We start from the raw sequence: 69,812 nt of genomic DNA on the forward strand, positions 1-69,812 counted from the left end.
AAACATGACCTTCTTACTTGGCGTATCCAACCATGAAGGAGCGCGAAACTTCAATTTTGTAGGCAAGTCCGGGATTTCCCTGAGGGCTTTGACCCAATCTCTTTCAATAGCGTCTTTCATCATGAAATTCTCAAATGTCTTAGCAATTCGATCTGTTGCATCAAAGAATCTTCTAGTGTTATCATCGGGCATTTCGGTTCTCTTTCTACGACGACTTGAAGATGACCCCTTACTTCTTTCAGATTGATTACCTGGAGACTCATCCATGCTTTATAATGGTGATGGAGTATCCCTAACTATATTACATCCTCTGGCTCATCCATCGGGACCTGTTCCGATTCACGGATCACCTCATCGCCCTGATCTACAAAGGTTGCACCTCCTGACCCTACTGCTTGTGTTTCCCACCACCACAGCTAATTTGTCGTACAGGGGGTAGCCTTCACATCTGTACTTCTCGCATCTTTATGCTCCTACAAGAATAAAACATCATTTAGACGTCTTGGAATATAAAAAATATTTTATAGTACATCATGTAGTCAAGTCATACAAATTTATTGACCTTATGTAGTCAAGCCATACAGAATTACATACAGTAACTCGTTGTGTGGTTGCATCCCAACCAAACCCACTAGTGTTGATACAGCTCGTTACCGTTTGGTATGTTTTCTTCCATGCTCTTGTTCGATTCTTCACCTACTCAACAGTTTTTTTCATGACTACGTCTTCATTGAACTTATTTACACAGTTCATGCATACCTCATGCTTCCACACCCTGTTAGGCAACTTGTTCTCTAGATTGACCTGCTCGACCATGAGATTGAGCATTTTGATATCATCATCGAATGTCCAAATATCATATGTTCGACTACTTGGTTGTCTTCTTGCAGCCATGTATAATCTAAATCCAAGACGGTCCTCACGAAAAAAAACTTTATCAGACAACCTTTACTCGTCACATAAACACAAACCATAAAAAAAATACCTTGTGGTGGATATGTATAATATCCGAATCTCCTCACCACACGGCAAAAACATTCCATAGCACTTCAAAAATTCTCAACAACATTCTCACACATTTCAAAATTAATTAAATTATTTTCACTACTACATATGCACTAAAAATTGAGAACACACACACATCAAGTCCAAATTCACCGAAGACCCCTAGTAGAGCCCCATATAACTTCGCAGTCACGATGAACTGTACCTCGTCAGTGATGGGGGTCGGGTTTTGATGGCTAATGGACGCCCGAGCAAGTGACTCAACCTTATTTGAATTGGACTAAAAATCCATAAACACTAATTCCAGAACTTAATACCTTAAAAGCCCTAAACCCTAAACCCTACACCCTAATTCCAAACCTTAAACCCAAAAAACCCTAGAGCTTAAAAACACAAAACCCCCTAAACCTTAAAAACCCTAATCCCTAAAATACCCTAAATCCTTAACCTAAACCCTAAACCCTAAACCCGAAACACAAACCATAAAAAAAAACCTAAACCACCAAACCCTAAACCCTATCACCTACTAAACTCTAAACCTTAAACACTAATTCCAGCTTAAAAGCCCTAAACCCTAAATCCTACACCCTAATTCCAAACTCTATAGCTTAAAAACACAAAACCCCCAAAAATCTTAAAAACCCTAAACCCGTAAACCTTAAAAACCCTAATTCCTAAAATCCCTAAATCTTTAACCATAAACCCTAAACCCTAATTATAGGACCCTTAAATACCGAGCAGCAAACCCTAAAAATAATCCATACACGAATCAAGAATTTAGACTATAAACCGTAACCCTAAATCCCACAATAATGCACAAACAACCCCCAATTAGGCACTGAAAATAAATTTAAATCAAATAAAACACTAATTTAATGAAAAAAATTAGGGTTTAGGCATACCTTCTGAAAATTTGGGGAAAACCGAAGCCGAAGGGTGAAATTGATGCCTAATCGAAGTAGAAATTAAGCAATCGATGCCCAAATGTCCAAAATCGAAGAAAATCAAAATAGAAATGGGGAAATCGAACGAAATTGGAAGGTATTTTCTGGGGAAAGGAGACTAGCCAGAGAAAGAAGGGAGTGGGAGGCCGAAAGGGAGAAGAGAGGGAGAAGACAGAGAAGAAAGGGAGGTCGGGAGGGATAAGAGAGAGAGAAGCCAGAGAGAGCGAGTCCGAGAGAAGAGAGGGAGTCATGGAGACGAGAGAGGGGGTGCGAGAGAAATAAAGAGAAAGCAATGACCAGTTTTCAAGGGTAAGAAATGCAGTTGCTTAGGCTGTGTTTGGAACACAAAAAGCGGAGAGAAATAAATTTAGAAAATAAGAAAGCAAAAGAAATGGAAATTTTTTAATAGAATTTTTAAATAAAAATAATTTCCCTTCAGAAATATATCTTTGATAAGTCGATTAAAAATTATAGCATTCTGATAAGCTATCTGGAGTCAAGACATTGACTCCGCCTTCTAAGTCACGTGCCACATGGGACGCCTCCAGGAATTACGGAATGCTCAATTGCGGCGCTGCGAGTTTGCTTTCTACCTTCTCTTACTATAATGAACTCGCCAAGGCCGTTATTTACGCCAATTACATGGCTTTCCGTCCGTTATGGCGCGTAAAGAGGCAGAGCCGCCTCTCTCAACAGTAACGATTAAGAAAACACGGCGGTTAGAGTGGCCTTGGATCGTCAAGTTTCCGACGCTTCTTCTCAAAACATACGCCGTTAATGGCTTAATGCTGATTCTAAGCATTGCTATTTCTTAAAATATGAAATCGTCAGAGAAGCTTAAAAGCTTCGTCCATGATAGGAAATTGGCCTTGAGTTTCCTTAACCTTTTCTGTAAAAGTTGACGAAGTTTCATTCTTAATCAATCCTATCGTGCGTAAGTCTTGAGTTCTTGTGCAGCAATGTAGATTAGATTACCTCGAAGAAGCTTATTTAACGAAGTCGTTCTTTTTGGAGGATAGATTGGTTGACTTGTAAGTTTTAATCGTCGAAAATCGAACTTTTTCCGAGTATAAATAACTCGAAACGGCCGTAACTTTGCTCATCAGTTCCTTGGCTCTTTTCAGCTCTCCTTACTATCAACTGCCCAAACGGCTATAATTGTTTCTTCCCATCAATCGTTCTGTGCTTCTAATTTTTCTGGGTTCATGGATTTTTTTCTGTTACCGCTTCTGCTCTTGTTCCCATTTGCTAATGGAGCTTACAATGTCGTCAACTACGGGGCGAAAGGGGATGGGGAAACGGACTCGACTCGAGCTTTCCTCAGCGCATGGTCATCCGCTTGTGGGTCAACAAAGCCAGCCACTATCTACGTGCCGGCAGGGAGGTATTTGATCAAGAAGGCCACCTTTGGAGGTCCTTGCAGGAACAACAAGATTTCTTTTAAGATTGATGGAACTCTCATCGCCACAACCAATTACGCAGTTTATGGCAAAGAGAACTGGCTCCTGTTCACAGGGGTAAAGGGTGTTTCTATCACCGGCGGAACGCTGGACGGAAAAGGCGCCGGCCTGTGGGCTTGCAAGGCAGCTCAGAAGAACTGCCCCGATGGAGCTAAGGTCTGTATGCTTTGCAAAATTTAGCAATTTTCAATGGTACTGATGGTGTAATACATCATTAACATTCGCAAAATATCTTCCTTATTGGCTGCAGTCACTGACTTTCAATAATTGCCAAGACATTACGATCGACGGTTTGAAATCGATAAACAGCCAACTCTATCACATTGGCTTTAACGGCTGCCGGAACGTGAATGTCCGGGGTGTCCAGCTCGTCGCCCCCGACGACAGCCCCAACACGGACGGCATCCACGTCCAACTCTCCACCGGAGTCACCATTATCAACACAGGCATCAAGACCGGCGACGACTGCATCTCCATCGGTCCCGGAACCAGGAATCTTTGGGTGGAGCGAGTAGCATGTGGACCTGGCCACGGAATCAGGTGAGAATGAAAGAAGTTCGATCCCTTGAACATGTGCCAGTTTATAGTAAGATATGCATGGCTTCCATCTAACGCTTCTGCATCCTATGTATATGGTAATGGCAGCATTGGCAGTCTTGCCAAGGATCTGAAAGAGGAAGGCGTCTCAAACGTCACTGTGAAGTCCGCGGTTTTCACCGGAACTGATAACGGACTCAGAATAAAATCATGGGGAAGAGTCAGTAATGGATTTGTACGGGATGTTAATTTTCTGAACGCGGTGATGGTGAATGTCAAAAACCCGATCATAATCGACCAGAATTACTGCCCTCGGAACGAAAACTGTCCCGGCGAGGTAAGAATTTCCGCAGAAGTATCCGTGCATCGTCTTTGTGAAATTTCTGATTGGGGATTAATTTCTTTTCGTTTTGCGATACATTTAGCATTCCGGAGTGAAAATCAGCGGAGTGAGGTATGAGAACATCAAGGGGACGTCGGCGACGAAAGTGGCGGTGAAGTTCGATTGCAGCAAAGCCAATCCATGCAACGCGATCGGACTGCAAGACGTGAAGCTGACATACCAGAATCAAAGAGCCGCTTCTTCTTGTAAAAACGCCCGCGGAGCTTCTCGTGGTTTGGTTGAACCGCCGAGTTGTTTGTAAAACTGTTAAGGGTAGTAGCCATAGAGTGGCTCCGACCGGATCGCCCCCCAGTGTTTCATGTGTCCGATGGGTCCCTATAAAGGTGTTGTGAGCTGGGAGAGCGATTGGAGTCGCTCCTTCTCACATGTCTACCTCACTTAGATTTTACCTTTTTAATGGAATTTTTATTTTGATTTAATTACAATGTTGCCTATATAAGAGAAGGCACTCCTTCACATGGGTTATATAGTAAATTTGGCTCACATCGGACTTTTACAATAGCAAATTAGACACTATTGCCTAAGCAGCCAGTGTTAGGTCCTGTAAGGAACAAACCTAGAACAAGAAGGAGAGAAGTGTGAATAGGTTTTTAATTTTTGTTACTAATATTGAATTCCATTTTACTTAACCTTGGGTGTGTTAACGGTTTTAATTAACTCGATGTGCAATGTTAATGTTAAAGTAAAGGTTAAAGCACAAATGAAAAATCGCACAAGAGCACACGGGGATTTATAGTGGATTATAATCCAATAGTATGTTGGATTGTGAGTTGACTCCCATGGTGTTTGCTCCTATGGTTTAATTCACTATGTTTGGGTTATCAAATTACACTTACATCAATATTGACTTGCGCATTTCCGATGGTAGAACTATTGCCAATGAAATTGTAAATTCATTGTCAAAAATTAAAATCTATATTTGCAAATTTAGATATTTTCTAGCAAAGGGTATTTATCAATTTTTATATTATTTATAGATTTTTTATGAAAATTTTATTTTCCCTAGTAAAACATTAAATTTTTAATTTTAAAATTTGCATGCTAAAATTGATATTTTCCCTATTTAATATAAATATAATAATAATGTAAAATATAAAATAACCATTTTAATTTAAAATCAAATTTATATAACAAGAAAATAAATAATAAAGCCCCAAAAATCTTCAAGTTATACAAAAATTAAAAATTATTCAAAAAAAAAAACTATACACTCATCTTCAAAATAAGTTCAAAAAATTCATCTTTACAAGAAGAACAAAACTTTGTGAATGTCTCATCATCAAACCTAAAAAATTAATAGTCAACTTAGTTTCAATACTTTATAATAAATAAAATTTAATTACAAAACATATAAAGAGAAATAAAGAATAAAATAAAATAAAGGGGAGAAAGGGAAAGAAGAAATAAATAAATAAACAAAAAAATCATTAAATAAAAAATATGAAAAATAGAATTTTCTTTCTATAAATTACATCTTTAAGTTTATTTTTTGTTATATTATTTAAAAGAATGTCATTTACTTCATTATATTTATAATTATACCATTATTTTATTTTATTTTATCTTCAAATTTTGATAAAAAAAATAAAAAATACTCAAAATAGAATCAATCATGAATGTATGATATAATAATATAAATTTAGAATAAAAATGTGTAAAGTTTTTAAGTCAGTAATTTTCATTTTATGATTAAACTAAAAAATCGACTATGGTCATATTCCTTGGTCAATTCAGCCCATTCGTGGTCTGTACTCTTGCTCTAGCTTCTGTCACTGTGAAGACGATTTCCAGGAGACGGAAAAGAAGCATAAGCCTTCGAGCGTAGTAATCATGAATGGGTCTGTTGATGCCGGTGACAATTTGGCTCTCATTTGCAGAGAGTAGGTAGCACCTGTGGAGAAGAGATTGCCGCGTCATTCGAAAGTTTTCAGTTTTCGCTTTTAACGCATTTTTGCTTCTCATAGGAAGGTGCCATTATTTCCCGTTGTCGTTCTGAGTCCCCTTGGCTCTCTACAGGAGCTTTTTAACCTCTGCAACTGAACCCAAAAATCCTCTGAGCTTGTGCCTGCAAGCGAAAATCTGTCATGGAGGATGTGCCCAACAAGCGAATCCTTCTCAAGCATTTCGTCACCGGAACTCCAAAGGAGATGGATATGGAGCTTAATGTTGGAAAAGTTAACCTCAGGGTCCCTCAAGGATCTGGAGCTATTCTCGTCAAGAACCTCTACCTCTCCTGTGATCCCTATATGAGAGGTAGAATGCGGGAATATTATGACTCTTACATCCCGCCGTTCGTTCCCGGTTCGGTAAAGTTTCGCACCATATAATAATTACTCTTGGTTTCTTAATGATCTTTTCTAGATTATTTTGAAGCGATCTATAGGATAATTTTCTTTTTCTTTATTTTTTTGTATTCAAAAAAAAGGGGCAAATCTCTCTTCCCTTGATTTTTCTTGGGTTTATTTGTGTAGGCCATTGAAGGCTTTGGTGTATGCAAAGTTGTCGACTCTGAGGACCCAGATTACAAACCAGGGGATTTGGTCACAGGAGTAACTGGTTGGGAAGAGTATAGTTTGATTCAACAAACTAAGCAGTTGAGGAAAATTCAGTCTGAAGATATCCCACTTTCCTATCATTTGGGACTTCTTGGTAAAGATTTTCTTCATTGCTTTTCTTTTTACTTTTCTACAAAGAGCCCTGTTCTTTTTTGAGACATTAGTAACCAAATCAGCTAGATCAAGTGATTCTTAAGGCTGATTGTGAGTTTGTATGGTGTTGTTATCAAAATGCTCATAACTTTCTCAATTCCGTTCTCATCACCGTCTCTTTTTCTTTCTTAAATTTGTCCTCGTTAAGCCTTCTATCTAAACAAGCTTACCACAACTCCTATGTGCAGGCATGCCTGGTTTTACAGCTTATGCTGGTTTTTATGAGGTATGTTCCCCAAAAAAGGGAGAATACGTTTTTGTTTCAGCAGCATCAGGAGCAGTTGGGCAGCTAGTCGGCCAACTTGCAAAATTGCATGGCTGCTTTGTTGTTGGAAGTGCTGGCACAAAGCAAAAGGTAGGAAAATTCCTTAGGGAATAAATTCATGTTAGAGGGCTCCAAAATATGCAAATAGAAAGATTTCTTCTTGTTGCAGGTTGATCTACTAAAGAACAAGCTAGGTTTTGATGAAGCTTTTAATTACAAAGAGGAGCAGGATTTAGATGCAGCCTTGAAAAGGTTAGGAGTAATAATTCTCTGGTGTTTCTCAGATAGTCTTAAGTGTCGCTTAATTGCTGCCATTTTCAGGTATTTTCCACAAGGCATTGATATCTACTTTGACAATGTGGGCGGAGTCATGCTTGATAAAGCACTGCTTAACATGAGATTATTTGGCCGAATTGCTGTTTGTGGGATGGTGTCTCAGAACAGCATTTCTGCTTCGGTTGGAATCCATAACCTGAACATGTTCATATTCAAGCGTATACGAATGCAGGGCTTCCTTCAGAGTGATTATCTGCATCTTTTTCCAGAGTTTTCAGAAAAAATTGCCAAATATTACAAGCAAGGGAAGATTCTTTACGTAGAAGACATAAGCGAAGGCATAGAGAGTGCTCCATCTTCCTTCGTGGGGCTTTTCTCTGGTAAAAATGTTGGCAAGCAAGTCATACGCTTAGCCTCTAAATGAAAATGTTTTCAGTTTTAATTTATCTAAACAGTTGCTACGTGATTAAAAGTATGGCTCAGGGGAAAGAAACAAACAATGCTGCAATTGCATAAATACAGAACTGGGATCTGAATCTTGGTAGCCTCTAATACCACTAAGAAGACCAATGATCTGAAAGTTTCTTTTTGCCCTTTAATATATTCACTGCAACTATCTGAAGCTGCAATATACACAAAAAGTGAAGTCAGGATTTGCAAATACAAGGAAAACAATCTTACAGGATGTTTGTAGGAATCTCAAAAGTAACTAGTCTAATGACAAGGTAGCGACCAACAGTGACAGCAGATAACTACAGTAACGTCTTGCAAAACTTAGTCAAGACCATGCACAACCTCTATCTTCGTTTTGCTTCTTACATGGTAAGAAATCAATAGTATCGTCAATTAGCCTGAGCTTTTTAGGGTTCATACAAATGGAAATTCACACAAAAAACCCCAGCTCCAGAAAGAGGTCATTCATAAGGAGAATGCAAAATATAAATGCTTTCAGAAGTTAGAAAGGATTTAAAAAAAAACAAAAAACAAAACAAGAAAATACTTGAAGGAATTCAGGATAGATAGCACAATGAAAAAGCGAAATATTCAGTCACACAATGAACAAGCGAAAAAGAAATGCCAATGCCTCAAAGACCAATTGAGGGAAATTGCAGTAAAAAAAGATTTCTCAAACTATAATGGAACTGACCTCTTGAAACTTGTGAAGTCTACTAAACGACCATGAATAGAATAATATAATTAAGGTTCTCTTACTACCTCTCTAATCCTTTTTCACTTTATTCAATAACTCTTTCCCTTTGATGCTAGCATTTTCTTTTTATTCACAACTACCTTTTACAATCTCTACTTATAGTCCCACTGATCATTTCTCATAAATTATAGTTTTTTACTATAGGATAGGAAATAAAGGTCAAAGCTATTCAAAGACAACTGTTAGACCAACCATGGTTTACAACCCAGAAGTTTCAGCTGTGAAATATAGCATTCACAGAAATCAAGGGATGTCGGGCAAAAGTAGAAAAGATAACATTGGGAATCCAAGTATTAGAAGTAATTAAGAGTGACTATAAGTTCTGTAAATAAGAGAGTTGTTCAATATGGTTGGGCAATGTTTGAAGAGCACTACAGACCGCTAAGTATAGGGAGCACAAAAATGATATTGATGGGAGCTGTGACAAAGATTGAGAAAAGCGAAAATCAAAATGTTATGGCATTGAATAGATAAGAATGGCAAAAACAGTTCCGGTAGCTATAATAACCCTGTTGGGAAAAAAGGCCTTAGTTACTTGGCTAATGATAGATGTTACTCAAAAGAAGAAAAAGAATTGTTGCAATCATCCTGTGTTGTCCAAGACATTTCCAATGAAAAAAGGTCAATGCAACTGGAACATGAGACTATATTTTTACACTCTTCACCGTCAAACAATTTCTTCAATGATAGTAGGCCATAATCTGGAGGATCAAATTCCCATGACAAATCAAAACGTAATTTTTTAAAATACTGATAAAAATACAAATCGGCCAGAAACTCACAATTGTAGCCATGATTGAACACAATTTATACAGCAAAGACAACGTGGCTGAAAATAATTCTGTTTTTAGAAGTTTATAACTCACAACAACATTACGTTTAACAATCAATACCATTGTGAGGGGGTCAACAGTAAACACCCTATTCTTCAACAAACCAAAACATACTTTATTGCAAACAGTGCCATGATCTCACAAGAGCACATAATGAAAGACAAGCAATTCAACACATCCAATGTGGATAAAAATTGTTGCTTAAATCAAGCTGGTTAATACACATCACTACTATAAGGGTGTCTGTCACTCAAAACCACATAATTTTTTACCCCACAAAATGTGAAGGGATTTATTAATCCAATGGTGTAGCACGTGACCACTCCCATTCAATCACTGTTGTGGGATGGATGGAACCTATTCACATGGGAAGTCAGGTCCCATTTATTCTCTCTCTCAATGATGGGATAGGACTAGTTCCTGTTCCATGAGACTAGCAAATCCCCATCCATATAGTTTGACATCACGTCATGGAACTGCAAATATTGATGGTGAGGTCAGCAATAAATACCCAATCAAAGAGTCTTACACCAAGTCAAAAAGAGAGAAAAGAACACTAGAAGGCAGAGTCACCAATTTGCAACTTCTTTTACATTGTCTTGATAAAAATCAGCTTGCTTTTTCTCACCTCATCATTAGATATTGACACAGTCTTGGCAAGTCTACTACACCTTATAAATAATGGATCCAAACATCATATTTCTTGTTGTCATACTTCAATATGGCCAATCCATTTGTTTCTTTACTTAGGTTAATGCAACATTAGTCTAACTAATCTGGTCCATATTAGGTCTACTTGTCCTTGATAGTTGGGTCAAAAAGAAGAAAATTATGCCAGGATTAGTAAGACAATGTAGTGAAAATGAGTTTTAAAGTAATCCGATTCCAAAAAGTAAAGAACTTATGTAGGGATAGTGGCTGCAAAATGCTAAAAATGGAGCCACACAATCCCTCAAGTAATATCTACGATAGTGACAAATCACAAACTCACTTCACATTAAAATTTTCCGCTGAAACATTTACTCATATGGATGAATTTCACCTTCTCCCTCTTTCAGCCTCAAGGGATGACATCTGCTTCACCCAGGTGATGAAGTTATATCTTATTTTCAATCAGCACTTCTCAGGGAGAGCAATAATGGAATTAGGGATAGCATTCATTTCTTTTAATAAGGTTGCTTGTTTTAGACACTGCACAGCAAATTCAGTAAGGTGAAGCTACACCTCAAGTGCCTACTAAAGGAAAAGAAAGTTACATCCATTCACAAGTGTAGGAATTTCACATTCTGCTCATACAGTTTAATTGAAAGAAGGGGGCAAGATGTCCTCCTTAATCAGAAACTCAGACCCATCACTACTTTGCTACCTCTAACAAAAATCATTAGTAGCCTCATATAAGGTAGATTACCCTAACAATTAATATTCACACTCTTTCTCTGGTCATTAATTTTCTGCCACAATTGGATTCCAGGAGCTTCTCCCTTGCTTTTTCACTTTTTCTTTCTTTTTTGTTGAATATATTCTTGCGGTGGAACTCTTTTAAAGAAAGAAAGAAAGAAAAAGAACAAAGATTCTCTGAGCTCCTTGAGTACTCGTTTGCAGTACAGGCAGGGATGGAGGGTGTAGCTCAAACACCCTATACACTAGAGAGAACACCCATACTGCGGCAGAAGAGAATTGCCTGCAGAAGTAGAACATTCTCTAGGAAACAAGAACTAATAGAAGGTAGTATAGCCGTAAAGAGAAAGTACACACAAAACCCTAGAAAAACCCTAATAGAAAACAAAAACAGACTGAAGAACAAAAACTGCGGGGAATATAAGAAAATACTTAATTAGATTACACAAACAGAAATCCAGAAATCAGCCGAACCTGATATTACTAGGGAGCCGGAGGAGCAGGAGAAGCAGAAGCAGAAGCAGCAGCAAAAGAGGGCGTCCCAAGCAAGCTAGCCTGCTGCATTTCGAGCTCGGTCAACTGCTGCTCCCGGTCCATAGCAATAATGAGAGGAACGAAGAGGATGAGAAACGTCGAACCAGCAATCCACGCTGCGTTTCCGGTGCTTCTGGCGAGCTTCTTCGCCACGAAAGTCGCGTCAATGGCGGCTTTCTTCCCACTCTGAACAATGGCGTAGTTGGAAACCCTGGCTAATATTCCCTCTTTAGACATGTCACCGGATCCAGGAAGATATCTCTTGCTCGAGGCCGCCACGTTTTAGGAGAGGCAAACACAGACCTCGCCCGCAGCACACAGGGAAACAGAAGGCTGGAAGAAGCGTTTGGTGGGCCAGACCGATATGATTAGCACGGGAAACAAAAGCGTTAATAGCTGTCCATGGGCTTACTCCACGATGAATTCCCCCCCCCCCCCCGTTACCTAGTTCATTAAACAATGGCATTAACGTAGAATAAATTACATTGAAGTGAGATTACACCAGTAAGTCGTCGCCACTGAAAGTGAATTACACAAGTAATTTATATAAGACTTATAAGATTTTTCCCTATGGAAATTGTAATTCTTTGTTAATATCCTTTAGTTTTTTATATCCAAGTAAAAATTATGATTCTTTGTTGTATATATCATAATTATATATGTACAGAGGATTATATAGGTTTATTTGAAGATAAAGATGATGATTCAAATAATATTTTTAGTGAAAAAGATTATCAAAATAACGATGCAAATAAAAATAAAAATAGTGATTATGGTGATAATTTGGAGGATGATGGGACTAACAAAGAAGTACTTCGAATGAATATGCACCACAATCTGCGAGTGCATCATATTTTTTAGATATATTAGCAACTGAGATGTGGAAAAATTATTGATTATTATAATTTTAATGAAAGTAAACATTTTAGGTTGTATTTATATGTACATTTATAAGTGTTTGTATTATTATGATTCTATTATATTTGATTACTAGTTTAAGAGTGAGAATTTAAACATTGCAAAAATAATAATTTGATTAATTATTTTAATATTATAAAAGGTAAGCATTTGTTTAATTATTTTATTCTTATATATTTAATTAATTGATTAATCTTAATTTATTTTTAAATCTATTTACTAATTTATCACAAGTTAAAATCAATCTTAATTTATTAATAAAAAGTCTAAGTACAACTATCTCACAAGAGTTAATAGACTAATTTTATATAATAAAACATCGTTTTTAAATAAATTAGTGATGGTTAATATTATATTTAATTACTAGTTTAGGAGGGAGAATTTAGTTATTGAAAAATAACAATTCGATTAACTATTATGATATTATAAAAATAATTAATTATTTTTATATATTTAATTCATTAAATATTATTAATTTATTATAAAATATTTATTAATTTATCATAAGTTAAAATATATCTTTTAATTTATTAATAAAAAATTTAGTAAAGTTTAAATCTATCAAATATTTTATTAACAAAAATTCTCTTTGCGTTTTCCTTCAAACACACTAAAAAAATATATATATATTTTACATTGCACTTTCCATTACACACAAATATAGAAAAGTTATTCATTTTCACTTTCCAGTGCACTCTCAAATTGCACAAACCCCCTATTACTTTTATTCGTTCTTAAAAAATGAGTGAAAATAAAATCATTCCCCAATGCTAGTGAATTCACTTTTAGGATATTATAAAAGTAAGTATTTTTAAGTATTTTTTTAAATATTAAATTAAATTTTATAATTATTTAATCATTTAAACAAGACAAAATTTATCTTAGTTAATTAATAGAATAGTTAAATAATTTTTTTATAAAAATTAAATCTATCACAGTATTTTATATAATAAAGTACCCTCTTTTATTATATAAATTCATTAAATTTTAATATTATATTTGATTATTAATTAAGAGTGAGAATTTAGACATTTAAAGTAAAATTTTGATTAAATATTTGGATATTATATAAGTAAGTATTTGTTTAATCATATATATATATATATATATATATTTTTTAATTATATAAGTAATCAATATTTAAATTTAAAATTATTTTTTAATTTAAAACAAGTTAAAAGCTCTATTTTACAAATAAAATAATCTTATAAAAGTTAAACCTATTAGAATTATTTTATATAATAAAATACCCTCTTTTTATTTATATAAATTATTATTTTTTAATATTATATTTAATTACTATTTAAAAAGTAACAATTTGATTAACGTTTGTATATTATAAAATTAAGGCTTTGTTAAATCATTTTATTTTATATATTTAAAAAAAATTAGTTTTTTTATTAATTTTAAAAAAAAAGTTAAAAATATTTTTAGTTTAGTTAAATAACTATTTTTATAAAGTTAAATCTATTAAAGTAATTTTATACAATACAATACCCTCTTATTTATTTATATAAATTAATGATTTTTAGTATTATATTTAATTACTATTTAAAGAGTGAGAATTCAGATTGTGTTAAAGTAACATTTTAATTAAACATTTGGATTAAATTAAATATATATTTGTTAAGTATTTTATTTTTATATTTAATTAAATAAATAAACTTAAATTTATTTTTAATTATTTATAATTTAGTCAAATTAAATTATCTTATAAAAGTTAAATAAATTAGAGTATTTTATTAATAAATTATTTCTAAACTTTCCACTATACTTTCTATTATGCACATTAACACAAAAAAATATTTTACACTACATTTACATTTTCTATTGCACATACTAAAACAAAAGAATAATTCACTTTCACTTTCCCTAAATAATTCATTGTAACTTTAACTTTCGTTTTCTAAGTCCACTAACCATTGTAGAGCTTCAAGATCAGAATAGCAGAGAAGCAGAATATCGAGCTCTCAAGCAAATTTTTTTCTCGAGGTTTGTCTTTCTTTCTCTATGTTTTTTGGACCTGAAACCATATAGGAGGAAGAGATACAAACAGATTGGATTGGTGGAGAAGGAAGCAAGTAAGTGTTACTCAACCTTGACAAGAATTTCGCCTAAAAATCTTCACCAAAACAGTATAAAAAGTATGTATAGATCTAGGCAGCACTCAAAAAAACTTCTTATTGTGTGTAGAAGGTAAAAAAAATGATAAAAATTTAAAATCTCAAGGAGCAATTTGCAGAGTTTTTCTCACTCAAATAAGAACTGTTCCAGTCCCTACTCCCTAGGATAAGAAGCGTTTTTTCATGCACATACTTAATTGTCCCACAGCCCTTTATTTTGACGTAGTAATAATACAACAATCTCTTCAAAACCTGTACTGTTACGAAGAGCCATTCAAACTATTTCCTCCTCTCCTTTCTCCATGTTCTTTTTGTTGCTCTCCTCTGCACATCTATGAGATGGAGCATAACATCTGAACCCTCATTTCCTACAGAGCAATAATAGATTCAGTACTATCCTCATGAAAAGGATAATCTAAACTGGCCAAGAAGAAAAACTAGAAATTTCCAACAAAAATTTACCAAAGGGACAAAAAGTTGGGGATTGTTTCAAGAATGAAACCCAACCACACAACTGATGTTAGGGAGATTTCAACCGCTATGAGTACATGTATTATTGTAATAAGATTATTTTGCTTGATATTACATCATAAAATTTTATAGCCACTAAAAAAGGAAATCAAATAGCTCAAATTTCAAGTTTAATAGTTTATTATTTATCAGGGCAAAATTATGCACTGCAGAGTATATGTTCAAATATTCAGTAGGAAGGAGAAGAAACATAAGAAGAGCTAATGTATAGGCGTGATAATATAACAAAAAAATAAAATACAGCATGGGTATTAAAATAGTCAGAAAACTGTGACAAACACTAGGCTGAGCAGTATAGTATTGAGAACTGTCACCCTTTTCTTTTCTTTATTTAATGAAAATTATGATCTAATCATGAAAAATACAAAACTTTTGAAAATTCACATTGGTATCTACAATTGCAATATAATCAAGAAAGCCAGGTAGCCATGGTCGTCGTCGATGCAGGCCTATCGATCTTAACATAGGATATTTTTGAAAAACATGTATAAGGATATTTTAGTCGTTATAATTTATCTTAGTTCATATGTCTTGATGTAATCTCGTTCCTTATGTCTATGGTCCAAGTTTCATGTAAATAGGAGATAACAAATGGGAGGAGATTAGGGTCTCACTTAAGTAAGGGCATATTTATTGTTTTACTCTAAAGTCTTTAATAAATTGGTCACGACCCCCAACGCAGCTCTATTCTGTTAGAGCTTTCTCTTCTCCACTCTCTCTCTCTCCTAACCTTTTTCAAATATCATAATTTAACAAATAAAAGATAAGGATACATACCAGGGAAGTTTAAAGGTGTCTTTCCACCATCCTTGTTTTGCACAGTTTGCAACAATTTTGTCCAGACACGCAATAATTTCAGAAAATGTTGGTCTAACTGCAGGCTCTGGATCCCAACATTTTTCAATCAATCTGCAATAAGTGGCATGCCGATACTCTTAACAAGCTTAGATAAAATTTGAAATAGAACAAAGAGCATAATAAACAAAAAATTAGCCTTCCTAGGAATATTAAAGTTGGTCAAATAGCTCATACTTTATATCCAACTTATTGAAGAGCCAACAAGAAGATTCAATTATAAACAAAATGTGGGTTCTTTTGAACAGCTTGTAGTTAACTCCAGAGACTCACTAAATCCTTCAATAGAGTTGTTTAAAGATTCTTTCGCCAGAACAATTTTAAAGATTAGAGACCGTCAAAGCTGCCCCAAATTGGTTTAAATCAACCAATAACATGATAAAAAAGATTGATTAACCCATCACAACCATAGTAGATGATGGAATCTGCCAATACAAGATTAGCATCTACTACATCTAAAAAAAAAAAAACTATTCACAAATTGTAAATCTAGTCAGAACACCAAAGAGTAATATTTAGGGTGGAAGCATACGCCTTTAAATCTGGAGGATAACTCCTTGATTTTGTCTTGAAAGAGGGTCTCAGTCCTTTAACTGAGATCATCTCGGCAGCTTCTTCTGGAGGCTTTGGATGGAACGGAGGCAGTCCTTCAAGCATCTGGGTTTGGAATAGTACGAATTCATGGATCAGGCAGTTAAAAGTGCATTTGTCATAAGCAAAAGGTAACATCTTGGCTCAATTTAGTGATAAATTTGGAAACAGAACAAACTATTCTAAGCCAGCCAGTCTTAAGAACAGGTTAAAGGTGACATTAACATTTATTTTCGCACCCTTCATACTGGCAATAACATTTATTTTCTGCAGCTTAATTTCAATTTAATGAAGACCATCGCTACCATGAATTGCCATGCAATCAATTTTGTGCTCCATCCTTGGTTTACAATGTAAATATAACTTTTTTACTCCCTTTAGTCATCTTGAAGAATATGCATATCTCTAAGTATTATAGCACATGCACTAGAAAAGGAAAAAGTTTCACAGTTTTATTAGTTGGGCTACAAATACAAGTAATGTTTTTGAGGATCAAATCTGCGATGAAAATCCACTATAATTGATTAGAAGTAGATATCAAAGTTTTAAGTTTCTTCCTTTTTCTTTTGATAGGAAGAGTCTTTTTACACTAGCAGGCACAAGCTTTTTTCCATATAGAGATAATTAAATAAACTAAAATGATCCATAAATGTACAATTTGGTTTTCAAGACCTCAATTATGCCAATAATGTGTAGATGTATTTTGAAGAAAAACTGCCCAGCACAATTCTGGAGTACAGAATTTAGAAGTTGGTGTAACTTAATTCCTGTATCCAATGACATCATCACTTCCAGGTAGTATTTCAATGAATTCGTACTCTTGAGTTCAAGAATATTTTTGGATAAAAACAGCTCAGACAAAGGATCAAATTTACATTTTAGAACTATTTTCATAGCATGCTGAAGAATTTTGGAATTTAAGATAACAAAACACAAGATTGAACTCACTCCTAACTAAACTTCCATCACAATGCGCACACTGTTTTTTTAGTAATTTCCACGTTTATAAAAAAAGGGTCCATTTATGTGAGTATTGAGTGTAATATCTGAGAAAGGCTCAACCAATAGATTAAGGTAGCTAGAAGACTTAAATACAACAATTTAGTAAAAGTGCCAGAAATAATGAAATGGTATGGAAAAGTACCTCATAAATAATGAGACCAAAGGAGAAAGCATCAACACTTCTATCAAATATTTCATCTTTGTACAACTCAGGTGCGGTGTACAAATCTAGCATGATAATAAATTGTTAACAATCCGAATTTGCATATATCACTTCTATGTTGCAAAGTAAGAAAAATAAGAACTCCTTACTTGAGGGATCAATACAACTATCTGGTTTCGCTAACTTCGCTTTATCAGGAGAAATTTTTGACAACTTTATCAAACCAAATCCAGCAACCTTCAGCTGTCCACCAGTATCCAGCAAAATGTTTCTGGCACCTTATCAAAATTCAAATAGTAAAGAGCAGTACAACACCCAATGAGTACAAATTAAAATTAGCTTATAAATGTACTATATGTTGCATGGTTTCTCATGCATTTAGTCATCTTACTTTGGCTTCAAATCACAATGAATAATGGGATCTGGCTTGCACTGATGGAGATAATTCATTCCCCTGATAAAAGTCAACAAACAACACATATTAAGACCACATCAATGATCTCTAGATAGAATTATTACTCAAAACAAATGTCAGATAAAAGGGAGAGAACATGCCTGGCAATGTCAAGGGCGAATCTTAAAGCTTTTGATGGTTGTAGGCGTCCTTTTTTTTTAAGGTAGGTAACCAGATCACCCTAAATTCATACAAAGAAAATGCATTTTTTGTTTAATCTTATGGTAAGAAGATCTAAAAGACCAAGTATCCTAGCATTTCTCATGCAAGTGATACAAGCTTTGTGATTTGAGGCATCGCTTCACTGTTTCTTTTGTCTACTCAAATCAGTGGCCGGTTGAAAATCTCCTTGTATGTAGACCACTAAAAGAGTTGCCATTTTATTCTAAATATTAAAAGCCTTGCAAGACAATGCTTGGATACAAAAGACAATAAGATTCAAGATTCATCAAGAAGGCTTACTTTTGGGGTATACTCTGAGACGATCATCAAGGGTATATTTTGTGTTACAGCACCAACAAACTGGACAACATTAGGATGGCGAACTTTCTCTAACAACATCAGTTCATGTTTAAATGTGCTTCTGCTCCAAAGTAAACAACCATAATATAACTTACAGAAATTAGTCATTGAATGATAAGTCATGGCTGTGAAACTTCAGAAATGAACAACAAAATCAATCATTGTAATGAGGATAAAAAAAGAGCTGAGCTCAAACAGAAGGTTCTTTTCGTTATGAAAAATATAACAAAAGTTTATCATTCCCAATTTAACTTGCACTAGAAATTAAGGGCTGCTTGTTGTCCACAACAATCAATTTTAGATCAACGAAATACAGTAGTCCAATTGTCATTGTGGCATGAATAACGCCATGGTTCAATTACCTATTTAATTCATCTATAGTGTGATACAAATGACCATACGTAGAGTAGATACTTCCATGGTAGGTCCTTCAAAGCTGATAAGTATCAGAGACGTCTCAGTTGTACTAAATTTTGCACTTCATTTGATCAAATGATAGGAAAAACAATGCAAATGAGCCACTCAATTTCTTGACCTGGCTCCCAGACATTTTACACGAGTATATATATTTAATTTCCTTGTTTCTTCTGATTACTGTAGTTAATAATCCATTTCAAGCTTTACCTTATCCTGAACAATCATGTATTGAAACTAGTATGGTACAGTCTGATATCTCTTCTGTGGAAGCTCTTTCTTTTTACCTCCATTGATATCCCAGTTAAATTACAGAAATCAAAATTCCACAGTAGCTAGCAACTGCACCAAGCTACTAACTTGTTCTATCTAATAATGTTGATACTGAATCCCAACAATGAGGGGTTTTATCCATAATTATTTGAAATTCCTATTCATATTACTTTGCCAAAAAGAACCCATGCTTCATGACTTAGTTGCAAGCTGGATGTCAGCTTCCATGGAAACAAGAAGCATACCTACTGGTGACAGATTGAAAAAGATAAAGAGGAAATTTGCCAAACGACAGTGGCCAATTTTCGGCTAACAAAATCTTAAGCTCAAAAATTAAGCTCAGTGATATATGAACAAATAAATCATAGCATGGTCAAGCGATTCACTGGGTGGGTCAATCAGCCATTCAGCCAGGTGAACCCGGATTTGGGAGGAAGCAAGTAAGGTTGGGTGATCAAAGTTGTCCAATCTATTTCCTGAGAGTTCACCTTACTTGCCCCGAGTCTGGCCTCAAGAAAAGCAACCTCACCCAGATTTGACCCGTGCCAAATTGGGTCTCAGAGTCTTGATCACAATAGGATAGGCTAAAATGAGTAAGAGAACTTGCATACTTTCAGTGATTTGACTCAAACAATCATGAAGAAAGCCTAAACAAATGGAAGGAAGAAAGTTCATACATGCTCTCAGGATCAGAATAAGAGTCCTTATCAAGTATTTTAACAGAAACTTTTGTCCCATTCCACTTAGCAACTTGATAAGATCCCTGTGAAGGAAACGAACAGATTGTGATTATTATCAAGCTATTTGCAGCGAACAAATGATTTAGAGACATCAGAAGGAAGCTTAGAAAGTTCATCTGGATCATGAATGATGGTAAGAATGTTGTAATTTATCAAAGGAACCCATAATTACAGATTTGCAACCGTTGACTACATAACTTACTTATCAAGGTTGCAATCCATGTCTTATCAACACAGTAAACATACAGAAATTTCATGAAATATGAGGCACCCAAAGATACATCACGCTATTTTTTAAAAATTTTAGCATTATTTACCAATTTGCTACAAACAAAGCCAATGTGATGATGTATCCAACAGCAGCTATTCACTAAAAGGAAATAAGAGCTTGCCTTCGAGATCCCATCACCTCGACGAAGCTGAAGTTCTAGAGGATTAAGCTCATACTCTGGAATTTCTCGAGGATTTGTAACAACCATGGGAGTCTTCCTTGTTTTCTGAAAACATGCAAGTCAGATGCAGAAACCTGAAGTAAAAAGAATTCAAGCTTTCTATGTCAAAATCTACAAAGGGTACCGGCACTTTAGCTCCACGGGCTCGCAACATGTTGTAAACTTCAACATGTTCGTAGTACTTGGCATCAGCAGCTGCCTGCCATAAGGTCAGCGATCAGAAAAGTCAGAGAAAAAATTCAGTAAAGGCTAATAATATCTGCCATAAGGAGACAGAATTTGTGATCGTTAGCGCAAGTGGTCACAACTGTGAAGTTGGGTCCAAGGCCTATTCCAAAATGACTAACCAACTTAGGAACCTCTTTTCTAACTAATAAACTTCACATCTCCATGTGAGACTATTCCTTAACACCAAATATGAGTACCTGCTCTAATACTATATGAAGTTAGGTCAAGGCCCATTCCAAAATAACTAACCAACTGAGGAAACCTATTTACTAACTAATAAACTCAAAATCTTTGTACTCATTAATCTATGTGGGACGTAAGCCCTCTTTTGTGGCTTTACATGTGGATAATTTAGGTAAAACCCACGATACTAATATGATACGATGTAAAGTTGGGTCTAAGCCCCATCCCACAATGACCAGCCATTTTGGGATAGGCTGTGGACCCAACTTCACAACAGCATCATTAGTACAAAGTTAGTGAAGCTAGCAATAAACCAACTGAAGGTAAAATTGTAAATTCGGGGAAGGTAGAAGGGCAAATTACCGTGCTTCCCCACCGATCTCGAGCATCGATGTTAGATTTCCTAATAAGCAGAAGTTTTACAACTTCAACGTGGCCCTCGCAGGCGGCGATATGCAATGCGGTCCGCCCATCCAAGTCGATGCTGTTGACATCGATGCCCTCGTTGAGCAAATCCTCAACCCCCCTGACGTCCCCACGGCAAGCCATAAACAAAAGCTGCATCGTGGTATCGAGATTCTCCGGCACAGCGAGAGCATCGTGTGACGGGCTCCGGCGGTTGGGGTCGAGGGAGGACTGGCGCCCGAAGCTGAAGCGGAATGTGTTGCGCCGAGGATCGAAGGAGCACTGCCTAGTGAAACTAAATTTCCCGCTCCTTCTTAAAGATCCCGTGGAGAACTGTCGGGAGATTCCCCGCTTTAACTGAGAGGCGATATCCTGCATATTGTATTATTTTTCTTTGTTCGCCTTTATCAAGATTGGGACCTCCCGATGTTCCAAATGAATGATGCTAAAAACCAGTCATCACTACCGACGGAGAGGTCGACGGGGAGCTCCTGGAACCCCCTAACTCGATCGAGACCGGGGAAGGCATGAAAGGAGAGGAAAAATTGCAAAAAGTGAAGGGAAGAGGAGAGGTGGTAAGAAGATCCGAGGGAAGCGGTGGGCGAGAGATTAAAAGTAGATCGAAAAACAGGAAGGCTAGTGGATGGAGAAGATTTCTTGACTTGACCTGACCCGCTTCCGCAGGGGCGGGGACAAACAGAAGGGGAGTGTGCTATTTTTAATATTTTTTTCTTTTCGCCGGGAAACGGGACGTATTTCGGAGAAGACAACATGTCGGTTGGCTTCTTCCGAAAGGAGAAAATTGATAGTTAGATACACAGAATACGGCCATAGGGGTGGCGGGGGAGAGGGAAGCAATGGATCATATGTTTTCCCATGCCTCTGTTCCTTCTCTCTTGGCGCCGCCTTCTACTACTCTGTATTTCTTGGTTGGTGCCCCTCCATGTCTCCAATTTCTGGTTTTCGTCTTCTTCTTTCTAATTTGTGACAATTCGATCTTCCAACTTCCATTAACAAGAATTAAAAATAGATAATCTAATGGTCTCTAGGAAATCATTTTTGAATAATCTTTAATAAAAATCATTTTGTTTATGTAACTAACGAAGACATGGGAGCTTTTTAAGTGTTGTAACGGAGACTCCATTTTAGAGTTAGTGCTACCTTCTTCCATTGGCATTACAACTCCTACAAATAGTCTACTCCGCCAAATACATCCAATTTTAGACACCATGGACCAATTTGCAAAGCTTCTAGGGTGTTTTGGTAATTTTACTTAGTAAGATTATATTTTTATTTTCAATGTCATATTTAATGTTTCTGAAAAAATGTTATATCTAATGAACAACTTTGGAGAGAGTATTTTATTTTCAATGTCATATTTAAGTGTTGTTAGTGTTTTATTTTGTTAATTTTATGATCAAAATTAAGTATTTTATGGGTTTTAGATGGTAGAAAAAAAAAGGAAATAAAATCTTGGAGCGTTCTAGAAAAATTGTGAACCGTGGACAATTGATGAAAACAAGAAAATGCTTGATTTACTCCTCAGGTAAATTAACATGGGCAACAAGTAAAAAAAATGATTTTTTTTCTAATTCTAATTGTGTAAGTTTAATGAAGATGCGATCAACAAATAAATAATTAATCAATTGGAAAAACGCTCCAAGACAAAAAAGAAAACTTATCAAGTTGTGACAACTTGTCTTAATACCATTGGCTTTCGACGAGATTCAATAATACAAAAAGTCACAATAAGTAATGCAGTGTGGAAAAAGATATATAAATATTAGTAAATGTAATGTAGGAAAGTGTATGAGTTATGTTACAATTAGGAAAGTAAGTGTTGTCGAAGGTATATTTTGTTGTAGAAACATAAAAAATTTGATAAATATAGGCATCTTATAGACATGAAAGATGCCCATTGTCTGAAAAGTTGGTCTTAGTGGTGGAAAATTTGATAACCATAGAAATAGCTAGTCAAAAGAACCTTAAAGTTGATGAAGACCCTTCTCCTATAGTAGAAGAACCATTAATTGAAGAAATAGATGAAGTTGATGTAATTAGGAAGATTCCCGAGCCACCTCCTAGAACTATGAGGTCCATAAATGAAGATCAATAGAAAGTCAATACATCATCAAAGTCTCGAGAAACTTATGCTCATTATAGGAAGAAATCTCAACAATCTCTTCACACTATTGAAAGGTTTAATGATGTTATTACCCTATGATCTTTAAACCCAAGAATATCAATGCAAAACTTGTATGGTATTAGGCTCTTCTAGAAATCTCTGACCTGCTTTAAAAAGTAAAATCTTGTACCTCTCAGTTATTGGACACTAGAGAAAATAAAGAAATATTCATTGAGATGACATCAAAAGAAAGACGTGAATGACTTATATTTAAATTGGTTTAGTTTTTTTAATTACATTACATATTAAAAGATTTCCTTATGGGGTTTTAAAATGTTAAAGACCCCCCCATTTGCTTTTTATACTGAAGCAAAAATTGAAATTGCTTGTTTTATTTTTTATAAATGTTTATGCCAGGAAGATACATGAACATATTTGAAAATGAAGATGATGATTCAAGTGATGACTCTAATAGAAAAAGTAATCAAAGTAATGATGTAAGTAAAGACGAAGATAGTAATGATAGTGATGATTTTGTCGATGACAACGACGATCAATAAAGAAATATTTGAAGGGAGTTTGTAACATAATATGCAAAAGTAACTTACTTTCGAGATTTATTAGCGTGTTAAATATGGCAAAATATTTTGATGAAATTGAACATTTAGATTGCATTTAACAAGATTAATGTGTAGTATTTTATATTAAATATTTAAATATATTATATTTGTGTTCTTCTCATGTTTTTTTATTTTTCCATTTGGAAAACATATTGTTTTGGAATATATTTCATATAATTTATTTGCAGGTTCTTAATTATATATATTTTATATTTTTAATATTATATTTAATGAATAACTTAGGAGAGAGAATTCAGATATTATACAAGTGAGAATTTAATTATATGGGTTGGTATTTTTGTAAATTTATATAAATAAAATTTAATTAATAAATTATTTACGTATATATATTTAATTTAATAAATAACCTTCAATGACATTTTTAATTATTTATTAGTTTTGAGTATTTATTAATAAAAAATTTATATAATTTTATAAAGTCTCACTAGTAGAAAATATAAATTCTTTAAGAAAAGTAGACCACCCTAATATTAATTTTTATTTTCTCTTTTCCTTAATGTAATTTTCAAGTGCACTAACACTTCATCTTCATCTTTATTTTATGCATCTACATGAACTTCATCTTCGAAATGGGTGTTAGTGTGGACAAGTTCATGTCCACTAGAAAATAATTTCCAGTGTTAGTGCCCTCAAATGAGGAAAACGCAGAAAATAAGAGAGTTAGTAACTTGTAAAGTATACTTAATTAAAATATACTTAACATTAAATTAGGTAAAATAAACATTATTACTACACTAATAACTAATTTAATGTATAACTAAAATATATTAATGTACTAATTAATTTAATTATATATTATATTAGTTAAATATTACTGTTTATTACACATTAATACAGTAATTACATGAGTCAGTTAACTGTGCATACGATTAATCATAAAAAATAAATAAATAATGTTAAAAATAACATAAACGAATATAATACATTTAATTTTTAATTTATTGATAATATATGGTGTTCTTTAACATAAAAAAGTCATGATTAAACAGGAAAAATCTATCAAATACTAACTTTAACACACTATATATTTTTACATATTAGTAATTAAAAATATTTTTCCATTAAATTTAAAACCATTGATTTTATTCATTATAATAATGAGTTAATTAAACCAAGTGCTTGAGTTAATAATATTTTAATTACCACTATTCAAACAAGGTTGAGTCGCCTACACGGGCGTCCATTAGCCAATGAAACCCGACCCCCATCATTGACGAGGTACAGTTCATAGTGACAGCGAAGTTATATAGGGCTCTACCAGGGGTCTTCGGTGAATTTGGACTTGATGTGTGTGTGTTCTCTTTGTTTAGTGCATATGCAGTAGTGAAAATAATTTAATTAATTTTGAAATGTGTGAGAATGTGGTTGAGAATTTTTGAAGTGCTATGGAATGTTTTTGCCATGTGATGAGAAGATTCGGGTATTATACATATCCACCACATGGTATTTTTTTTATGGTTTGCGTTTCCGTGACGAGTAAAGGTTGTCTTATAAAGTTTTTTTCGTGAGGACTGTCTCGGATTTAGATTATACATGGCTGTAAGAAGACAACCAAGTGGTCGAACATATGATATTTGGACATTCGATGATGATAGCAAAATGCTCGATCTCTTGGTCGAGCAGGTCAATCTAGGGAACAAGTTGCCTAACGGGGTGTGGAAGCATGAGGTATACATGGACTGTGTAAATAAGTTCAATGAAGACGCATTCATGAAAAAAATTGTTGAGCAGGTGACGAATCAAACAAGAGCATGAAAGAAAATATACCAAACGGTAACGAGCTGTATCAACACTAGTGGGTTTGGTTGGGATTCAACCACACAACGAGTTATTGCATGTAATTCTGTATGGCTTGATTACATAAAGGTCAGTAAATCATGATGTACTATAAAATATTTTTTATGTTTTCCGCGTTAGTATAACTCTATTCCAAGATGTCTAAATGATGTTTTATTCTTGTAGGAGCATAAAGATGTTGAGAAGTACAGACGTGAAGGCTGCCCCATGTACGACAAATTAGCTGTGGTGGTGGGAAACACAATAGCGGTAGGGTCAGGAGGTGCAAACTTTGTAGATCAGGGCGATGAGGTGATCTGTGAATCGGAACATGTCCCGATGGATGAGCCAGAGGATGTTGATATAGTTAGGGATACTCCATCACCATTATTAAGCATGGATGAGTCTCTAGGTAATCAATCTGAAAGAAGTAAGCGGTCATCTTCAAGTCGTCATAGAAAGAGAACCGAAATGCCCGATGATGACACTAGAAGATTCTTTGATGCAATAGAACGAATTGCTAAGACATTTGAGAATTTAATGATGAAAGACGTTCTTGAAAGAAATTGGGTCAAAGCCCTCAGGGAAAACCCGGACTTGCCTACAAAATTGAAGTTTCGCGCTCCTTCATGGTTGGATACTCCAAGTAAGAATGTTATGTTTACGGAGATTACAGTGGAAGAGCGGGTCTAGTGGCTTAAATTTTTTTTTGAAAACTAATTGTAATGCGTTATAAATACATTATTCTTTTGGAATATTGTTATGTATTAGGTATGATATTTGAATTATGACGTTGCAAGACTTATTAGTATGGTTTGTATTTAAATTTGATATGTTGTTGTGTTTATATATTGCATGGATGAATATGGTAGATGAGTATGGATGTGGACAATTAAATGAATATGGTTGCATAGGGATGTGATTGAATGTAGGATGTGAGAATGTGGATGAATATGGTTGTTTATAGGAGTGATTGCAAATAGGTTATGATTGAAGATTGATGTTTACTTGTGTTTATGACTTTTAGGGAAGATACTATCTGTACCATTGCAACAGATGTGTACCACGTTCTTGTGGGATGAATGGTCCATTATATTTGCAAAAGGCACTAGACAAATCACCAGTTAAATTTCGGAAAGTTTATAGGATGAACCAACTGACATTTCACAAATTGGCAGATATACTTACTAGTAAAGGGTTTTTATCAGCCACAAAGACCATCTCAGTTGAAGAACAACTTGCATATTTCCTCCTAACTGTTGGTCAAGGACAAACGTATAGTGTCACAACAGAGATGTTTGATAAATCAAACTGGACCATAAGTAAGTATTTCAACAAGGTGTTGGATGCAATCCTTAAACTTTACTCTAATTATGTCAAACGGCCTTCGGAATGCACACACTCGAAGATTTTAACCAATTCAATGTTTTATCCCTACTTCAAGGTAACATCACTTCCTATAACTAAATAATTTTAGATTAATATACAAAGTTAGTCAATATTAATTGAAAATGTATAATTAGGATTGTATTGGAGCTATTGATGGAACTCATATCAAAGCCAACATTCCACTTGAAGATCAACCAAGGTTTTGGAATAGAAAAGGCTATCTCTCACAAAATGTGATGGCAGCATGTTCATTTGATATGCAATTCACTTATGTACCTGCTGGATGGGAGGGGTCGACAGTTGATTCCTGTGTACTGACGGACAGATTGACTCGTCAAGATAAAATTTTTGTACCTGAAGATAAGTAATATATTTTTATGCAGTCATTTTTTATCTATTTTATCTTCAATTATTTTATGTGGTATATAATTTCTATTATAGGAAAATATTATGTAGTCGATGCTGGGATTTTTGGCTCCATATCGAGGAACCCGATATCATCTGCAAGAATTTAGAGATAATATTCCTAGAAATGAAAAAGAATTATTCAACCGAAGACATTCATCTTTACAGAATATTATTGAGCGAACTTTTGGTGCTTTAAAAGCTCGATTTCAAATGTTAAAAGGCACTCCTCCATTTTCTTTTAAGATCCAGGTGAAAATTGTACATGCTTGTTGCATATTGCACAATTATATACGTGCAGAAGATTATGCTGATATATTTGAAGATAAAGATGATGATTCGGGTGGCGAGCTCGGTGGAGGAGGTGATGCGGTCCAATTAGGTGCGATGGATGATACAGATAGCGATGATTGCGATGATCTTGAGGATGTCGGTAGCCAAGTAACAAGAATTCGGAGGCAGAGTGCATTAGAATCCACAAGAGCCGCACAATTTTGAGATGTCATATCAACTTCCATGTGAAACTATAAATGATGGTTGTATCTTATTACTTTTGAACATGCGTCATTTATATGTACTAAACTTGTAACTTGTTGATTTTAATATTAAAGGCACGAACTCGTTATTTGAATAATTTTTTTTAGGTTATTAATAAAGTTGTATATGTATTTATTTATAATTTTTTTTCAATTTGATTACTATATTAAACTTCATATTTAAGTCTCTGGTAAATAAAATATAATTAAACTATGCATTTGATTAATTAATTACTTTTAATTTTGTCAAAATATATCATTAATTAATACCATGCAAAAAATCTATCTTATGTTATTAATATAATACTTTTTATTCATTAATCATATTTATTTTTTATTTACTCTATTGTATTAGTGATTTAATAGTGGTAATTAAAATATTGTTAACTCAAATACTTGGTTTAATTAACTTATTTTTATAATTAATAAAATCAATGGTTTTAAATTTCGAAGATGAAGATGAAGATGAAGATGAACTTGTCTTTTAAGATTTCAAAGATGAAGTTATCCACACTAACACCCATTTCAAAGATGAAGATCATGTAGATGCATAACATGAAGATGAAGATGAAGATGAAGATCAAATTTCCAGTTTAGGGGGGTTAGTCTACAAAGAACTTGAATTGAAGTAAATAATTGAATTGAACTTATGAATTGATTCAACTTCAACTCATCTTTGGGTGTTAGTGTAAACGAGTTCAAGTGCACTAGAAAACAAATTCCAGTGTTAGTGCCCTCAAATGAAAAGTATGATATAAAGAAGAGAATGAGTAAACTTTTATAATATACTTAAATAGATTATATACCTAAACAGATAATTAACCAAAATAAACATGGTTACTACACTTATAAGTGATTTAACGTGTAGTATTAGAATATATTAATATCCTAATTAATGCAAAACTATATCATATTTAATGATTATAGTTTATTATAAATTAAAAAAATAATTACATGTGACTAGAATAAATTATTTAAAATAAATAAAAAGTTAAAAATAACATAAGTGAATATAATAAATAAATAAATTATTTTGTAATAACATAAGATATAGTTTAACATTAAAACTCACTATTTTAATACAAAATAAAAAAATACATAATAAATAAATTAATTAATTAATTTATCAATAACATAATATATATTGTTTATATTATTAATTAATAATATATTAATAAAAATGAAAAATTAATGGTTTAATTAATTGGATAATTAAACCAATTATGACGATGGTTTAATTTTTCCTAACTTAGGAAAAATTAAACATCGTCTTCCTTAGTGTGCGTTGTCTTCCTCAACAGCGGGCTAGCGGGCAACGACAATGGAGGCGACGCTCCGATGGTACGCTGAGAGGGATAACGATGGAGGTCGAGAGGGAGAGGAGAGGGAGGCCGAGAGGGAGGAAGGCCAATGGGGGTGGGGTAAGAAGGAGGAGAAAAAAAAACTTTGTTGAAGGATCGCGAGGGGAGAGGGGCAGGAGCAATGCACATCACGCGCTTCAATCGGTTGATTCGCAAAATAGGTATGAATCAGTTTTCTCCGATTTTTGCCTAAGCGAATGAAGTGGTGTAATCTAACTTCAATGTAATTCATTCTATACTAATGTCTTTATTTAATGAACTAAGGGGGGGTTAGTCAACAAAATGAAAATTTGATCTTGATCTTATGCATCTACATGATCTTCATCTTTGAAATAGGTGTTAGTGTGGACAAGTTCATCTTCGAAATCTTCGAAATAGGGTGTTAGTGTGGACAAGTTCATCTTCATCTTTGAAATTTAAAACTATTGATTTTATTTATTATAAAAATAAGTTAATTAAACCAAGTGTTTGAGTTAACAATATTTTAATTACCACTATTAAATCACTAATACAATAGAGTAAATAAAAAATAAATATGATTAATGAATAAAAAAGTATTATATTAATAACATAAGATAGGTTTTTTACATGGTATTAATTAATAATATATTTTGATAAAATTAAAAGTAATTAATTAATCAAATGCATAGTTTAATTATATTTTATTTACCAGAGACTTAAATATGAAGTTTAATATAGTAATAAAATTGAACAAAAATAATAAATAAATACATATACAACTTTATTAATAACCTAAAAAAAAGATTATTCTAATAACGAGTTCGTGCCTTTAATATTAAAATCATCAAGTTACAAGTTTATTACATAGAAACGACGCATGTTCAAAAGTAATAAGATACAACCATCATTTATCGTTCTACATGGAAGTCAATATGGCATCTCGAAATTGTGCGGCTCTTATGGATTCTAATGCACTCTGCCTCCGAAAGCATGTTACTTGGCTACCCACATCCTCAAGACCATCGCAATCGTCGCTGTCTGTATACATTTTACATAAAATATGACCTCTACATAAAATTAGGCATAACCTATATATATAATACATGTATAAGATTGGACATAACCTCTTCTTAAAATTGTGCATAATCTATGTATATAATACTTGTATAAAATTCGGCATGACCTCTACTTAAAATTGGGCATAATCAATATACATAATACCTACATAAACACTCCATAAACACTCCATAAAATTGTCTATACATTCCATAAACACTCCATGGAATTGTTTATATACACTCCATAAAATAGTCTAAACACTCCATACACTGCATAACATTATAAATAAACTCTATACAATAATCAAACACAACAAAATTAAATGAAATATCACTATCAATTTACAATCGCCCAAATAAAAACTATAAATCCATTATAAATTTACAAACTATAATTGTTTCTCTTCATGCTAATTGTTCCTCGCCCATTTCCCCCTATGAACTGATCTCCAAATCTTCCCCTTGATTGATCTTTCTCTTGTAGAGGAGGCAACTCCTTCAATACTGCAATTGTTACATCATCCGCATTGCCCTGACATGCAAGTAAGAACATCTAGAATAAATCCGTGATTATGGTAAAAAAAAAAGGGCCAATTCTTTACTAGTTTACTTTTAACAATCTAAATTTTTTGAATAGGGATATAAATATTGCCCTGATGAGACATGGTAAAAAAAAGGGTCAATTCTTTACTAGTTTACTTTTAACAATCTAAAAATTTTGAATAGGGATATAAATATTACCCTGATGAGACATTCTCAAGCAGGCCTTCGGACTCAAAAGTTTCCTACTCCAAAAAAGCAAGATTGGAAAACAAAATCTTAGAACAATGGTTGAAATGGCATTGGTCAACAATATCAAAAGTAAGATATATCAATCACAAGTAGCTGTCTATAAGGCAAATCAAATACAACACTAAATTAATAAAAACAAATAGAGTTTAGACTTACCTTATGAAATTTGAGAAAAATCAAATCCGAAGGGTTAAATCGAAACCACAAAAAAAAGAAAATACCATGTGGTGGATATGTATAACACCCGAATCTCCCCACCACATAGCAAAAACATTCCATAGCACTTCAAAAATCCTCAACAACATTCTAAAATATTTCAAAATTAATTAAACTATTTTCACTACTGCATATACACTAAACAATGAGAAAACACACACATCAAGTCCAAATTCACCAAACACCCCTGGTAGAGCCCCATATAACTTCGCAGTCACTACGAACTGTACCTCATCAGTGATGGGGGTCGGGTTTCGTTGGCTAATGGACGCTCGTGTAGGCGACTCAGCCTTGTTTGAATTGGACTAAAAAACCCCTAATAAAACCTAAACCATAAACCATCAAACCCTAAAGTCAAACCCTATCACCTACTAAACTCTAAACCCTAAACACTAATTCCATAACACAGTACCCTAAACCTTAGAAGCCCTAAACCCTAAACCCTACACCATAATTCCAGACTCTAAACCCAAAAAACCCTAGCTTAAAAACACAAAACCCCCAAAACCTTAAAAACCCTATCACCTACTAAACTCTAAACCCTAAACACTAATTCCATAACTTAATACATTAAAAGCCCTAAACCCTACACCCTAATTCCAAACCCTAAACCCAAAAAACCTTATAGCTTAAAAACCCAAAACTCCCAAAACCTTAAAAACCCTAAACCCCCTAAACCTTAAAAGCCCTAATCCCTAAAATACCTTAAATCCATAACCATAAACCCTAAACCCTAATTACTAGACCCTTAAATACCGAGCAGCAAACCCTAAAAATAATCCAAACACGAATCAAGAATTTAGACTATAAACCGTAACCCTAAATCCCAAAATAATTCACAAATAACCCCAAATTACGCACTGAAAATAAATTTAAATCAAATAAAACACTAATTTAATGAAAAAAATTAGGGTTTAGGCATACCTTCTGAAATTTGGGGAAATCCGTAGCCGAAGGGTGAAATCGATGCCTAATCGAAGTAGGTATTAAACAATCGATGCCCAAATGACCAAAATCGAAGAAAATCGAAATGAAAATGGGGAAATCGAACGAAATCGGAAGGTATTTTCGGGGGAAAGGAGATTAGCCAGAGAGAGAAGGGAGGCCGAAAGGGAGAAGAGAGGGAGAAGACAGAGAAGAAAGGAAGGTTGGGAGGGAATAGAGAGAGAGAAGTAAGAGAGAGCGAGTCCGAGAGAAGAGAGGGAGTCACGGAGACGAGAGAGGGGGTGCGAGAGAGAGGGCGAGGCCAAGAGAAGACTGAGAGATGAGGCAAGAGGCGAGAGGGAATTGAGACGGTGGTCGGAGATGAAAGACGAGATCGATTTTGGCAGCAATGACATCAGGGGCGCAGGGAGACAAGAGACGGAGTGCGGGAGAGAGGAAGAAAAAACTGAGAAATGACGACGCGCGATGGGGGGGTGCGAGGAGAGAGAGGGGAAAAATCGACCGTCGCCCGTCCTTCAATTCAAAGAAGATCCAACAAGGTCTTCTTCCACAAGATCGAAATTAAACCGTAGAGATGAAAGACCCCTTCATCCCTTATATCGAGATGAAGTTTTATCTACACTCTACTAACGACTTCAAGTGTTGAAGGGCGTTATGCGGTTAAAGATTATCTCGTTCTTCAAGTTGACTTACCCCACTAAATAATGCGGGGAATTCATTCCACTTTATTGTGGATTAACCCCCCTACGGACTTCTAACCGACGAAAGGTGTAATTACTGACCCCCCTAAAATTCATTCACTACAATTTCTCTTCGAGGAAGAACTTCCGAAGGATTCTTTTTACCTGCGAAAGGGTGTAATTACTGACCATAGAAGAGGAAGCGCAAGAGGACCCAAGAGCAGACAGGGTCACGAGCAGAAGTGTCTTTGGTTTCATGCAAAAAACCCGCTTGTGATACCACATCCCTTCATTTCTCCTGAAAAACCCTTACAGATCCCTCTCTTTCACAGTTGCACTGGGAGCTCCACTCAACCATGGCTACTACATTAGCAACCCGCCCATTACCAGCGAAAACCGTGGAGTTCCTTTGTCAAACCTCTTTGGAGTTAAGTCTCGATATCAGACACTTCCGGTCCCTTAATTTTTCGCGAAGAAGATGCGGAACGTGGTCGAAAAGTGTGCACTTTGAGCCGCGGAAACTGGTGGTCTCCGCGAGCAGCGGGAGTGAAATTGCCGTGGCGGATTTTAGGGCTAAGACTAAGTAAGTACTCAGACATGCATTTTCCTGTTAGGATCACTTGTATTCCTTGCTATAGAAATTAGGTATTCGTGTAACTTTTTTTTTTTCTCAATATGCATTGATTGATTAGCTTCAAACGTGATATGGTTGCATTTGGTCGATCTGCGAGGATTTTTGTTCTCGTTCCTGTTATGTTTTGCTTTGCTGTATTTGAATGAAACGGGTCTTCAAGCAATCGACTTTTACTTCCGGTAGCGTATTATTTGTTCCTTACGTGGAGCTTTAGCGTCTCTGTTTTAGAAAACGGAGCCATAGATCTCAGCACATTGTAGAGAAACAAAAACCATCTATATTTTGTAGATTTTGGTTGACTGATTCTAATGTTTTTTTTTTTTTTACTATTGTATGGAACCTATTTATGTTGCCAATTTATGTCCACATCAAAACCCCAGTAGAGGTGTTATTTCCTTGTATATTTTAAGTGCAGGACGAAACGCCATACGATCTCAGTATTTGTTGGGGATGAGAGTGGAATGATAAATCGGATAGCTGGTGTCTTTGCCAGAAGAGGCTATAACATTGATTCTCTTGCTGTTGGTTTGAACAAAGACAAGGCACTTTTTACCATAGTTGTCTGTGGGACTGAGAGAACATTGCAACAAATAGTAGAGCAGCTTCTTAAGCTTGTAAATGTCTTGAAGGTGAGCATTCTCTCTCTCTCTCTCTCTCTCTCTACACAATGAATTTGTATAATGGAAGATTTCTCCACACACACACACACACACACACACACACACACACACACACACAATCTAAAGGATCTTCCAATCTAAATGAAGGGCAGGAAAAGGCCTCTTTATCTAGGGAATTTGTAGCACACACACACACACACACACACACACACACACACACACATATAACACGGTTTTTTTTCTTTTTTTTTAAATTTGGCTTTTATTATATATACACACACAATGAATTTGTACAATGGAAGATTGCTCCACACACACACACACACACACACACACACACACACACAATCTAAAGGATCTTCCAATCTAAATGAAGGGCAGGAAAAGGCCTCTTTATCTAGGGAATTTGTAGTACTGTTAGCTGTTCTGAGTGTATGCTGCTATTCAACAGTAAGATGAGAGCAAAGATGTATAATCTCGTCAAATATGCATTTGAGTCTGTATGGAGGCTTAACCTTTTCTTTTATTCAGCATACCTCATAGGCTGAATGACCTTTTATGATAACTGGGGCAAAGAATTTTTCTTGATCCAAATTTAAACCATTCAAAAGGGACTGGGGTTCTGTTTCAGTTGAGTTGTATGTGCTTAGAGAGTCCTGTGTGTGCTAGTAGGATGAGCCATTCTTGGTTGCATATGACCCTTCCCATTCCTGCCTGGCCTCAGTTTCTAGATGAACTCTCATCAAAATTAAGTTTTTGCCATCCATTTGCAGTGACATACTGTTACTATATTTAGGTTGCTTTTACAGTGACTACAAAAGATCAATTTTTGCTTCCAGCTAAGAAGGCTTTGTTTTTTCCTTAAAAGGGCTTGGTGAACAAAGTATCAATTGAGGTGTGTGTGACAAGGCCTATTTCTGCGAATTCTGTTGTTATTCTTTCAGCTGGGTTTTTGACTTATTTATGGAAGTGGCATGTTACAGTCGTTGTGAAACGATCATGGATAGAATTCGACAGATCACACCTGGTTGCATGACTCAATTATAGGTCATCAGTTTATGTGGATAATGGACCTTCTTTTCTGTGCTTCTCCTGTTCTTTTAATTGGTATATGTGCGGCCAGGCACTGATCCTAATTTTTTATTTTTTGAAAGGTGATAACAAGTTATTAAGAGGAAGGAGCAAATGAGGCTCCTATAAGATTTGGGGGCACCTGCTACAAGAGAGAACATCAAAGCATGAAAAATGAAGTTGGGTCCAAAGACTATCCCAAAATGACTAGCCAAGTTAAGAAGTATCTTTTTCAACTAATAAACCCAAGATCATTGTATTAATTAATCTATGTGGGACTATTCTTTAACACTCCCCTTCACTTGTAGGGTCTTTTTTGTGGTTCCTACATGTGGACAGTTTGGGTGGAGGCTCACGTGTGAACACCTGCTCTGATACCATTTGTAGTTGGGTCCAGAGCCCATCCCAAAATGACTAGCTAAGTTAGGAAGTTTCTTTCCCTACTAATAACCCAATATCTTTGTACTCATTAATCCATGTGGGACTGTTCTTTAACAATGTTAAAAGACACTCATATGTGTAGGGGTGACAAGATTAGTAAATAAGAAAAACTTCCATAGGAATAACATAGAATTGTAATTATACAAGCTCGTGTATGTTTTTTTTCTGTCTTTTTCCTTTTGAAGCATGTACCCTTAATGGCGTTGTAGTCATTGTAAACACCTTCCCACAATTATAAATACAACCTTAAGGTAATGGGGTAGAGCATTCAAGCATCTTCTTCTTGGCTCAAATTCGTCATTACAACTCTCTTTCTTTTCCTCTTCTTTCTCTCCCTTGGTTTGTTCTATCTTCTCTCCCAAGAGCTAGAGTTCTTCTCTTCTCTCTTTCCCTTGAGATTTTTGGTGTTTATGTGTTAATCCTTAAAATAAACATGGTATTAGAGTGGACAAAGATTTGACATGGAAATTTTTTTGCCTTTGAAATTGAGCAAACCTCTTTGACTGGTGTATGGAGTATGACTAGGAGTGATTTTTCTTTTCTCACCATTATTTTGAGCAATTTGAGTTTCTTGGTAAAGAACAAAAAGATCCCTAGCTTGAGAGGGAGAAGTAGAAGAAGAAGTACAAGAAAGAGATAATCAACAATGAAGAATTCTATGTGTTGTGGTAATCAAATTTTATGTGACTAAAATATCCAAGTAAGAGGGAGAACAAGATGAAGATTATAAGCAAGATGTGAACAAGAACAAAATGAATCAAAACAAGGCAATCAAAATTTCTTTTTCAAGCCACACAATATTAGAATTCTTTTCAAGCACACAAGTTTCTTGACCAAGATTATTTGCAAAGTGAAGTTACAAACACCAGTTTGAGGGAGAGTGTTAAAAGACACCCATGTGTGTAGGGGTGGCATGGCTAGTAAATAAGGAGAACTTTCCTAGAATTGACATTGAATTATAATTATGCAAGTTGGTTTTTCCTTTTGAAGAATGTAGTCCTAATGGCGTTGTAGTCATTGTAAATACCTTCCCATAACTATAAATACAGCCTTAGGCAATGGGGTAGAGCATTCGACCCTCTTCTTATTGGATCAAATTTGTCATTATACCTCTCTCTCCTTTCCTCTTATTTCTCTCCCTTTTTTCCCCCTCTCTCCTACTAGCTAGAGTTTTTCTCTTCTCTCCTTCCCTTGAAATCTTTTGTGTTTATGTGTTGGCCCTAGAAATCAACACAATTTATTAAGAGGCAGGAACAAATGGGCCCCCTACAAGATTGGGGGGCATCCGCTACAAGAGAGAACATAATAGCATGAAAAGGAAAATTACATGAGAACAATTACATAATATGTCTATTCATTACTATGTCATAGACGGAAGTGCCTTCATGGGCAAGGCGGTCCGCCACTTTTAGCATATCTAGGATGTAGGAATGTGCACTTATGAGATGCCTGGACAAAATCGAGAATCTCCTTCAGTGATTCTTTCACTGAGGTTGTTTTCTTAGGAATTGCTGTTTCTCCTCACTTTGTAATTCAGGGGAGTAGGAGCTTAATCGTGCTACCTGGCCCATTTTTGTTTTTTCCAAATTACTGTATTGGCATTTGCAGTTTCTAAGTTAATCTTGAGTCTTGGTTTCTGGTTGTTTGGTCTTATTTATGAAAAAAATTATTTATCTTTATCCTTCTCCATTTATTTGCACTTGATTTCAATTGTTTGCTTGCACACTTGTCTTAAATTCATCTCTAGAAACTGGTGAATGTTTGGATTAGGTGCCTAACATTATCTGATTCTTCTTGGAAGGAAGCTGGGTGAGGCTTACTTGGGATCACTTGACACATCCAAGCTCTGAAAGAAGAAGCAGGAATGATGCTTGAAGCCTATTGTGTTTAGGATATTAAAATTTTCTTATTTTCTGTTTATTTTCGTGTAACAGGTTTATGGTACTTTAACCGTTCATAATTTATTACAATTAGGGATATTTAGGTCTCGTTGAATAAGTATTATATTTGAATATCTGTTTTGGGTTGTAATTGTGACATTCAGTGATTAGAAAGATGAATTTCAGTAGCCATCTATGGCTTTTCATTTCTCTTGCCATGCCATTTAGGGTTTCAAGTGGGAAACTGTTGATTTCTCACAGATTTGCTGCATCAACTTATGTGGATTATCTTACGGAGCCATAGGTTTGCAATAAGTTATATTTTTTCATTTTGATAAAGTGCACTAATTTACCCTACAATCACTGGTTGTAAGGGAAATGCTCCCTCAAACTTTGTAATTTTCTTCTGTTTTATTAATACATCTTTTTCAAAACAAAAAAGAAGATAAAGTGCACGAATTTGTTTGGTAGTAGTATTGTTAGTGTGTCAATACCCACCTCTTTCAAGTTACTGCTAATGTAATGTATTCACTGGCCCCCAATCATGAGGAGCGCCAATGTCGATAGTAAGTTAATTAGTTAGTGGTTCCAGCGTAGACGCTGATGAGGTCAAATTGTGTCCGCAATGGTTATGTGTGAAGAAACTGTAAAATGAATAAGAAGACAGAGGCGTGGTCCGGGGAGACCCAAGTATGCACGGAAAAATGAATCACCCAACTGTGAACGGGACTTAATGGAAGCAGCAAAAACAGAGGCGCACTCTGTACTGACCGTCGCAGTGGACAGAGGCCTCCATCGGCGCCGGAAGAGAAAGGAAGCTTCCTACCATCATTTTCATAGCTTTCTTCCTCGACTGAGTGCTGCAAAACACCTATAAATAGAGGTGTTCTTCAGCAACAATCGACATCCAAAATCATACATCTTCCCTATTCATTTTATTTTTAGTTTCTTCTTCTGTAAGTCCAGAAGCCATTGAAGCTCTTCTAAGAGTATGTGTTGGGACAAATCAGTTTGTATTTGAATATAGATCAGTGTTGACTTTCTTCTTGATTGTTGTTTAGACGTTCTTGGGTTGAGCTTACTCTGTTTTACAGTTACGTTGGTTCCAAGTGTTTAGCATGCCACTGAGGTTTTTGTTTGCAAATGTTTGCTGTTCTCTCCATAATTTGGGATTGTTTCAGAGGTCATTTTCCATCTGCTGAGAAGAAACATCTTGATTCTTGTGTCCAGGTGGAAGATTTATCTAAGGAACCTCAGGTAGAACGTGAACTGATGCTGGTAAAACTCAATGTGGACCCCAGCAAGCGGGCAGAGGTAGGTGACTAGATCTCATCAAATTGAGAAGATTTACAGTTTGTCTTGTAGATAACTGAGTTGCTATGTTAATTCTTTTTACATACTTTGGCCCCACAAATAGTTACTGAGGGAAAGAGGATGATGTTTCTCCTAAGAACTCTTCTTCATTAGGACTATTTGCTTTGTATTGTTTTGCCTGCGACCCATTTATTGGGAAAAACATTTTTCTCACCTCTGTTTATGTTCTTAAGGTCATGGGACTTGTGGATATATTCAGAGCAAAAGTTGTAGATGTTTCAGAAGACTCCCTAACAATTGAGGTGATGAATTTTATTATTTTAAATTCAGTGTAATCTACAATGAGTGAACTGCTCCTTTCATCTGTTCCATTTCCAAGACTGTGTTATGACTTTGAATGATAATTGTTTAATGACCGCACTTCAGGTGACAGGAGATCCTGGAAAGCTGGTTGCTGTGCTAAGAAATCTCACAAAATTTGGAATTAAAGAGATTGCTAGAACTGGCAAGGTCATCTGTTTTCACGTCATTACTTCTGTAACATCCAATCTCTGACATACTTTTTAGAGCATATTTTTTGAATTTATGGGTTCCACAGATTGCTTTACGAAGAGAGAAGATGGGAGCAACTGCGCCTTTCTGGAGATTTTCTGCTGCTTCCTATCCAGATCTTGGGGGTGCAACGCCTGTAGAATCTTTTGCATCAGCTGCAGTGGGGCCATTAATGAGTGATTCAGATCTTTCTTCAGGGGTATGCTTTTTGCATTATTCATTTTCATTATTGAAATCTTTGCATTTCATTTTGTCCTTGTTTAGATGCATGCATCTTTTTTTAGTGAGATATAGTTTCTCTACCACAAATTTATAGAGTTTTCTGCACTCAATTGATTTCTACCTGATCAAAATCTTGATAAATTCAGAAAGGCTCTGAATAACTCAAAAGGAGTATAAACCATCAGTTATCTCCTAACTGTTATTTACCAGTAATTTTTTGTTTTGAGAATAGTTTTTTACCAGTAACCCGGTAGATGGATTTTTTTTTTCATTTTATTGTTTTTAACCATATTATTGTGGTTTGCTATGTTGTTTTTCTGTTCCACTTGCCTGTGTCTACTGTCTCCATTTTGAGTGTTTTGGGTTCCCTATCCCCTTCCAAAACATTACTTTGCTATTCTGGTATTAATCTGGTCTCGTAGAGTTTCCTGACACTGTTACATGCAGGGGGATGTTTATCCTGTGGAATCCAATGGGAGTTACTGGGAAACTCAAGTGCTTGATGCTCATTGGGGTGTCCTTGATGATGATGATGTAAGTATAAGCTCTTTTGACCCTGACTGATTGGCTTAGGTTGATTCCAAGATTATTAAGTGGTTTCAAAAGTATTGGCCTTTAACAGTGGCTCTATGTTCGGTTTATCTAATATTCTATGTACTGTCTCTTTCAGTCCAGTGGCCTTCAATCTCACACATTATCTATGCTTGTAAATGATGCACCTGGAGTTCTCAACCGGGTTACTGGTGTTTTTTCACGTAGGGGTTACAATATTCAGGTAATATTTGGATTGACTGCAGCTTTTTGTTTCACTCCACTCTCCTTGAGTGCCTTCCACACTTGTGTTCGCACACACTTACTTATACATGCTTACTGCTTTCTTATGCATTCTTCAGAGTCTAGCTGTGGGTCCAGCCGAAAAAGAAGGAATTTCTCGCATCACAACTGTGGTTCCTGGGACTGACGAATCTATTGGCAAATTAGTTCAACAATTGTATAAACTCATTGACATTCATGAGGTGACTTCATGCTTCAGTGGAGTAATTTTATCTGGCAATGATTGATGAATTCTAAAAGTAGTGATAACTGGCATTTCAGGTTCAAGATCTGACACATTTGCCCTTTGCTGAGCGGGAGTTGATGTTAATAAAAATTGCTGTGAATACTAGTGCGCGTAGGGATGTACTTGACATTGCTAGTATCTTTCGAGCCAAAGCCATTGATGTGTCTGATCACACAATCACTCTTGAGGTGCATGGATGTACTTTATTTATATTTACAATTTTATTTTTCAGTGCTATACATTAAATTTACGTTTTTTAGAAGTGAGGAAATTCTTCAAACCCCCTTTCAGGTGAAATTTTTCTACACTATGATGCAATTGACAATTTAAGCCCATTTGTTGGTATGAATTATAAAAGTTTTGATTGCCAGCATGTATTCAAGTTGCAACTATGATCCTGATGTAACTCATAGTAGAATTAGTTTCTCATTCTCACTATGGCTTTCAATTCAATTAAGGTTTTGGTTTGGTGGTTGAATTGCTTAAGCCAGATAATTATTAAGGGTCAACTTTTCAAAGAAAAAAGTTAGGATTAATGGAAAGTCTGTAAGAGAACTCGCCCAGTGGTACTACTGCCAGCCATGTGTTGCTCTGTGTACTGCAGTGGTGTATTTTTTTTTTTATTTGTTATGATAGAAGGGGCCTGATGGTGCTGTTAACTTTTTAGTTGGTATTTGATCTTAAGATTCTCTTGGGCAATTGTGTTATTTTTTTATTGAAAAGCATATCTGAAATTTGCGGATCTTTTTGGGACTGTTGTAAAAATCTGTCATACCCCTTTATGGGGGTGTATTTGGACTTGGTGTTACTCCATCTGGCCTTACTGGAATTTTGTGTCTAAGTTGATTCATAAGGTTATTTAATGCTTCTAATTTCAGCCATGGTACAGAAAATTAATTAATATTTTGGAAGATAGACAAGATCTTAATGTAATCTTTCAAAAAAGAAAAAAAAGATCTTGATGTGTCTAATACTTCGTGGGCATTACATATATGTACTAGAGACTTTTGAGTATTCTTCATTCAGAGTGTCTTATTCTGAAGGATACTATTTTCTCCCAATATATTAGTGGTATGTTATAAATAAATAGTGTTTTTTTCTTACTAAAAGAAAGATATGATTAGTGGAAGGAATGTGGAGAGAGCTATTCTATTTGATTTGTTGTTGTAGTTTATGTTAGTACTGAGTGCAATTCTGCTTTATCTCATTTTAGCTCACTGGAGATTTGAATAAGATGGTTGCACTGCAGAGGCTGTTGGAGCCCTATGGCATCTGTGAGGTCTGTTAGAACTTGTCTATTTTCTACTTTTGACAGCTTTTAGGTTAACGTCGATCTTACTATAGTTTGTTTGTTCATCGTTTAGTTGTTTTGCTAAGAGTTCTCAGATGTTCTCTTTTCATGTAGGTGGCTCGAACTGGTCGTGTTGCACTTGAAAGGGAGAGTGGAGTGGACTCGAGATACCTTCGCGGGTTCTCTCTTCCATCATAAGTTAAAAGTAAAGTGGATCAGTTTTTGGATGCCCCTAATGATGTAGTGAGGCTCAGTAACTGCCTTAAGTGGCTTCTTTGGAGGATGCTTTCTAGATTCTATTTTTACTGTAGTTTTTTCAGTTGTGGGAGAACCATGTTTAGTCGCATTCTTTGTGAATAATGTGGATAAGAGATCCATGTTTCTAAATGAAGAAATGTATGCTTGATGTCCAACCAATGAATTATGATAGTTTGGTTTGTATAAACATTTATTAGGTTTTCTGCGTTATTTAAGTCATTTTGTTTATTTAGTGCCAATGTCCAAATCAGGCTCTTCTTTGAATTTGAAAGCTTCATCAAATCCGAACTTATTCTTCAGCAAGTCAACCTGCATTGGCACTGGATTTAGCAGGCTGCACCAGAAGTAGTGACATATAAAAGCGATACAGAAAAGAGAACATCTGAGAACACTTAGCCTTGGAGCCTGCACTTCCAACTACCTAACAACCCCCTTTGGGAGGTTTTTGAGCTACAAGACATGCACATCATTAGTAATTTAAGTGTTTGTTATCATCAAAATTATTTCAATAAATATCGTTCAGCCCCAATTCTGATTTCAATGTATAGAAAAATTTCTCTTTTCTATCTTCTCCCTTTAAACCACCTTAAATTTCAGAGTCTTCATTTATTTCCATGCATTTTATCAGTCACACATCAGATTCTGATCAGCCCACTTTACCTGTATGCATCAACATTATTCAACTACCTTGATGGACCTGGAGAACATAGACGTTCTTTTGAACCTAGAAGCTATTTTAATGCTAAGACTTTTGTTAAAAGTTCTTGCATTTTATCTTTGTTTAGATTATCTAAACTTTGTTTTAGTTCTGTTAAATCTTTGAAGAAAACAGGATTATTTTCATGGTCAATATTTTCTATAATATTTTCTAGGATGTTTTGACACTTTATTATTTCTCTATGTTCATGTTCATCATATAGGAAATCTATTTTTTGTTGGAGATTCTCAACAATTTTTTCTAACCTATTAAGGGTCTTACCATAAGACTCGAAGGTTTGATTGGAATTGGTGACGATGTCACTATTTCCTATTGGTGGTCCTAAGGCTTTATATGGGTTATGTGCCATAATCGATGTGAAGAAGAACATAAGAATTGGGCCTTGGATTTCCTATTCCTTCGAAACGGGAACTGTTTGAGGTTTGTTGAGGTAGATGGCCTATCCTGTTCGATGGAAAAGTTGGATCTAGTGTTTGTGATCACTAGTTTTCCTTCTATCTCGTTTATGGTTTTTCGGGAGAGGGGAAGGTGTCTGGGTGCCAAAGGTTGGACTACGCATTTTGTTGGCCATGTTAACTCTCTGGGGTCGCGTTATTCTATGGTCAAGTTCTCAGAATAACCAATGTTTTTGGCTAATTTTGTGAGTTTCTTTGAATCTTTAACTGGAACCTTTCCAGTGTTGATTCCTCAGGCTACTATGCATACAAGTATGCACATAACTCTTCTTCCTGGTTGAATTCCATTTTTTGACCAATTGTCTGTATAGATTTTTAGTTGTCTGGGTGCCAAAGGTTGGACTACGCATTCTGTTGGCCATGTTAACTCTCTGGGGTCGCGTTATTCTATGGTCAAGTTCTCAGAATAACCAATGTTTTTGGCTAATTTTGTGAGTTTCTTTGAATCTTTAACTGGAACCTTTCCAGTGTTGATTCCTCAGGCTACTATGCATACAAGTATGCGCATAACTCTTCTTCCTGGTTGAATTCCATTTTTTGACCAATTGTCTGTATAGATTTTTAGGGACAAGGTATCTTGGATGTGCTTGTCTTCTTAATCTATTTGTAGATTGGGCCATGTTGTAAAGGATATTGGGCCTAATTCTAAGTTAGCTCTAACTCCTCCGAGTAGGGTTTTTTCTAAATTATTCTTCACAGAGTTATCTACTATAACTGCTATGAAGGGTAAATTCTGATTAATTCGTATTAAGGGGTCTAATCTTATACGAACTAGTCGATAATGGACATATTTGAATCGTTTTGGCTTAGCTAAGTCAGATTCACTTAATAATCTGTAGCAGAAGGTACCTGAGTCGGTATCTTGTATTTCTACAGATAGTTCCTTCTGGAAGACGAAGGATTTCTTTTGGAACTCAATCCAATCTTTGTTGTAGACTTCAGTTATCCTAGTGATACTTATTATCCACTTTTTTCCATCCTGCATAAGATTAGGATGTTTATCGTATTCTCCCTGTGTTTCATGATGTACATGAACACTGTTTTGGAGAGAAGTACATTCTATTCCTATTTGTTCAGACATTTAGGAATTTTAGATGAGTTGAGGTCTCTTCTAATTTTTGGAACAAAATTTTAATCAGTCGTTCCAATTGATACAAAGTGATGAAAGGAGAGTAGTGTTGTATAACTAATTCTCTCAATTCCTCATTTTGAGTTAAGGCACAGATGTCTCAAATAAGACGATCTCTATCTGTTCCGTGATGAGCTTTTATAGAAGCTATTTTACAAATAACTTCCTGTAATTCCTTTCTACATGGTTTGTTGTTAACCATTTTAGTTTTCACTTCTCGGATAGGTTCTAAGATCCTAGAGTGATTTATTTCTTGATCTACATAGCTTTGTAGATCTGTAAGGAAACGTACTGTTTATTCAGTATTTCTTGTTTTAAGTACCTCAAGATGGGCATTAATTCTTCTCTTGAGTTTCTGTACTTGTTCATTAACATCACTTTCTATTCCTACGCAAAAGAAAACAACGTTTTCTGCTATGTATTTTTCCCAACATCTTTTCATAAAGAAGTTGTGATGCATATCACCAACTAAATCCATTATATTATTTAATATTGGATTATTCTTATCATGCCATCCATGTGGATAACCTATTATTGGACAAACATTTGTGTGTCCAATTTTTAACACAGTATCATAAGAAGGACCGTTGTGTTCCTTCAGACCTACCAGTTGGGGTCTTTGGTACATTAGTACATTTGTAGTATACCAATGGTACATGAGATGTGACCGGTTTGGGTCGTAACTGTTTGGGAGTATATATACCTAAACAGAAAGAAGTCAAAGTTATTCTTTGGTTCTTTATTCATACTTATGCTAGGAAACTGATTCCATGGCTCTGTAAGGACCTAGTCTAATACTTGGCTCTGATACCAATTTAAAAACAACCAGATACACAACGGATTATGGTACCGAAAGCACTATTGCTCTGATACCATTTTAAACGAAACAAGTCTCTACTAGACTTTGATTGACACACAACAACTAACACACAACGGATTATGGGGTGAACCTAGGGTGATGGCACCAGAACTAGAATCCTAGGGATCACACTGACTACAGGCAGCGAAAAACAACGAAGACTCACACAATGCTATTCCTACAGTCACACTTCATACATCCTATCATTTCACCATCATATTACTTCTGCTTCCTACCACATGTCACTGCTATATACTCGTTTGTGTCTATTTTCATAGCTATCTAATAGGCCCAACATGACTTCTGTTGCTACTTAGAACTTCTTCAGGGTTTGACCCTATTCCTGCCGGCTTACCACCACGTGGGCAATCCGTCAATGCGGTCTTCACGGTCTCCAGACGGCCCCAAGTCGTTCCTATTAACTGTTGCGGCTCCATGGCTGCTACAGTAGGGTAAAGCACAACTCCGTTTGGTTTTCTACCTCAGAGCGTAGCCAAATAATTCTAAGTCTCTAGCTTCTGTCCTATTTGGCACTATTTCGATACTATTTCTTTTTGACGAGTGAACAGTAAACATGAATAGTAACCTTGAATAGTAAAAATGAACAGTAATTTTGAATAGTAACCTTGGAACAGTAAAAAAAAATAAATACTGTGGAGATCATATATATAGATGTGGAACATGAACAATAATAACAAATACTGTACGAATCATAATATTACAAACATGCGAAAAATATAAAAACATTGTTCAAACAAAATAAAAACAACTAAATACATACCTTTAAAAAGGGAAAGAAAAGAGAAAAAACTACTTAGCTACATAACTCCCGAAGTTACTGACCATGCCACAGGTCGGTTCCCTCTTTTCTACGCAGCCATGATGGTTGTTAAGCACATACCGTGTTTTAAGGAACTTGCCGGAGGATCCTCGCCGAAAATCGCCTTCTTCTTCTCGAATGTCCGTCGGTTTTCGAATCAGCTAATGCTTCTCCGTTTTTCGAATGTCTTAACCTCTGGAGGAGCTTCAAATTTATAGTTGAAGGTCTTTCATGTTTTTCGCTTTTACCCTTAATTGAAAGGTGTGTGTTTAAAGGGTAACTTTTGTCTTTTTGGCGTTTTATTTTTGCCCTTGCATTATTACCATTCGGCACCAAAAGCAGGGGTAGAAATGTCTTTTCCTTTTGTGACGTCATGATGCTGACGTGCAGGAATCTTTTCTAGCCACCATTGTTGACTTGGTGTAGCCGCCTTTGATGACTTTTGTAGCTGCCTTTGCGGACTTTTTAGCCACCTTTGCTGACTTTGATTTCGTCTTGGGCCTTAATGGCTGCTGACTTGTCTATTGACATGGCTGCTGACAGCTCATTCGGACAGCTACCTTTCTTTGCACAATCTACAGGTGTGCTCCTTTGAAAAAGTCTTCTGGGCCATCTGCCAGAAGCTTTCCTTGGTTGCTTTGCTGAAGGGGATATTTCCTTTGAGGAGTTTCTTCACCGTTGCTTCGAGACTGGTCTGGACAGGTACCAGAGTCTCTTTATAGCTCTTCGAGACGATCGTTAGTGGGACGGAGGTCTTGTAGACAAAGCTTTTCTTTTTCTTAATCAACTGTTGTATGAGTTGTATCAGGTTCTTGAGCCCGTGAATACGGGATCATATTCCATCTTCGCGTCACTTTCTTTGATGCCTTCAAGTGTCACGATAGAAATGCTTGAAAACATCTTTGTGTCAGTAACAATTTCAGTTATACAGGAAACGAAATGAAGTCGAATTCCTTTACTCTTTGTTATGGAGATGAAACTTTTGCAAGCCTCCATAATCTCTTTTGGCATTTTCTCCAAAACTGATAAGTCGGTGGAGTGAAGTACCATCTGTTTTATGAATCCATATGAATAAAGCATGGATGCATATTTTGAGTCTATTTCATGACTCAGCTTCACTTGATTCCAACTATTGCTAGACTCAGTGGTGAAGAAGGGAGTGTTCATCCCTTGTCCAATTTGTTCATTCCATCTCTGGAATTGAACAGTATGATCGGATTCGATCTTTGAACGAATGCTGTCCACCTTTTGAGGGCGTAGCGAGGGTTCCTCAGACATAATGTCCGAAAGTTTTAAAGGTTTAAATTTCTTTAAAAACTCAAACTCATTAAAACATGTTTTATTTGGTTTATTTAGGCTTTTCAACCTTGTAAACTCAAATGGGGTAGCCAATTTTGTCTTGAATGATTTCTCATTATTAGACAAATCCGTTTCCATCAGGGATGGATCCGTTAAGACTTCCTTTTCAGCTCGAGACTGACAGGTAGAAGTCCCTGATTTTGATTTCATAGAAATCATTAAGGTTTCCTTTCCAATGCTAGACTGGCAGGTAGAAATCCCTGATTCCCCTATCTTCAAAGAAGACTGGGTTGTCATTTCCTTCTCATGCCTGACATGACCGGTAGAAATCCCGGGTCGACCTGTGTTTATTAAAACACTAAAGTCATCCGTCTACTAATTAGCTGACGTTATGGCTTCCTTTTCTCGTGATGGAGATCCGGTAGATGTCCTGTAGGAGCTTGGAATATCATGCCGTTTGGTGAGTTCTTTTAACTCTTCGGTTAATTCCTTATCCTTGAGTTGTAAGAGTTCTCCACTTAACCCATATCGGGCACAATTCTCATGTATGTCTCCTCGTTTAGAGAGAACTAAAAGACGGTCGAATAGTGACTGTAGGGTTTAGAGCAATATCGTGAGTGTGGCAATTGCTGCTGCTAGGTCCGTCAGGGTGCTGTTGAGGGGATCCATTTTACCTGTCTGTAACACAAGAAAATTCTTCGAGTGGTAAGAGTATCAGGTTATTTATCAAGTTCTCTATAAATGCATGATGCAGTAGCAGAGAAAATTTTCTATAACAATAGTGGGATATAAATCACCACGCTTGCTTGCCATGTTATATATCAGGAAGGCAAAAGCATAACTGAATATTGAAATCTATCCGGCAAAGGTTGTGCCTGAAGAGTCACTCATATTTTTTGAGGAGGAAAACTCAATTTCGAGATGAAGTTCATATACTTCATCATCTGACTGGATGTCATTATAATGGATGATGTCCAATCCATTTGCTTCGGCTAGTAGCATGTAGGTTTTGTACTGCCGTGTTTTCTCAGAGTTTGGACAATTTTTTTCAAAATGTCTTTCTTTCTGGCATATCCAGCATTTGCATTTGCTTGAGGGTTTTCCCTTTGGGCAAAATGCATTTGACCCTTTATTGGATGTGGTAGGGCCAGAATTTGTTCTCTTTCTAAAGTCTTTCTTTTTAGGAGTATACCTAGTTGTAGAACTTTTTTGTATCCTAAATTTTTTCTGTTGAAATTTCCTAGGATATTTTCGTTGCTTAATGGTGGTGCTTTTACAACCATAACCTCCTACATTTTTGTTCTGGTTTGAACAACATAATGTTTGTTTATTTGCCTTACTACTTTTCTTTTGTAGTTTTTGGGCTTCACAAATATTTGTCAACATATCTTGTACAAATCTGTGTCTTCTTCCTAAAAGTGTCAAAGTTTAGGAAATTATCCATAGTTAGACTACCAAGTTCTGGATTATTTTGCCAATATTTTTTCATGTAGTCTTTTTCAGCTACATGTGCAAAAGGTTCTGGCAATTTTGCATAAAAGATAGACAGATAAGGTTTCTGATCTTCTTTTTGCAGTTTATAGAAGTAACTTGCATATTCGCAATAATACTTCTCATAAAAACAAATGTTACAAATTTGTAACTTGTTTGATTTCTGAAGAGTTTCTAAATGTTTTCTTTGTTTAGTACTCTCATTGTAAGCTTCTAGGGTTGGATGTATTCCTAGAAATTCCTTTGATATCTTAGCCACTAATCCTTTTAAGATATTGGCTATAGATATTGAGGTATTAGCTCATTTTTGGTCTTCGGGAAGGTTGTCCCACCAATGAGCTACATTACCCTGTAAAGCATGGGTAAAGAAATTAAATGCTGACTCTTTGTTCCAAGATTCATGCATATTTGCAGCATTGCTCATGCTTCTTTCCCATTATTTAAGGACTTTTTTTCCATCCTTGGGGCAATCCAAGTTGAGATAAAATCCAAAAGGGTTTATGCTATCCCTTAGTAGCATTTGAAGGATTGACATTTGTGTATTTAGTCGAATACCTTTGTTCTCCCAGGGATATTTTGGAGTGGGAGAAATTTTCTCGTTCTTGTGAGTGAACTGCAGTACGATTTCGAAAGTTATCTTCAAAGCTATCTTCCATGTGGGTGTCTCGTACCTTTGATGTCTCTGCTTCAAAATGGTCACTACCACGAAGCATTCAAAATCTTTTACCAAGATCATTTACCTTTCTGTCTTGAGCAGAGTAGTCTGTTTTCTTGGTATTTTCATCTGCAACTTCATCAGATTCCCAGGCCTCTGGTTCACTGTCGTGTTGCTCATGTTGTTTACTAAAGGAAGGTTTTTCCTCTTGAACATAATAAATCGGTTGGCGACCGAAAGTATTATATGTTGCGTAAACTTCATCATCGGTGGAGGATGATGCTTTGGAGGCGATCCTAAAAGCAGGTGGTGCTGGATCATTTTTTTGAGGTGCTATGCAAGGTGTTGCAAAATACACTAGGTTTTTAAGCCATCTGGTGATGTCAGGAAGGCCTAATGGTAAATAGAGTTTCCATATCCATTAAATAGAAAAATTCTGTCATAGAGCTATTTCTTGAAGCTTCCTTTGAAGTCTTCTGATCATATACCGTAGTAGAATTTCTCTACGGGTTAATCTCCACCATTCAATCAGATATGCTTGATAAGCTATATCGATTTCATTCACTGGTGTGAGATTTTCTCTGGCTTGCCAATTTTGGTCATTCATTGTGTGTACCAGACGAATTTGATCTAGTAGTCTCTCTTTACAGATCATTTTACAAAGCTATAAGGTTTAGTTTTTGTTTGATTTTCTTGATCTTGCATCTAAGGTTGTAGATGCGATCGGTATATCTTTCCCGAAAATAGTAATACTATACCATTGTTGGGATTGTATTATCTTCTGGTTGAAGAGTATTTCTTTAAAGTAAAACGAGGTCAAGGCTTTCTCGTTTTAATTTTAAACAATCTAAAATTTTCTTTTCATAGATCATTCTGATGTCCAAGGTGTAAAAGGTGTTTTATACCCTTAGAAACTCTTCTCCTCGATGAATCCTGCGAAACAAAAGTTCAGCAGCTTCTAGAATCGACTTGTTCTGAGAAACCCTTAGAGTGGTGGAATAAACAAAAACCATATGCCAACCTCGAACTTCTTGATCCTGAAAAAGAAATCCGAGAAAAACCTATGGTTTACACTCCTTCTGATGTTGACGAATTCTCAACACAAATAAATGACTTGCTAACTCAAGGTTTAATCCGTGCAAGTTATTCTCCACATACATCTCCTGCATTCCTGATTCGGAATCATGCAAAGATAAAACATGGAAAAGCTAGAATGGTCATTAACTATAAAAAGGTTAATGAACCCACAAAAATGGATGACTACTATCTTCCTAACAAAGAAAAATTAATAGCTGCCATTAGAGGAAAACAATGGTTTTCTAAATTTGATTACAAATCCGGGTTGTGCCAAATTCGTCTAACCGAAAGAGCTATTCCCCTTACTGCATTCAGTTGTCCTTCAGGACATTAAGAGTGACTTGTAATGCCCAACATATTTCAAAGAAGCACCCAACATATTTCAAAGAAGAATGGATGATATCCTCAAACCATTCTTTAAATTTTGTTTAGTTTATGTTGATGACATCCTAGTCTTTTCAGAAACCAAGGATCAACATAAAGAGCAATTACTTAAGGTATTAAATGCCTTAAAAAATGTTGGGATAGCACTAAGCAAAAAGAAATCAGAGTTGTTTAAAACCAAGATAGATTTCTTAGGTCGAAACATCTCAAAAGGAGAAATCATCCTCCAAAATCATATTCTGGAAAAACTAGCAGCTTTTCCGAATGAAATTGAAGATATAAAACAACTTCAACGTTTCTTAGGATTCCTAACGTATGCTGAACAATTCATAAAGAATTTAGCAGAAATTAGGAAACCCATTCAAAAGAAACTAAAGAAAGACGTCAAATGGGAATGGACACTCACTGATAGTCTAGAAGTAATCAGGATCAAACAAATGATGAAACACCTCCTAGTGTTAACTCTACCAGATCCAGATGCAAAACTGATTTTAGAAACTGACGCCTCGGATCATACTTGGGCAGCATTCCTAAAATGCAAAATCAATGATTCTGACAGAATATGCAAATATACATCAGAAACATTTTCATCTGCTGAAACAAACTTTCATTCTTATGAAAAAGAAATTTTAGCAGTAAAATATGGGTTTAAAAAGTTTTATATTTATCTTGCTCCCAAAGAATTTCTGATAAGAACTGACTGTAAAAATTTTGTCGATTTTATGACAAGAAATTTAGAAGATTCACTTTGTCACGGTAGATTACTCCGTTGGCAGCAATGGTTCTTCCAATTCTCTTTTACTGTTGAACACATTAAAGGAGATAAAAATTATTTACCTGATACTCTTACTCGAGAATTTTCTTGTGTAACAGACAGGTAAAATGGATCCCCTCAGCAGCACCCTGACAGACATAGTAGCAACAATTGCCACACTCACGGTATTGCTCTCAACCCTATAGTCACTATTCGACAGTCCTTTAGTTCTCTCAGAACGCGGAGATATACATGAGAATTGTGCCCGATACGGGTTAAGTGGAGAACTCTTACAACTCAAGGTTAAGGAATTAACAGAAGAGTTAAAAGAACTCACCAAAAGGCATGATATGCCAAGCTCCACCGGGACTTCTCCTGGATCTCCGTCACGAGAAAAGGAATCCACAACGTCAGCTAATCAGCAGATGGATGACTTTAGTGTTTTGATAAACACAGGTCGACCCGGGATTTCTACCGATCATGCCAGGCATGAGAAGGAAATGACAACCCAGTCTTCTTTGAAGATAGGAGAATCAGGGATTTCTACTTGCTAGTCTAGAGCTGGAAAGGAAACCTTAACGATTTCAATGAAATCGGAATTAGGGACTTCTACCTGTCAGTCTCGAGCTGAAAAGGAAGTCTTAACGGATCCATCGCTAATGGAAACGGACTTGTCTAGTAATGAGAAATCATTCAAGATAAAATTGGTTACCTCGTCTGAGTTTACAAGGTTGAAAAGCCTAAATAAACCATATAAAACAAGTTTTAATGAGTTTGAGTTTTTAAAGAAATTTAAACCTTTAAAACTTTCAGACATTATGTCTGAGGAACCCTCGCTATGCCTTCAAATGGTGGACAACGTTCATTCAAAGATCGAATCCGATCATATTGTTCAATTCCAGAGATGGAATGAACAAATTGGACAAGGGATAAACACTCCCTTCTTCTTCACCACTGAGTCTAGCAACAATTTGAATCAAGTGAAGCTGAGTAATGAAATAGACTCAAAATATGCATCCATGCTTTATTCATATGGATTCATAAAATATATGGTACTTCACTCCACTGACTTATCAGTTTTGGAGAAAATGCCAAAAGAGATTATGGAGACTTGAAAAAGTTTCATCTCTATAACAAAGAGTAAAGGAATTCGACTTCATTTCGTTTCCTGTATTGCTGAAATTGTTACTGACACAAAGATGTTTTCGAGCATTTCTGTCATGACACTTGAAGGCATCAAAGAAGGTGACACGAAGATGGTATATGATCCCTGACATGTTCCAAAAGCCAAGCCATGCCCAGAAGCAGTCTGGCCAACCAGGCGTTTTCACTGGCTCAAGAACCTGATACAACTCATGCAACAGCTGATTCAGAAAAAGAAAAACTTTGTTTACAAGACTTCCAACCCACCGACGATCGTCTCGAAGAGCTATAAAGAGACTCCGACACCTGTCCAGACCAATCTCGAAGCAACGTTGAAGAAATTCCTCAGAGGAAATATCCCCTTTAGCAAAGCAACCAAGGAAAGCTTCTGCCAGATGGCCCAGAAGACTTTTCCAAAGGAGCACACCTGTAGATTGTGCACAGAAAGGCAGCTGTCCGAATGAGCAGTCAGCAACCATGTCAGCAGACAAGTCAGCAGCCATTAAGGCCCAAGACAAAATCAAAGTCAGCAAAGGCGGCTTCAAAAGTCATCAAAGGCGGCGACACCAAGTCCACAATGGTGGCTACAAAAGATTCCTGCACGTCAGCATCATGATGTCACAAGAGGAAAAGACATTTCTACCCCTGCTTTTTGTGCCGAAAAGTAATAATGCCAGGGCAAAAATGAAAAGCCAAAAAGACAAAAGTTACCCTTTGTCTTTAAACACACACCTTTCAATTAAGGGTAAAAGCGGAAGACTTGAAAGATATTCAGCTATAAATTCGAAGCTCCTCCAGGGGTTAAGACATTCGAAAAACGTAGAAGCATTAGCTGATTCGAAAACCGACGGACATTCGAAAAGAAGAAGGCGATTTCCGACGATCATCCTCTAGCAAGTTCCTTAAAGCACGGTATGTGCTTAACAGCCGTAATGGCTAAGTAAAAAAGAGGGAACCGACCGGTGGCACAGTTGGTAACTTTGGGAGTTATGTAGATCAGTAGTTTTTCTTTCCCTTTTTTAAGGATATGTATTTAGTTGTTTTATTTTGTTCGAACAATGTTTTTATATTTTCCGCATGTTTGTAATATTGTGATTCGTACATTATTTGATATTACTATTCATGTTCCACATCTATATATATGATCTCCACAATGTTTGTTATTACTGTTCATGTTTCACATTTATATATATGATCTCCACAGTATTTGTTTTTTTTTACTATTCCAAAGGTACTATTCAAAAGTACTGTTCATGGTTACTACTCATGTTTACTGTTCACTCGTAAAAAATAAATATTATCGAATTAGTGCCAAATAGGACAGAAGTTAGAGAGTTAAAATTATTCGGCTACGCTCCGAGGTTGAAAACGAAACGGAGCTGTGCTCTACCCTGCTGAAGCAGCCATGGAGCCGCAACGGTTAATAGGAACTGCTTAGGGCCCTTTGGAGACCGTGAAGACCGCATTGACGGATTGCCCACGTGGTGGTAAGCCGGCAGGAATAGGGTCAAACCTTGAGGAAGTTCTAAGTAGTAGCAGAAGTCATGTTGGACCTATTAGATAGCTATGAAAATAGACACAAATGAGTATATAGCAGTGACATGTGGTCGAAAGCAGGAGTAATATGATGGTGAAATGATAGGATGTATGAAGTGTGACTGTAGGAATAGTATTGTGTGAGTCATCATTATTTTCCGTTGCCTGTAGTCTGTGTGATCCATAGGATTCTAGTTCCGCTACCCTCACCCTAGGTTCACCCCATAATCTGCTGTGTGTTAGTCGTTGTGTGTCAGTGAAACTCTAGTAGAGACTTGTTTCGTTTAAAATAGTATCAGAGCAATAGTGCTTTTGGTATTAGTATTCTGTGTTAAAGTCTATTAGAGACTTGTTGTGTCTAAATTGGTATCAGAGTAATAGTGATTTTGGTATCAGTATTTTGTGTTAAAGTCTATTAGAGACTTGTTGTGTCTAAATTGGTATTAGAGCAAAATATTAGACTTGGTCCTACAAAGCCATGGAATCAGTTTCCTGGTATAAGTATGAATAAAGAATCAAAGATTAGCTTTGACTTCTTTCTGTTTAGGTATACATACTCCCAAACAGTTACGACCCAAACCGGTCATATCCCATGTAACATTTGTAAGGAACAAATGTACAAAAATCCAATATGGAACAAAATAGGTCTAATCCAGCTATAAGACTTATAAACTATTCGTGACTGCGAGAACATATCATGACCAGAAGGAATGCTCATCAAATCGAATTCCATAAGGTCTGGATTCGACAGTTAAAAGATCAGCTCTTACTAGTTCAAGTCAATCTCAAAAAGTTAAAAGAAAATCCTTTAGTTGTAGATTATAACAACGAAGGAAGAAGGATGACGATTCTTAGGACTCGGTCCAGAAGGATATAAACGAATTATCAAAGTCCTAAAAAATCAAATCAAGATTGAACAACTCGAACTTCAAGAATATGTTATCTAAGCAATTCTTAGAAGATTTGGTTATCATTCTGCAAAGAGAAATCTACAGAATGACCTAAGAAGAAACCATATTTCAACCTGTAGACACCGCTTTAACAAGAGAAGTTTCTATAAATATATATGGAAAACCAGAAAAAATAAAATACTGGTATGTTGTCTTCATAGGAAGAGAAACAAAAATATATGACAGTTGGGAAGAAGCCTAAGCACAAGTCATAGGATTTCCCGGAAATTCTCATAGAAAATTCCGGACTAAGGAAGATGCTGAACAAGCATGGACAACATTCCGAAATAGATGATCTATAAGCAAAAAACTTTTAGATCGTTTACAAAGAAAGAGAGATGACCTTACCTTCACTCTCTTACTAAGAAACATGCTTCAACCTGAAGATGATACAATCTATTCCATGGAAATATACTATTTTCATTGGGAAAGATATACTAATCGCATCCATAGACTACGATGCAAGATCGAAAAAATTAAACAAAAGTTAAACCTCTTAGCTTTGTAAAAATGGATGAGTTTTTCTATTTAATGGATATGAAAACTCCATTACCATTAGGCCTTCCCAACATTACCGGATGGCTTAAAAACCTAGTGTACTTTGCAACACCTTACATAGCACCTAGAAAAAAGGATCTAGCACCACCTGCTTTTAGGATCGCTTCCAAAGCATCATTCTCCATCGATGATAAAGTTTACGCAGAATATAATACTTTCGGTCTCCAACCGATTTATTATGTTCAAGAGGAAAAATCTTCCTCTAGTAAACAACAAGAGCAACACGACAGTGAACTAGAGGTCTAGGAATCTGATGAAGTTGCAGAAGAAAATACCAAGAAAACTGACTACTCTGCTAAAGACAAAAAGACAGTTGATCTTGGTAAAAGATTTCGAATGCTTCGTGGTAGCAACCATTTTGAAGCAGAAACATCAAGGGTACGAGACACCCACATGGAAGATAGCTCTCAAGATAACTTTCGAAATCGTAATGCGGTTCACTTGCAAGAACGAGAAAGTTTCTCCCACTCCAAAATATCCCTGGGAGGACAAAGGTATTCGACAAAATACACAAATGTCGATCCTTCAAATGCTACTAAGGGACACACATCCATAGATAGAACTTCTTCGGGGTTTGACCCTATTCCTGTCGGCTTACTACCACGTGGGCAATCCGTCAATGCGGTCCACACGGTCTCCAGAGGGCCCCAAGCCGTTCTTATTAACCGTTGCGGCTCCATGGCTGCTTCAGCAGGGTAGAGCATAGCTTCGTTTCGTTTTCTACCTTGGAGCGTAGCCGAATAATTCCAAGCCTCTAGCTTCTGTCCTATTTGGCACTATTTCGATATTATTTCTTTTTGACGAGTGAACAGTAGACATATATAGTAACATGAATAGTAACCATGAATAGTAAAAATGAACAGTACTTTTGAATAATAACTTTGGAACAGTAAAAAAAAAAAAACACTGTGGAGATCATATATATAGATGTGGAACATGAACAGTGATAACAACAACTATACGAATCACAATATTACAAACATGCGAAAAATATAAAAACATTGTTCAAAGAAAATAAAACAAAGTAAACACAAGTGATAAAAGATATATAATGTCAGACTCTTCTTGATCCATTCCTAGAATCACTCTTCCTCAAGCGAAACAACCTGTTTCCCTAAGTTGCGACCGGTAAAGAGTCCGATAAGGGCGGCGGGGGCATTCTCCAAGCCTTTGACAGTGTCTTCCACATAAACTATCTTCCCTTCCTTGAGATACTGACGTACTTCCTCCACAAACTTGGGATACTTGTCATAGTGATCAGTTACAATGAAGCCCTCCATACGCACCCGTTTAATAAAGAGCTGCATTAGGTTGTGTACACCTTCAGTTTTTTCTAGGTTGTACTGAGAAATCATTCCACATACTGAAATTCTCCCATGGTTTCTCATGTTCAAGAGAACTGCATCAAGCATGGATCCACCAACATTCTCAAAATAGATGTCAATTCCTTCTGGGAAGTATCTGAAATCGGATTTAAACAGACCAATCAAACGATAGGAACGGTGCACAAACGAATCAAACAATAGGAACGACCGAAGGAAAAACTGAATCCTCAGATTTTTAGCATTTTTATGAAGATATGATCGTTCGTAATGAAGATTCTGACCTTTTCAATGCTGCATTCAGGTCGGGTTCTTCTTTGTAGTTGAAAGCTTCATCAAATCCAAGTTTATTCTTCAGCAATTCAACCTGCACCAGAACTGGTGTTAGGACCAACAAAGATATAAAAGGGTGTGCATTTTCTTGTTACACCCAATAATAAGCATGCATCGTTAACAACATCCCCTATTTTCTAAAATAAACATCTCATGGTTCCCCATCTTGGACTTGGAGCTGACTGGGGCATCCTGAATTGGGGTAGAGTTGCCTGAGAGCAAAGGGCTCCACCTAGAGACTCTACAAGGTCGAGCCTTAAATGGGAACTTGGCCATGAAAAGTTAAAAGAATAAAATATTACTAAAAAAATATATATCAGATAAGCTTATACTTCGATATAAATATGATATACAATGGCAGCGTTGGAAATGCCAGGGATGGGCAGAGGAGGAGAAATTTCGAAAACACGTAGGGTTTTTCAACTGGAATTGGATCATGACCGAACCCGTTTAAATCCCTTACTCTAACTGTCCAATTTGTATAATTTAAGGGCGCTTCAAGAACCAGGGTGAGTCCTGCCCTGAAAACCGATCCACTAAATCGTGAGTCAACCTCACTAGTCACTAGATCATGAGCTATATGTAGCTCATCATATACAGCACAATTCCACTTAACAAGCAACAAAAACAGAGTGAAAACTCTGCTCATCCAGCGGAGCCTAGTCTCTCTCATGAGCTCAAAAAATTGAGCTTGCTTTTCTTAAATAGCAAACGTTTATTTTTATACTTTCTGCAATTGCAGCAATACACATGTTCCTTCCTAAGTTCCAAAGACAACATACATAATATGGGGTAGCTCACCTTTTTTTTAGAGCCTGCACTTCCAACTACATAGCAGCCTGTGAGCTTAGCAAATTGACCAACAAGCTGGCCCACTGCTCCAGAAGCTGCTGAGATGTAGACAAATTCTCCTTTCTTGGGAAAGCAAATCTCATAAAATCCAATATAAGCTGTCATGCCAGGCATCCCTAAAAAAAAGAAAAGAAAACATGACAGTATATACATAAATCTAGCAGAAAGACAACGAAGATAAAGGGCACAGCTTGTGATGAAAGAGCAGCAGCCGACAGCCTCAGTGACGGATGGTATAAATTAAAGGCATGGAACATTGCTCTATATATGGCCCGAGCAGGGGGCAGATATCCCTTGGAAAGATCTAAAAGACCAAACGATAACAAGCAAAATGAGTTGATTGTAGTTTTTGCTTAATAAGGTTGCAGACAAACCCTCTTTGGTGTTTATTTATAGTGAATGGTACAAAACTTAATTGTCTTCCACAATCCTGAAGCCAAAAAGGAAAAAAACAGGACATCCACTGCTAGTTTCTTTTACCAAGCAGAATCAGTTCAAATCATCCTGGCTAAAGGTTTGAAGCAGGTTATCTGGCCCAATAATTTACAGGGTTAAGCAAGAGTAGATCAACCAGAAAGCTAGCTATAATACGTTGCAGAATTATAACGAGAGCTGTAATTGCGGGCAACTTACCAAGAAGTCCTGTATAGTATGAAAGAGGCACATCTGTGTCTTGGATCTTAAATAGGGTCTCTGTCTGCGAGATTAAACTGTACTCTTCCCATCCAGTTAGTCCCCACACTAAATCACCTTTCTTCAAGTCCGGATATCCAGAATCTAAGACTTCAGCCACACCGTATCCGGACAAAGGCTGCATGATAGCAACAATGAGTAAGCACTGAGAGCAATGAGACTTGAGCACATTAAGATGTCAAATTGAGACTTCAACTTGATGCATAACGATTATATATGTCAAATTGATTGGGCTTACTATACTGGCCAAGCTATTAGAGTTACTCGATCAGAACTTGTAATGTACTAAATGGAGAGTTCTTCTCTGAGAGTCTCATGGAGACAGAGATAACCTGTCTTTATGATTGTACTTTAAAGGTTATAAAGAACAAATTCCTCGGGGACAGATCAGAGATTTTTTCTACCCTCAGATTGGTTATGAATTTCATTCCACAAGGTACAGTCCCAAAGTTTCGGCGGCCCGAAACCTGTTTCCATTCGATGGTAAACTCTCGAGACAACTTTCACTTACCTCTTATGGAATAGATACCAGTTCGACAGTTTCAAGCATCGCGCAATTACCGGGATCAATAAAAAAGGAAAAAGGAAAGAAAATCGTAAAAGGGTTACCGATCCGGGCACAAACGAATCAACGTAGCTCGGACCATCCAGTTTTCTCATTCGACCGCGCATGTAAGGATCACACGATAAGTAAAGGTTCTTCACTAGGACTGCCTTGGTACCTTCGGGAACCTTCAAAGTAATCTTGCCGGAACTCAGGACCATGTCGGACTCTTTCGGAAAACCGGTGACATAGTCACGAAAGATGATCCGGTTGTTGCTCACTTCTGCTCCTGCGTCCGCCATCTTCTTTTCGAGCTTATGATCTCTTCTTCCGCGGAGGTTATTTAAGAACTGCCACTATATAAATGCAGACGAAGCTCCAGTGTGGAGTTACGTCACACGACAGGGAAACGAGTGAGGAAGGAGTGAGGAAGGAGTGTTAGTGCGTTTGGGTAAAAAAGTAATTTAGAGCGCATTGGAATCTACTTAACCTCATAGAAACTATAAAATTAGTTTATAAAATAGATTTAGAATAAAATAATTAGAAGAAAATATTTTTTAATGTAATAATTTGAATTTAAAATTTTCAAATAATTAGGAATTATATTAAATATTGCATGTATAATAATATATATGTAATAACTATATAACATAAATTTAATTTTGTTATAATTTTTAATTAGGTTAGTGATTATTTTTAATTGATATAACTACAAATAATCATAAATTTTCCAAATGAATAATTCATAAAATAAAAAAAATTATTTTATAAAATAATCAACGTAGAATAATATATATTAATTACATAAATCAATAAGTTACATGCTATTTATCTTACTTAAGTAATTAACTAAAAAAATAAATTATTAAATTATTTTTTAAGTTAAAAAAAATGATGTGTAATTTAAACCAATTTATATGTATATTGATTTATTATTATTATTATTATTTTTAAAACGAAGTAAAAAGAGGCTCTCAAAAGATAAAAGGAGACGAGATGGTTCGCACCCTTCTATCGTCGTGAATGGAAAGTGGTTTCCACCGTTTATAAAAAAAAAACGAGGTGATCTACTTTCCCTAGGTAGAATGAATTCTACTCGAACATTTTACGTGCACTAAGGGGGGGTTAGTCCACAATGAAGTGGAAAAATTGAATTGAAGTGAAATGAATTGCTTCCACTTCAACTCATGTTTTGGTGTTAGTCCAGGCCAGTTGAAGTGGCTGGAAAACAGATTCCAGTGTTAGTGCCTGGAAAACTGATTCCAGTGTCCTTATCTAAATAATTTTGAATCCACTTAATAATCTTGGAATCAACCAAAGCCAATCAGTCAGGGTCAAAAGTGTTAACCGTTTATTATGAGAAACGGTTTCTCATAATCATGGTCTCAACTTCTAGTAGTTACAACTCCTTCGGTAACACGAAGCCATGAATAACTTTGATGGGAGGTTGGCTTCATATGGTTGTTTTGGTCCCCTGTCTCGTCACTCAAGCCCCTTCAGTTAAGCCATCACTGTGAGTGCTCAGAGAGAAGGAAGTTGAAGGATATGGAAGGAGGTATGAGTTTGCTTCCGTTTAAATTATATGATGAATTTCATGTTGTTGTTAGAAATTCATGTTTAAGGCTTACAGTTGGTATCAGAACATACCTCTGATCAAGTATTTCGATTCCGAGAGTCTCTGTTTTTTAAAAACAAATTATGCGCTCACTGCTTGCGGGAGCCGGGGCACTGGCGCCGACGACTTGAAAGAACGCCGGCGAACCTTTTTTTTTTTTTTTCTGCGTGCAGCTGGAGGTTGAAGATGATCTCCAGCGCATAGAAACATGTTAATTAAATTCATAAGGTATTTTTGTAAATACCATCGAGTTGGCCCGGGATGAGTCTATTGTGACTCACCGTTCCAACTCGGCAACCGCGACTCCGGTCGGGTCGACACGGTGAAAGAAAAAAAAAGAAAAAAAAGAAAAAAAACCATCGAGTCGACTCGGACGAGTTGGCTCGCCGTTCCTGAACCAAGCCGACTCAGTACTTAAAATTGCTTTTGCGCCAGCGGGATTCGAACCCACGTCTTGGCAAAAACAATTGTGCCAGTGACCATTAGGCCACTGGCCATCGGCTATAATGTATATAGGAATTTTTAGATTTATTTCCTGTTAAAGTTTTTATGCATTTTTGGCATATATTTAAATGCATGAAATTAAAGTTATGCATAATATTATAGTTTTTAATTATGCATATCTTATGAGAATATTTTGTGCATAATGATAACATGTTAGTGTAAGTTAAAATTATGCAATTCACTCTATTCTCATACATGTATGGGATTTAATGTCTAATGATCCATATAATTTTTATTAATTAGAGAGTAGCCACAACATCTTTAACTTAATAAAAATTATATATTATGATTAGGATCACATAAAGAATATTAGACATTAATTGTAACTAATTATACTTAATATAATAAATTTTATCCCACATGAATTTTTATTATATTTGAGTTTATTAGTTATGATACAATATCAAGTTATTCATAATTTACCTACAGGAATTATGAATTCATAAACAATTAGATAGTTTTATTATAAAGAAAAAGTAGAAATTAATTGTAATTAATTATACTTAATATATTAAATTTTATCCCACAGGAATTTTTATTATATTTGAGTATATTAATTAGGATAAAATATCAAATTATTCATAATTTACCCATAGGAATTATGAATTCATAAATAATTTGATAGTTTTGTCATCAAGTTTACTCATAAAGAATATTGAATCTGCTTGAATTAAAAAATATTTAGCCCAGATGCAATTTTTTTTTATGTCAATTGATTTGATTTTTAAGCATGATTTACATTGGTAAAGCATGATATTTTATTCAGGCCTCAGTTTTAACATCAGCATGTAATTTGTAATTTTATGCAGTTGTACAACCTGCACATTTCTCTGGTATTCGATGTGATATCCCTGATGTTAAGGGAGATAACTATAAGGTCTAGAAAGAGATAATACTTCTTCATTTAGGGTGGATGGACATAGATTATGATATTAGGAAAGACGAACCACCAGTAATTACTGATACCAGCACTGTAGCTGAAATTACACTTTATGAACGATGGGAGGGATCTAATCGCCTCAGTGTAATGTTCATTAAGACTAAAATTGCTGCTGGTCTTCATGGTTCTGTTGAGCAGTATGGAAATGTCAAAGATTTGCTGAAAGCCATTGATGCTCAATTTGTCACTTCAAATAAAGTATTAGCAAACACCCTAATCATGAAGTTCTCATCCCTAAAGCACACTAGTATGAGAGGTGTTCGTGAGCACATCATGCAAATGAGAAATATTGCGGCTTAATTAAAAAATCTCGAGGTTGATATGTCAGAATCTTTCGTGGTGCATTACATCCTGATTTCCCTTACGCACCAATATGGACCCTTCAAAATTTCGTACAACACATAAAAATAAATGGTCAGTTAATGAACTTTTGACCATGTGTGTTCAAGAGGAAGGGAGACTGGTGATGGAACAAGGAGAAAATGTCATGCTGGCAACACATGGAAATGGCAAGTATCAAGCCAAACAAAAAGAGAAGGGTAAAATACGCCCCCCCCCCCCCCCAAACTGGTATTAAGGGGGGGTTAGTCCACAATGAAGTGGAAAATTGAATTGAAGTGAAATGAATTGATTCTACTTCATCTCATGTTTGGGTGTTAGTCCAGGCCAGTTGAAGTGGCTGGAAAATAGATTCCAGTGTCCTTTTCTAAATAAAGAAGAGAATGAGTAACCTTTTTATGATTATAGATTATTATAAATTAAAACAATAATTACGTGTGACTACAATAAATTATATAAAATTAAAAAAAATTAAAAAATAACATAAGGGAATATAACAAATAAACCTAATGGTTTAATTAATTATAAAAATTGGATAATTAAACCAATTAATGATTATAGTTCATCATAAATGCAAACAATAATTACGTGTGACATGAATAAATTATATAAAATTAATAAAAAAATTAAAAAAATAACATAAGGGAATATAATAAATAAACCTAATGGTTTAATTAATTATAGCAATTGGATAATTAACCAATTAATGATTAAAATTCATTATAAATTAATATACTAATTACGTGTGACTAGAATAAATTATATAAAATTAATAAAATTAAAAAATAACATAAGGGAATATAATAAATAAACCTAATTGTTTAATTAATTATAGAAATTGCATAATTAAACCAATTAATTATTACAGTTTATTATAAATTAATATACTAATTACGTGTGACTAGAATAAATTATTTAAAGTACATAAAATAGTTAAAAATAACATAAATAAATATTAATAAATAAATTATTTTATAATAACATATATAGTATAAAATTACTTAATAAATTAAAATACTTAATAAATAAAATTAAAACACGTGACAAAAAGGTATAAATTGACAACAACGAATATAATTAGAGTAAATTATTTTTAACAACGAGTTTGTGCATTTAACATCATCAACTTACTAGTTTAGTAGATACGAACGACAACATACATGTTCAAAAGCAATAAAGTACAACAACTAATAATCATTCCACATGCTAGTCGCTATGACATCTTGAAATTGTACAGCTTTAGTGGATTCTGATGCACGACGTCTCCGCATGGTTGTTGATAGGTTGCCTTCATCCCGAAGATCATCACTATCATCGCTATCTTCATCTGAATTTTCACCTGCTAATCAGACCTCATCACCTCCTCCACCAACCTCATCATCTGAATCATCATCTTCCAATTCAAACATATCATTGTAATCCTCTTTACGTATATAATTGTGTAATATGCAACAAGCTATTACAATTTTCATTTGGATCTTATAAGAAATTGGAGCGACTTTCAACATTTGGAATCGAGCTTTTAAAGCACCAAAAGTTTGTTCAATAGTATTCCTCAAAGATGAGTGCCTTCAGTTGAATAGCTCTTTATCATTTCTAGGAAGGTTGTCTCCAAATTCTTGTAGATGATAACGAGTTCCTCGATATGGAGCCAAAAATCCTAACATATTTGCATAACCAGCATCAACTAGATAATATTTACCTACAATACAAAATATTTTCCACATAAGATAATAGAAGATAAAATAAAACAAAATTACTACATAAAAATATATTATTTACCTTCAGGTACACAGATTTTATTTAGACGAATTGGAATAGAGTTCTAGTAATGCGGAAAACATACAAAATATTTTATAGTAAATCATAATTTACTAACCTTGATATAGTCTTGCCATACAGAATGACATGCAGTAACTCGATGTCTGGTTGCATCCCAACCGAACCCACTAGTGTTGAGATAACTCGTTCCTGTTTGGTAAGTTTTCTTCCATGATCTTGTTCGATTCTTGAGCTACTCAACAATTTTTTTATGAGCTGCGTTTTCATTGAACCTATTGACACGGTCCAAATACACTTCATGCTTCCAAACCTCGTTGGGCATCCTGTTCCCCATATTGACTTGTTCAACTAAGAGATCGAGCATTTTGTTGTCATCTTCGAAGGTCCAAATATCATTTGATCGAGGGGTTTCTGGTCTTCTTCCAACCATTTATAATCTAAATCCGAGATTGTCATAATGAAATTTTTTTTTATTAGACAACCATTACTTGTCGTAGTAACTAAGGACACACAGAAACACAACCAACAAATAACAAAATACCATGTGGTGGACATTTATAACTGCAAAATCTCCTCAACACATGGCAAATTCATTCCATAACACTTCAAACATATTCAACAACATTCTACAACATTTCAAAATCAATCCAACAAATTTCATTGTAGATTACTAGAACAATGCAAACACTAACTCATCGAGTCCAAATTCACCCAACACCCCTGGTAGAGCCCCATATGGCTTCGCAGTCACTAAACCCTAAACCCGGACTAAACCCTAAACCTTAAAACCCCTAAAAGCCCCAAACACTAAACCCTAAGCACTTAAAACACTATCATCCCAAAAACAGAGAACCCTTTTTTTTAAAAAAAAACATAAACCCTAATTCCAGACCTAAAGACTATACCTTAAAACCCTAAAAGTCCCAAACCCCAACTCTAATCCCGAAATTAAACCCTATCAACACGAATTTGAACCCTAAATCCCATAAACCCTAACCCTAAATCCCACAATTAGGCCACAATCAAGATAGATTACGCACAAAAATTAAAATTAACTCAAATACAACACTAAATTAATTGAAAAAAAATTAGGGTTTCGGTTTACCTTCTGAAATTTGGGGGAAACCACCGCCGAGTGGGGAAATGTAAGTCCAATGGAAGAAATCGACGCCTAACAGTCAAAAATCGAAGGATACCGAAACCGGAATAGGTTAAATCAAAGGAAATCGGGGGAGGAGGAAAGAGAAGAACGAGAACAAGAAGGGAGAGGGAGGCCAAGAGTGAGAAGAGATGGAGGCCTAGAGGGAAAAGAGAGAGGGAGATGAGAGAGAGAGAAAGAAGAGAAAGGCCGAGAGAGAAAGAGACGAGAGAGGGAGATGGGGCGAAAACGAGAGATGACAAGAGAAAGTAGAGGGAGCAAAGAAATCAGAGAGACTAGAGAACAAAGACGAGAACCAGTAGAGGGAGCAGAGAGAGCGAAAACGAGAGAAGAAGGTCGGGCGAAAAAATTCATTGGGAGACGAAGGCCGAGCGAGAGGAGAGGAGAAGAGGAAATGAGAGGGATTTTTCGTTTCGTGGGGGGGGGGGGGGGAAGAAGTGACGCCGTCGCTAGTGGTAAGTGAATGATTCGAAAAAAAGGGCGGAATCAGTTTTTCGTCGCTTTTGCGTGAGGAGATGAAACGTGTTATCTCAGTTCAATTCAAATCATTCTGGACTAACGCCTTATTTGTGATGACCTAGGTAATGCGGGGGAATTCATTCCACTTCATTGTGGACTAACCCCCCCTAATATGATTTTCGTCAATTAAGTGAATGGAATTCACATTCCACTCTTAACTTCCAAGTACACTCATGAACTTGATTCTCACTTGAATATGTCACATTCAAAATGGGATCTACTACTAATAGTTTATTTTGTTTTGTCCATTTACTAATGGGATCTCTTGTTCCATATGGAGAGCCAGGAGGCAGCAACTTTGCCTTCGTTGGTGGTTTGCTTTGTTTGGACTCAAGTCTTGTAGAAGATCCAAACCCGTCTTATTCACTATTCTTATCTAATTGGAAGGAGTCTTATAGTAGATCCAAACACCTCTCATTCACTATTCTTATCTAATTGGGAGTCTTGTAGTAGATCCAAACCCGTCTCAATCACTATTCTTATCTAATTGGAATGAGTCTTGTAGTAGATCCAAACCCCTCTCATTCATTGTTCTTATCTAATTGGAAGGAGTCTTGTAATACTAATAGATCTATTGGTACTCCAATAGTCAATTAATTGAATTGCTTTAATGGCAACCAATAGTGAAATAATGAGTAAGTGGCCATTAGGACTCCATCTATTAACTCAATTACCTACTGGACATGAATGGAATACCCACCAAGCAGTGATATTAATAGTCAGAGATGCATCTAAAGCCTTTGAAACCAAGTACACAAATACCCTATATTTCCTTCTGGGTTCTGGCAGATGCTGAGGCCGAAACAAAGAGAAAGAAAGGTTTGAAAGATGTGCAAAGACAGTTAATAATTAGTTCCCATTGATTTTTGGAAATGATGTCAAATATCAAGGAGAATATATTTCATTCTGTAGTAAGCCTCTGGAGTACGAGATCTAAAACAATACTACTGAATTTTGCTTTGTACAACTCATAGAAAACATCACAACACAACTACACATTCTTAATATGTTAGAGAAAATCGCAGAGCACATTATGTTTTCAAACAGTAACATTTGCTACGTGATACAGTGTCAACAACCCACTGAGACTCCTGCTTTTCTTGAGCCACAATAAGCTCATCAGGATGATCTGCATCACCACTGTCATGTGGCATCATCAATTCATCCTCGGCTGAAAAGTCGTAACTCTCCCCAATGGCTCTCAACAGCTGGTACACTTCGAACATGGATGGCCGCTCCTTGGGAACTGACAAAACACAATTACTTCTGTAACATCCAATCTCTGACATACTTTTTAGAGCATATTTTTTGAATTTATGGGTTCCACAGATTGCTTTACGAAGAAAGAAGATGGGAGCAACTGCGCCTTTCTGGAGATTTTCTGCTGCTTCCTATCTAGATCTTGGGGGTGCAATGCCTGTAGAATCTTTTGCATCCGCTGCAGTGGGGCCATTAATGAGTGATTCAGATCTTTCTTCAGCGGTATGCTTTTTGCATTATTCATTTTCATTATTGCAATCTTGGCATTTCATTTTGACCTTGTTTAGATGCATGCATCTTTTTTTAGTGAGATATAGTTTCTGTACCACAAATTTATAGAGTTTTCTGCACTCATTTGATTTCTACCTGATCAAAATCTTGATAAATTCAGGAAGGCACTGAATAACTCAAAGGAGTATAAACCATCAGTTATCTCCTAACTATTATTTACCAGCAATTTTTTGTTTTGAGAATATTTTTTTACCAGTAACCCGGTAGATGGATTTTTTTTTCATTTTATTGTTTTTGACCATATTATTCTGGTTTGCTATGTTGTTTTTCTGTTCCACTTGCCTATGTCTACTGTCTCCATTTTGAGTGTTTTGGGTTCCCTATCCCCTTCCAAAACATTACTTTGCTATTCTGGTATTAATCTGGTCTCGTGGAGTTTCCTGACACTGTTACATGCAGGGGGATGTTTATCCTGTGGAATCCAATGGGAGTTACTGGGAAACTTGAGTGCTTGATGCTCATTGGGGTGTCCTTGATGATGATCATGTAAGTATAAGCTCTTTTTGTAAGCCTTAAACATGAATTTCTAACAACAACATGAAATTCATCATATATTTTAGACGGAAGTAAAATCATACCTCCTTCCATATGCTTCAAATTTCTTCTCTCTGTTCTCTGTTCGGCACTTCCGATCTCTGAGCACTCACGGCGATGGCTCAACTGAAGGGGCTTGAGTGACGAGACAGGGGACCGAAACTACCATATGAAGCCAACCTCCCATCAAGGTTATTCATGGCTTCGTGTTATAGAGGGAGTTGCAACTGCAAGGAGTTCTAACTGCCAGAAGTTGAGACCACAATTATGAGAAAACCGTTTCTCATAATAAACGGTTAACATTCTCCCACTTGGTCCAAACTTCTAATATAATCTTAAACCCATTGATAATCTGAATTTAAGTAATAAATACATGAATCATGGCGATAGGTCCTCTAATGACGAGTATTATCTTCCATGTATTACTTTGTATTCATTTCTTATACTTTATGAATAAACCCTATGTTTACTATTGGTCCAACATAGATGAATTTTCTCAAAATTAAAATGCACATAAATATGAGAAAAAAAACATCACATTAATTAAGAATTTCACTGAAATAACATTGTCCATACAATGAAAAATTTATATAATGGAACCAAGTCCCATATTCACAACATGATCCTTGTAATTTAAACGGT

General features: G+C 35.7%; 6 protein-coding genes across 6 annotated transcripts; 3 read left to right on the forward strand and 3 right to left on the reverse strand.

Annotated features, from left to right (window-relative positions):
- The first annotated feature begins 3,154 nt into the window (after window positions 1-3,154).
- Window positions 3,155-4,590, forward strand: LOC137963331 (polygalacturonase-like). The gene is made up of 4 exons (XM_068810468.1): window positions 3,155-3,565; window positions 3,660-3,949; window positions 4,055-4,283; window positions 4,372-4,590. Exons 1-4 carry the CDS (start codon window positions 3,155-3,157, stop codon window positions 4,588-4,590), a joined length of 1,149 nt encoding a protein of 382 aa, XP_068666569.1.
- A 1,724-nt stretch (window positions 4,591-6,314) lies between these two features.
- LOC137961927 (2-alkenal reductase (NADP(+)-dependent)) lies at window positions 6,315-8,022 on the forward strand. The gene is made up of 5 exons (XM_068808574.1): window positions 6,315-6,655; window positions 6,821-6,998; window positions 7,246-7,412; window positions 7,492-7,574; window positions 7,644-8,022. Exons 1-5 carry the CDS (start codon window positions 6,434-6,436, stop codon window positions 8,020-8,022), a joined length of 1,029 nt encoding a protein of 342 aa, XP_068664675.1. The 5' UTR covers window positions 6,315-6,433.
- Window positions 8,016-11,935, reverse strand: LOC137961929 (mitochondrial import receptor subunit TOM9-2-like). Its single transcript, XM_068808575.1, has 2 exons — window positions 11,514-11,935; window positions 8,016-8,221 (listed from the first exon to the last, which is right to left on the reverse strand). Exon 1 carries the CDS (start codon window positions 11,808-11,810, stop codon window positions 11,523-11,525), a length of 288 nt encoding a protein of 95 aa, XP_068664676.1. The 5' UTR covers window positions 11,811-11,935; the 3' UTR covers window positions 8,016-8,221; window positions 11,514-11,522.
- A 2,726-nt stretch (window positions 11,936-14,661) lies between these two features.
- On the reverse strand, window positions 14,662-22,226 carry LOC137962690 (integrin-linked protein kinase 1-like). The gene is made up of 12 exons (XM_068809703.1): window positions 21,386-22,226; window positions 20,736-20,810; window positions 20,552-20,656; window positions 20,097-20,182; window positions 18,673-18,793; window positions 18,312-18,391; window positions 18,148-18,210; window positions 17,906-18,027; window positions 17,736-17,821; window positions 16,533-16,657; window positions 15,923-16,054; window positions 14,662-14,982 (listed from the first exon to the last, which is right to left on the reverse strand). Exons 1-12 carry the CDS (start codon window positions 21,803-21,805, stop codon window positions 14,976-14,978), a joined length of 1,422 nt encoding a protein of 473 aa, XP_068665804.1. The 5' UTR covers window positions 21,806-22,226; the 3' UTR covers window positions 14,662-14,975.
- An 11,268-nt stretch (window positions 22,227-33,494) lies between these two features.
- On the forward strand, window positions 33,495-42,958 carry LOC137962935 (acetolactate synthase small subunit 1, chloroplastic-like). The gene is made up of 12 exons (XM_068810072.1): window positions 33,495-33,895; window positions 34,362-34,575; window positions 39,189-39,272; window positions 39,506-39,574; window positions 39,699-39,782; window positions 39,871-40,023; window positions 40,494-40,580; window positions 40,717-40,821; window positions 40,940-41,062; window positions 41,142-41,294; window positions 42,320-42,385; window positions 42,512-42,958. The coding sequence occupies exons 1-12, from the start codon at window positions 33,669-33,671 to the stop codon at window positions 42,593-42,595; spliced, it is 1,449 nt and encodes a 482-aa protein (XP_068666173.1). The 5' UTR covers window positions 33,495-33,668; the 3' UTR covers window positions 42,596-42,958.
- Window positions 42,959-57,374: 14,416 nt separating this feature from the next.
- Window positions 57,375-60,584, reverse strand: LOC137961907 (2-alkenal reductase (NADP(+)-dependent)-like). The gene is made up of 5 exons (XM_068808534.1): window positions 60,293-60,584; window positions 59,624-59,801; window positions 58,940-59,106; window positions 58,090-58,172; window positions 57,375-57,944 (listed from the first exon to the last, which is right to left on the reverse strand). Exons 1-5 carry the CDS (start codon window positions 60,527-60,529, stop codon window positions 57,566-57,568), a joined length of 1,044 nt encoding a protein of 347 aa, XP_068664635.1. The 5' UTR covers window positions 60,530-60,584; the 3' UTR covers window positions 57,375-57,565.
- Window positions 60,585-69,812: the final 9,228 nt, after the last annotated feature.

Source organism: Aristolochia californica, unplaced genomic scaffold (assembly GCF_029961685.1).
Source record: "Aristolochia californica isolate CCGP_79_NKW_82.1479 unplaced genomic scaffold, dmAriCali1.0.hap1 SCAF_4, whole genome shotgun sequence".
Taxonomy (NCBI): domain Eukaryota; kingdom Viridiplantae; phylum Streptophyta; class Magnoliopsida; order Piperales; family Aristolochiaceae; genus Aristolochia; species Aristolochia californica.

What these genes read in the sequence shown, in the direction of transcription:
- LOC137963331 (XM_068810468.1), top strand. Translation starts at nt 3,155, where the DNA reads ATGGATTTTTTTCTGTTACCGCTTCTGCTCTTGTTCCCATTTGCTAAT. An exon ending in GGACCTGGCCACGGAATCAG is followed by an intron (nt 3,950 to 4,054) that starts GTGAGAATGAAA and finishes TGGTAATGGCAG; the next exon opens with CATTGGCAGTCTTGCCAAGG. An exon ending in ACGAAAACTGTCCCGGCGAG is followed by an intron (nt 4,284 to 4,371) that starts GTAAGAATTTCC and finishes CGATACATTTAG; the next exon opens with CATTCCGGAGTGAAAATCAG.
- LOC137961927 (XM_068808574.1), top strand. Translation starts at nt 6,434, where the DNA reads ATGGAGGATGTGCCCAACAAGCGAATCCTTCTCAAGCATTTCGTCACC. An exon ending in CGCCGTTCGTTCCCGGTTCG is followed by an intron (nt 6,656 to 6,820) that starts GTAAAGTTTCGC and finishes TTATTTGTGTAG; the next exon opens with GCCATTGAAGGCTTTGGTGT. An exon ending in CTATCATTTGGGACTTCTTG is followed by an intron (nt 6,999 to 7,245) that starts GTAAAGATTTTC and finishes TCCTATGTGCAG; the next exon opens with GCATGCCTGGTTTTACAGCT.
- LOC137961929 (XM_068808575.1), bottom strand. Translation starts at nt 11,810, where the DNA reads ATGTCTAAAGAGGGAATATTAGCCAGGGTTTCCAACTACGCCATTGTT.
- LOC137962690 (XM_068809703.1), bottom strand. Translation starts at nt 21,805, where the DNA reads ATGCAGGATATCGCCTCTCAGTTAAAGCGGGGAATCTCCCGACAGTTC. An exon ending in GAGATCGGTGGGGAAGCACG is followed by an intron (nt 20,811 to 21,385) that starts GTAATTTGCCCT and finishes ACCTTATGGCAG; the next exon opens with GCAGCTGCTGATGCCAAGTA. An exon ending in CCCGTGGAGCTAAAGTGCCG is followed by an intron (nt 20,657 to 20,735) that starts GTACCCTTTGTA and finishes GCATGTTTTCAG; the next exon opens with AAAACAAGGAAGACTCCCAT.
- LOC137962935 (XM_068810072.1), top strand. Translation starts at nt 33,669, where the DNA reads ATGGCTACTACATTAGCAACCCGCCCATTACCAGCGAAAACCGTGGAG. An exon ending in AAGACTCCCTAACAATTGAG is followed by an intron (nt 39,575 to 39,698) that starts GTGATGAATTTT and finishes ACCGCACTTCAG; the next exon opens with GTGACAGGAGATCCTGGAAA. An exon ending in GTAGGGGTTACAATATTCAG is followed by an intron (nt 40,822 to 40,939) that starts GTAATATTTGGA and finishes TGCATTCTTCAG; the next exon opens with AGTCTAGCTGTGGGTCCAGC.
- LOC137961907 (XM_068808534.1), bottom strand. Translation starts at nt 60,529, where the DNA reads ATGGCGGACGCAGGAGCAGAAGTGAGCAACAACCGGATCATCTTTCGT. An exon ending in ATACTATACAGGACTTCTTG is followed by an intron (nt 59,107 to 59,623) that starts GTAAGTTGCCCG and finishes TCTTTTTTTTAG; the next exon opens with GGATGCCTGGCATGACAGCT. An exon ending in CTGAATGCAGCATTGAAAAG is followed by an intron (nt 57,945 to 58,089) that starts GTCAGAATCTTC and finishes ATCCGATTTCAG; the next exon opens with ATACTTCCCAGAAGGAATTG.